Source organism: Mya arenaria, chromosome 4, assembly GCF_026914265.1.
Source record: "Mya arenaria isolate MELC-2E11 chromosome 4, ASM2691426v1".
In the NCBI taxonomy this organism is placed as follows: Eukaryota; Metazoa; Mollusca; class Bivalvia; order Myida; family Myidae; genus Mya; species Mya arenaria.
Genome location: NC_069125.1, coordinates 43,046,317 through 43,107,762, shown reverse-complemented (window position 1 = coordinate 43,107,762; position 61,446 = coordinate 43,046,317). Strand labels below are relative to the sequence as shown.

Below are 61,446 nucleotides of genomic sequence, written 5' to 3'. Positions count from 1 at the left end.
CGTTCAATAATCACCGTGTGGATACATTACAACACTGATATTTACGTAAACCACACGCCCGTTACTGAAAATCGTCCTAGACAACATAGTAGAAAACAGGCACGCCCCCACTACCCCCGTGATTGGAAGTTTACACTCTCATGGGAGCGCTCGTGGATATATTTAACAACTCTGGTTTGGGAAGTAGTTCTAAACACCTGACCTTGTTATGAGGTCTTTACTCGACAAGTTTAATAATTAACATGGATTCTGCATGCTCGTCAGATGAGTGAATGGAGAATGTGGCCAAAGTTTCCCTCAACTGTTGTAGGAGATCTGGAGAAGATACCATAAGTTATGTTCACCCCATCAGACTGCCCCTAACCTGGTGTGGTGCTAACATACACATGTTTCTTTCTATGTTTTTTTTATACCAGCTTACAAAGATATTGTAGATATTCTTTAATAAACTTATGCACTTAGTATTGTTTATAATAAGATAGGGAAGTCAGTTACATGTTTCTACAACAAGCGAGTCCCTGGACAGGTTTATGTGACACACGTTTGAAGTATCCTAGGAGCAGTTTCGTAGCAACACAACAGTGCTATACTGCTGCTGAAAATATCTCATAGATACGTAATCCCTCTTTAGAGTTTGGATGAAATCCCTTCTTCAACAACATTAGATGATGAATACAATTATGAGTCTTTTCTTTGGTTATTTCCTGCTCGATCGTTTTAAGTCTAATTATAACAGCAACAACAAAAGCAGCAGAAGCGGCAGCAGTAGATTTGGCAGCAGCAACAGTAACAACAACAACACAAACATTAGTTATTTAAGCAAATATTTATTAGCCAATAAAATAATAAAGAGTGCACATTTATACAGTAGCACGTGTTGTTCAACTAAGAACCAAAACTTAATTTTATTTGTGTTGTATATGGTAGGCCCATTACAGACCTTTCATACCGTTGTAGATATTTTAATACTCAAATATGTGAAACGATATTTTTAAACAAAAGAGCCGTGATTGGCTACTTTATCTAATGCTCGTTGAGTAGCATAGTTTGCGACCATTGTATACCAAACAAGAATCCATATCTTAAGAAACTTCAAAACATTATTTTCGGTAGAATTAACCTAACATCGATCACGAAATATCATAAAAACGATTCTTAAATTCAAATTACTTATTAGCAATTGCACAATGCAATAGCGGAACTATATTCCCCAGTTGGTTCCACGAGTCTACTTGTAAAACTTAAATAACATAAATAAGCTTGGGCAAAATATCATGGCACAGAACATACTGTTAGAACAAAACAACAGAATAACAACAGCACACATAACAATTACAACATTGTTATGTATTTAACTAACAAGCTAATGAACAATGTTGTAATATGTAAGCAGACACGACCTTGCATGCTATTTGCAATGAAATGTGTTTCCAATTTCGATTCATGTACTTCTCATTTGTATTCAAAATGCAACTTTGATAGTGAGAAATATCAACCACATCCACAATAATCTTAGCACTGTTTCCATGCTCTTATTAAACGTTTCACATATTTCATATTGCACAGTGAACAATCTATCTGAATTTGTGAAATTTAATAAATATCTTGCAACATACAAATTATACAAGTTAAATTCTAATAAGTATATACTCGCAGAAAAGATTCTAAATTCTGTCATTATACGTTTACAAAAGCGTGCCATTTTCTTAAACATGCCCATATTATAGTCTAAACATGTAGCTGCCGGATACACTATGCCCCAAAACAGTGTTCACAGAGCACATATCTCACCACTTTGTGCAATAAGGCCTTACGTAATAAATTCTTCTTATTAAAAATAATCAAATCTCTGTTTCTGCGTCTTCAACGAGTTCATAGTCCAGCAGATGAGCAAATATGGAGCATTCTTTTCCGGTGATAGAGAAGCGCGCCACCACCTTGAGCTTTGCAACCGAGCCGCCCGTGGAAATGATGCCTTCCCACGTGAAACCCAACTTCCGCTTTAGATGGTGGTACATGTCGCCGAGCACCACGAACACCTCCGACGCCTGGGGGACGTCCAACCGGAAGGTGTAGCGTTTGTTGGTCATCAGATCTCCGGAAACTGGCTCGTGTAGCGTGCACCGCTGCCACCGATGGTACGTACGGGGGAAGGCGACTACCGCTGGGTTTGGTTCTTGGCAGATGATAAGGTACCGGTAGGCGCAGTCGAGTGACTGAGTGTCCACGCATTCCGCTTGGGACGCGTACAAAGAGAAAATGTAAAATCCCTCCCTTGGACACCTGAGCATATATGTTGCACCAACATCATTTCTGGCCTTTAAGAACACATATCTGTCTATGTCGTTTACTGTGCCTTCCTCGGCGTCATAGTACTGAAACGTATGTGTCACTTTGACGTCCTTGCCCATTTTGAACACAATATCCAGATAGTCACTGTTTGAGACAATCAAGGGGTCTATTTGGTTCTCTGCCAATATACCAAATTTCTCCATAATGGGGGTCGGACCAAAGAAGGGCACCGGGGGGTATGGAGGCGCCGCGGCACCCATGTTTTGGGTACAGTTTATCATAAATGAGCATGCACTCTCAAGGCAGTCCGAATTCCAGTAATCGCCAGTGTATATGGAAAAATAGTACAAACCAGGCCTAGGCACATTCACTGTAAAAATAGCCTCGTTTCGAACATAACGTAACAACGTCCGACCTTCCATGTTTGATGTATTGTTTGCTTTGTCGTATGGCTCTAACAACGAGCCAAATCCCAAAATTTTAGGCGCAATCACTCGCACCTCGACCATTCCTGTGTCTGTTGTAAGGGTTGCACCGTAATTGGAATAAAACCTTAAACCGTAGTTAAAGAAAGGCGATTTCACCACTGGCAAGTTCATGAACTCCGAAAACGGAAGTGGAATCTCGAGCAGCTGCCACGCCGCTTCATCCGGGTAATGTTGGTAGATGTAGTCCTCGGGATCCGTAAGAAAGTAGAATTCGTCGTATTTTGTGTACATTTCCGGAAGTTCTTCCTTGGTTCCGGTTACATGGCGGGCCGCCCAAGTTACGTTTACGAGGCGCCAGTTGCCGTCGATGGCGACCGCCGTCCACGAGTTCCTGAAGGTATTTCCGGTGAGATTCATACCCGGCTTGTAGCCAGCGCCCTTCGAGTAGCCAAGGATGATCTCGCAGTGGAGGCCGGCAAAGCTGGAAAAGAAACAATGTTTGACAACTTATCCAGTATTAAGAAAACCTGTTCTTACACTCCGCACTCGTGAACACCGTAAATGTGTTAAACCGGTAGGAAGATATATTTTGAATCGGCCAAAAAAAGAATATACATTTAAGCTCTCCAGTACTTTCAAATTAAAAGAAGATTAAAAAAAACACAAAGAAAGCTAAAACTCGGGGACTGTTTTATCTGTTCATAATTTTTTTGACAAATACTTTACCGAAGCAAACATGCACATTTATTTACCTGCAAAGTTTCTTGAAGAGCTGGTGGTATGTTTCCCGGCCGCTCTTGACCCCCTTGAGCAAGGTCAAGGACGCGTTGGGCCGCGCAATGTCTCGGGCGCTTGTCTTCCCAATGTCCTTGGAGATTATCCACCGGAACAGCGCCCTACAATCATCACTTACGATTTAGGCAAGCAGATATTGGTTTCCTTAAAAACCATGGTTACAAATCATTCATTGTTTATACAGCTTAATTATTCAAAGAAAAGAAAACCGCATATGAGTACTTGGCACTCGACTGATTTTGAAAATAAACTAAAACAAAACTTTTAAAGATATTACTTTTGTTGAATTCAAACGAGATTTTAATGCTGAACTGAATGAGAGTGACCAAATGAGGAAGCGAACCTGCATTTTTCAAGCTCAGTCTGGCAGTCTCTGGTCAGGTCCCGCACCAGGTCGGTCAATGTGTTGTAGTCTCGGTTGGCCAGCTACAGGTAAACATGTTATGGTGGGTTAGAACGTATACGTACAAAAGACGGCTGCAAACTATTTGAAATCAATAGAATCACTTTTAGTAAAAAACTCAACACGGAGAGAACTCTAACGCGCCTCTGTTTTCTATCAGTCAAACAAGGGACATACATCAACAAATATTAAAGCCAGGGTTGTGGGTTTTGCTGTATATGTTATCTCTGGGAACACGTGTACCAAGAAACATTTAGATATCTTGAAGTTCGAGTTATGGCCAAGGTTCAAATTTTCGCCACGGTGACAACTTACCTCAAGTGCTCGTTTGTCGATGTTCTGAAATATGATTGGTGACTTGTAGAGCTTGGCCTTTTTGGTTTCCGGTGGGAGAACAGCCGGTCGCATCGAGTGATCGTACAGGGCGTTGCCGTCTACCTCGCGGTCCTGGGGGAGAGAGAGGGATATTATTGAGAATAAAATTTACTGCTGATTGCAATGGTTTAAAAACTTTTTTGTATTGTTTCTTTGTCACGTATTTTATAAAGCTTACCGCATACTTGTATATGCTTTGGTCGTTTGTATAGTACGCCAGGGGCGTACCTAGGTATACGCTAGTACGACCGGACGTACATATCATTTCTGGTGCTCCCGAAATGGAAAGTGCTATAATCTCGAAATCGGGAATAACTAAGGATTAAGGGTATCTGGGTAATATTTGACGTAATGTTTCTAAACGTTGGCGTTCAAAATTTACAGAATGCTTGAAGACGGTTCTTTCATTGGTGTATTCTTCAAAATGTGCGTAATGGGTGAGCCAGCTGTAGCACCCCGTATAACAAATTGAGAACAAGCAAATGAAATACCTTAACAAAACGACACCTCGCACAAGTGTACATGTGTACAGTTCAAAACGCTTCAGGTACGCCCCTATACATTATTATAATTCCATAAATCTCAGAGTCATAGGAGAAGCTATAGCATTTACTACTGATGATATGAGATGGCTAAATCAAACATGAAAAGATTTCAAAATACTTTATATACACGAACTTCTTATTTCCTATGATTATGTGTGATTGTCGTATTTATAAATGACGACAATATTTCAAGATAAAAAAATATGATATCATTTTCTTATCCCCCCAAAATATACCAATGACTAACAAAAAAAAAGTCACGATACGATTAATAAATAGTGGACAGTTAAATGCAGTTCCAAAGCAGTTTAACAAAAACTAGTCTACTTCAATTACACACAAGTACTGCTTTAAATAAACATTTTATTACCTTTTCTGCTATAAGGAGAAGCATCTCATGACAATGCCTGTCTAACATACGGGATGCGCGCGCTTTTTCCTCCGCCGCCACTTTGTCCATCACTCCGCGCAATTTCTCATCGCGCGTGCGCCGGAAGTGGTCCTCTATACGTTCCCTCTCGGCGACCAGGTTCCGCGGGTTTTGCTGCAGCGACATCTGGTCCATTGACGCCAAGAGATCGGCGGCCGCCCGCTCCTTCTCGCTGTCGATTGAGGTGTCGAGGCGGCGCATCTCCTTCTCACGTTCCTCAGACAGGAAGCGCTGCAGCCGCTCCTCCTCCTCGTGGTGCCGCGACTCTAACGTCCATTGAGAGTCGAACACCGCGTACCGCTCGAAATCCTGATGAGAGATTGAGATATAAATGTTATTTTAAATAAATGGTGGATGGAAAACAGTTGCACTTGGCTTTTGTGTTGAAACATAATTATGCCTGTTGTCATTAAAGCCTTCCACTGTCCAAAAATAAGTTTTGTTGGCGAAAACATGTTTAAAACAAATAATTTTATTTAGTTTTGAGGTTCAATATTTAGCAAGCATAATACATACATCTGTTTCAATATGTGTAGGTGTAATAAGGAGTTAAGCAACTTTTATAGAATAAGATTTTATCAGATTTTCAATAAAAAAAAACATTTACATTTTTACGGAAATGACTTTATACAAAATTCCTATGTTTTATGTCAAAATAGTCAGTACTATCCAACCAACAGTGTTTTGCGGCTTTGTGGTGATTGCAGCTATTTTAAGAAAGATGTTTGCATTTTTGTAACCAGGATATGAATTTAATCAAATATCTTAACATCTTTCTTATTTGAAAGGATATCATCAATAACCCACAGTATAGTGTTGATTGGGTGGTCTAGAGCATTTTGACACCAACAAATAATTATATTGTCGACAGACCTTTTTTAGAAAAATGCAAATGCTTTTTTAACCCAAATCTGATAAATTTCCTTTAGTAAAATTTGCTCAACTCCTAATTTCTCCAAAATATGTTGCCAGGGATGTTTGTTCTATCCGTGAGAAGTATTATTCCTCAATACTTAGTTAAACATGAACTTTGCAAACAGTTTAATTATTGGCCTTCCCCGCCCACTTTTGCATTGTGGAAGGCCCTTAATACAGTATTCTAATTTGTTTAAAACAATTCTAAGACAATACAAAAAGTGTTGACTTATTATTTTTTATAATCATGTTTAATTATAAACTATAAGACCTGTTAACGTTTTTTTATACTTTTTTTTTCGGAGGTCGTGATTTACGAAAAACAAGACCTGTACAGTAGTACTATTGAAGTACCTTGCCAAAAACTTTTTGTTTATTTTGTATTCTATGTTTATTTAATCATGCTGCTATGCGATAACTTGTCGATATTGATGAAACTTATCGAAACGTAACAAAATGATCCCTCTGTTCTCTCTGATGGGTAAAATAGGAGACGGAACATCTAATACAAACATTTAATTTACCCTTATATTCATTTATCTACGTTTTATTTAAAAGCGTCAATGGCGACGATTGTCTAAAACAATACTGCAAATCTCATTTCTTTGTCAAAGCTCGTCCATTTATTGAAAACCTTTGAATGCAGGAAACATACCTCATAGCTTTGCAACACAGGTCGCGGTCGACTGTACGAACCGCCAGTCATCAGAGTGTACTCGAGTGCGCTTCCGGGCGTCCCTGTCAGCCAGGAAGTTCCATTGAGGGTGCGGGGAGTGACGCTCACGATACTTGATCCCATGCTTGTATCGTGGAGGTTCTGCTTGGAAGGCGTGAACTGAGCGGACCCTAGGTGGTTCGGTGCCTCCCGTAGGCTTCCCTGTGGGTACGGACTACCCCGGGGGCTCGACTTTGGGCTGAAGTTAGGGGCCGCGCCGATGGCCGGTCTTGGGCGCCCTGTGGGCTGAAAGGATTGAGAGGAAGGAATATTACATTTAGCTGCTTGGATATAGGTTTATCGAAAGTTAATACGAACTGTCTGCGTTTCAACATGTGGGAAACTACTGTCCATTTGACCAGAGTAATGCCTTTATGGTTTACTATGTAACGTCCAAGGCGACAATATGGTAGCGCATATTTCATTAACACATACACACGACATTACACCTGTTTCTGCGAATAGTGCCGAATACCAACGTAGAGCTATAATTATGGACGTATTATTTTTAATGAATATCAATAACACAAAACTCCGTGGGGAATATAATTATGTAAAAATGCACCGAGAAATTAATTCAAAGAATTCAAAACAGTGAACATAATTACACGTGTAAAGCATGAGCTTAAAGCATTTGCTTAATTAAGTAAATGATAGGGCCAATGGCAAACCTTGTACATTCATTTCAAGTGCTACGCACATACCTAACAATCTGACATGTGCGTTGCTTGCTTTAAATTTTACTAATACCCTCTTTTACGACTTAAAGCCGCACTCTCACAGATTTACCGTTTTGACAACTTTTTTTATTTTTGTCTTGGAATGAGGCAATTTTTACGTAAATACCAGCAAACCAGTGATATAAGACTGCTGATAAAAGATCAGATCGCAGACTTTCCTATTTCTTTTCGAAAAAATATTGTTTTATGGCTAACGATTTAAGACAAAAAATCATAAAACATCAATTTTTAAACTTAAATATGAAAATATGCGATCCAACTTTTTTTGTTAGCAGTCTTAAATCAATGGTTTCCATGCATTTTCGCTTAAATTGGCTCGTTCCAGGACAAAAAAATAAAAAAAAAGTTATCAAGACGGTTAATCTGTGAGAGTGCAGCTTTAAGCGTCATTCACGAAGTATTTCACAAATGTTTATAATAGCAACATACCTGTATGTTCTCCTACTTACAATTACAGAATATGCCAAAAAGGACACATTCCAACTTAATTCTTATCAAAGAGATTATCAAGATTGCGTATACAAATATTGGGAACTTTGTGTAGCAAACCTTTAGAAGACTAGTTTTCAACTGGTTTTCCATTCAAATGTGACAATGAAAGAAATGCAGTTAAAAAAACATCTGCATACTAACTGCATGGTAACCCCAACGCAGCTCTAGCATAAATGTCAGTGACCCCTTTCGAATTTTATGCTTCGGTAAATTAGCTCTTTTTTTCAACCTAAATGTACTTCAATACTCTTCAATAATCACGTTCTATATTTACCTAATTTGAAAGTAATTGTGGGAAAGCCCTTCTTGTGAGTGCGACAGGTGATAGAAATTATACCTTAAATTACGAAATGTAAAACAATAAGTATCAATTGAAAAGCAAAATTAAACTCAGTTATCTGTTTTGTCGTAAAATACACCTTTCAGTACAATGTATAGGCCCATTTTTTATTCGAGTTTATGGTAACTGTCTCAAAATGTAGGTAGAAACAAAATGTTTTTGTAAATTATTTTTAAGTCCAGTTAAAACAGCAATGCAAGTCGCGAATGCTCATATTGACATTTCGGTTTATTGTGTATATAATGATTAATATTTTTGTATAACTGTAATCGACACAAATCGTCAACAACAACTAAGAATAGGAAAATAAGATTTTTTACAAGGGTAAAAAAAGGTCTTGGGTTGAGGGGTTGTGCCACGTAGGGTCGGATATCCCTAAACTTATAGGGCCGGCAGGGTTCGAATTTAGACTCGCATACTCGCAAAATGCGAGCGGCATTTGCAAATTGCGAGTGACTTTTATTCAAGCTCGCAAAATTTTGCGAGTGGTTTTTTTCTAGACCACAAAATGTTAAAAGGAAAGTAGAATAAACATTAACTTTGCTACAAAGTCGAGTGTAAACAATCTATAAGTGGCATCACTACCAGTTAAGAGACAACAATATGGAGTCACGCTCTAGTAAGTTTTTTAAAAATAGAACAAATACGGAAAAGGCCGAGTTTTATCTCGAATTTTTCCGGGGATGCTCCGAGGTGTGCATAATACAAAGTGAAAACAAATGAGTTGACATGACGTAATCACCAAGCTCAATCATTGGCTAAATTTAGCGCTTTCGCGAACTCTCGTAAAACCCCATCAACCTTTGAATATATCCGCTCAACTGTCAAAGTGAATAAACTTCCGATATATTTTATAGTCCAAAGCATCCATGCTACATTTACTGTTGCTTTTATTTATTCTAAATTTATACTGTTATTGTTTTTAATACTTACAAACTTAATCAGTTAATGAAATCTGTAGCGTTCTCGCCGAATGGGAATTACCCGATGGCGAGGGTAAATATACCCTCCTCAAAGTGAACAATGTCAAATTATTGGACAGCTTTGTTATCAAAAAGCGGCCAGCATCCGATGAGTCATCTGTACCCCCCTCCCCCCCCCCCCAAAAAAAAGAGAAAAGAATAAGCCAACTACAAGTTATAGTAGTTGAGTCACTCAAGATGGATCCTTTTAATATTCATAATATGTCTTAGTTGTAAATATCTACTTTAATTAGACAATATTATAAGGGAATAAAGAAAATAATAAAATTGCAAGTTGATTTTTCATTTTGCGAGTTGCCTCAAAAAGCACTCGCAAAATTTTGCGAGTGCTCCTCAAAGTTAAATTCGAACCCTTAAGGTATTTTTAAGCCTAGTGGTTTATCCATACGAGATGTTGGAATCATGATCTTTCAATTCGCCCCTTTAATTACGATACTTTGTTATATAATCGTTCAGACTATCTCTTAAAATCATAGGAAATTCCTAGGAAGACAGCAAAACAATGCAGTGTTATATTATTATGCTCTGCGGAAAAAACATCCCAGGTAGATTTTAGTGTACTGGTTTTTATTTGGTGAGTCGAAGGGTCTGAGAGAGTGTACCTAGTCGGGCTCGAAACCACGATCTATAGGGTAAGAGGCGGACAACAACACTACTACACCGCCTCACTGCATGTTTAAACTCATTTGAAAATGTTCTTTTTAAACAGTGGAAACTATTCCTAAATGTTAATCCCTATAATACCTACAGTCTGATCCAGGGCGGGGTTATAGTTGTCCTCAATGCCCGCGATAGGGGCACGCTCTTGTTGGATCTGGTGTATGTTCTTCCCGACGTGCGTCTTACAATACACTTCTCGGTCCTGCGACCCGTTGGCATCATTTCTGTAAAACGTCTGCATGGTAAGCGGCAGGCCGCATATCCGGCACCGGAAGCAGGCCTTGTGGTACAGCACCCCGACATTCGCCATTTGCTCCTTATCCCAGATCCGGCGGTAACACCTATAGCAGGGGTCGACGGGGTCGGGCTGTGGCTTACGTTCGTATTTGAACTCGTACATGGTTGCTCGCTCGTAAATGAACGAGTATTTATAGCTGCCGTCATCTCCTCGGATCTCTTCAACCTGAATATCCAACTCGGGGTCCTCCATTTTTGTTCAGGTTGATGGAGGAGTGATCACTGATAATATGCAGTATACTTGTATACTTCCTACTTTTCACGTAATTATTTGTATAATCAATAATTAAGACATCTATCCCTTAAATATTCATCCCATAATTACTTAAAACAGATTGTATTCCATCACACACAAAAACACTTGTCTTAGCCATTATCCCCATTTGAATTGTCATTTCAGTACGACTCACAAATTAAAACTGTTTACCTGACGTGATCGTAAATGGAAAACATGACATAAACATACAGGCAATGACTCTCACGTGACCTAAATACCTGTGTCGCGTCGTAAGGCCCTGGTACAAGCATATTGCACACTGCGCTATTGATCTGTCTCACCTGTAATTAACTCACCTGACTTAAGTTAAGATCGTACGAGTTGCTCCCCTTCTCTACAAGCAAAGCCTTCTCGAGTTTTGAACTATTTGAAAATCGCAACAAAGTTATTCTGGTATATATATACATACAATATTCGTTTTAAAAGGTTTCGCTTAATATAAAATGCTCAATTATACTCCATACTCCATTCACCGTCACGATGCCAAATATGTACATACACTGACATGTAATTATGTCTGCATGTACATACAGTAAAAATATAGTCGACGATTAACAATTAAATTATAATTTTGAATTTAAAAAAAAAATGTTATACTCTTGTGTGAAACTTAGACCAGCAGGTAAATTCATAACACAGAATACACTATACAAGAAGCTTACCGGTTTACTATCCAATGGCGAACGCACTTACTGAAATGTTATAAGGTTCCGGTAACATGAGCTGGTCTTCCTGATGCGGTTTTATAGGGGTGTATCTAATGACCCGTGTTTCGCCGTAATCTGGTTTTCTGAAGTTTTGGTAGTGAAAAGAAATTTGGGTGCTGACAAAGTCCTTTAGAATGGTACATATGGCAAGTTCGGGGTCGTACACTGAAACGAATATGTACGTAATCATAATCTACATGCCATGAACATGATCATCGTCGCATTGATTGGACGTAAAAATCATCAGTCGTAATAACCATGATCATCATCATCATCATCATCATCATCATCCGTCGTCATCATCATTATCTTGTCTACGTTATTGTATTGACATGATTATTTTAAATAACAATATATTTTCATTAAATGGCGCGCTAATAAAATGATGTTTGCGTATGTTTAACATTACCATATATTAAATTGAACAGATATGAATACAGTAAGCCATTACAAGTACACACATTTAAACATATATGTGTTATTACAATATATGGAAAAGGCATACGTGTTAAACGTCTACATGATGATAGCACAAAACAAAAATGAATTGTACGTGTTTAGAAAAAAAATAATAGATTGAGACAATATTATTTAAATGAATAGGCAACATTTCTTAACTGTGTGTGAAGTTGGCGCGTAGCTCGTATATCGTACATCAACATAAAAATAAATAAATTGGTCGACCTGGATCGTTGATCGTAGAGCAACATTGGTCAACAATATTTGTATGTATAACAGGCTGTCGATCTACGATCCAGGTCGACAATATTTGTATGTATAACAGGCTGTCGATCTACGATCTACGATCCAGGTCGACAATATTTGTATGTATAACAGGCTGTCGATCTACGATCCAGGTCGACAATATTTGTATGTATAACAGGCTGTCGATCTACGATCCAGGTCGACAATATTTGTATGTATAACAGGCTGTCGATCTACGATCCAGGTCGACAATATTTGTATGTATAACAGGCTGTCGATCTACGATCCAGGTCGACAATATTTGTATGTATAACAGGCTGTCGATCTACGATCCAGGTCAACAATATTTGTATGTATAACAGGCTGTCGATCTACGATCCAGGTCGACAATATTTGTATGTATAACAGGCTGTCGATCTACGATCTACGATCCAGGTCGACAATATTTCATGTATTTTAGTTTGTCGAGCTACGATTTATGACCTAGATCAGCCGATTCATATTTCCGTTTTATTGTCGATCTACGATTTATGATGATCTAGGTCAACAATGCATTGTTGATATCGTTAAACATTATGATGCACTATTGGTTATACTGCCACCTAATAAAAGGAGCCAAGAAAGTTCAATATGACCTGTCTAATTATAATGTTTAACGGAAACCCTGCATTTGTATCATCTGTATAACACTTTTGCTTATATGTGTTAACATACTATATTTAATCTTCTTTGATGTTGAGTTTTAGAATGGGTCCTACGAGGAGGATGAGGGGGAGGTGGAGGAGGATGACAAGGATAAATTTCGGGCGGGAAAGGGTCGGGGCGGGGCGGGGCGAGACAGTGCATTACAAATATGTTTACTCATGTGAAAAGCTGTTAAGTGTTCACATAATTAAAATGTGTGAATCTTAATGTGCTATGAAGAGCCGACGCAAACTTCCAATCATAACAAAACAAAAGGTGAAATCAAAGCTAGGGAGGAGGCCCGTACAATGGACACGTTTATCACACCGTGATTGGGGCCTCACGCTAATAGGGCTTTGATCATACTGGAAGACCAGAGTATATAAGGGGAAACGATTAAGACCAATCAATGTTATCATTTTAATGAATGTACTATTCACATCAGAAAAAAGAGAAATTAATCCAGACTAAATTATTAATATCATCTTGATATCTGCCAGATTTTCTAACTTCTTTAAAGGTAAGAGATGTAGCAATCAGTTCTCTATTATATCACTAAGAATTAAAACTGAAATATAATAATGCAATATTATACTATAATTTGACTGGATTCTATGATTCTGAGGTTTGTAAAAGCAGTATAATTTGTTTTCAATGTTTGAATTCAATTGTTTGGCCATAATATAAAACATTTAATAACATTGCGTCCACTATAACAAAATATGTTATAATTTATTGTGTTATGCAGATGGAGGCCCTGATGTCACAAATCATGATGAACGCCGCTTACCGGGTGCATCAGAAGGCGCGCAAGTTTCCCCTGGATCTCTCCAAGTACAAGCTTCTGGATCACACATGCGATTCTCTCGTCAACCAGGAAGATCTGCGCAGCGAGACACTTGATATTGACTCCTCGTCGCCCATCGTCCTTCGGTATGCGCCGAGTGCCGGGTCTGATTTGGTTGCGGACACATCCGTGACCGAGAGCAGCGGATACGTCTCTGGGTTAAGCGACGACAGCATTCACACCAACAGGGAGTTCGAGGCACCTTCACCACAGCCGCTTGTCGCACATGCTCATCCATTTTCTATCAAAGCTCTTCTCGCCGACGTACCAAGTATTTCTGCTGACACCCCTTCCGCTCCGGCCATTATTACCAGTGCGTTAAGTCCGGCTCCGGCATTCGTGCAACACTTCCGACAGTTTACCAGACCACTAAAGAACGAGTCATCCTTTAGATCTTCAAAAGATGCAGACACGTTTTGGTGTCACGCCTGTAATGCTCTTTGTGTTGACGGCCGAGATGCACAGAACCATCAGCGTATCCATCAACTCCAGGACGCCCCAATCGGTCTTCGGAAGTCGCTGTTCTCCACGCACGGCTATGTCACACGACACATCCGGCTGAACGATGAGCGTTTTCAATGCGGCCTTTGCGACAAAGTGGTGGCACATTGTTTCTTCACGAAGCATCAGCGACTGCACGACGGCCACTTCTGCGAGATTTGCAAGAAGGAGTTCAGCACCAACAGCCGCCTCCGAGATCATATGAACGTCCACTCCGGAAATACGCCGTTCACGTGCTCTATCTGCGACCGGAAGTTCTCCAAACGATCCTCGCTCACCCAGCACTACCGCTACCACCGCGATCACCGCAGCTACAAGTGCGGATACTGCGCAAAGTATTTCAACAGCAAGTACGCATGCGCGGTGCACGAGCGTCTGCACACCGGGGAAAACCCCTTCCGGTGCACGGTAGCCGGATGTGGCAAAGCCTACCCACAGAAGATTCAGCTGAAACTGCACATGTGTTCTCACAAAATTTGACCTTGGACTTGATGCTGTTTGATTTATTGACGGTAAAATAATGATTGACTTGATTATGGAGTATATATTGCAAGCCACAGTGTTGTTATGTTGTTAACGTTATGGAGTTATATTGTATTTATTGTTTACAAAACATGTAAAATTATAAACGATTTAATAAATTGCTTAAAAATATATGTTTTCAATGCATAGTTATAAATATGATAAAACATTCGAAATCGTGCACACGTAGAAACTTCAAGAAATCTTCGGAGCAGAAATGTTTTACTATCTCTGCTACCCACGAATATATAATGCTAATCATTTTGAGATTAAACCAACAGTTTCACTACGTGAATATACGTGAACTCCTCTTTACTGATACTGAAACTACTTCTAGATTGTTTCTGGTACAGGCTATAGCATCGCGGAACTCTGAACAGCCTGATTTTTGTACCCTGCGTTATTTTATGAATTGTTCGTGTTCTGGTAGATTGACTCTTTGAAGTAGCTTCCTTTCTATGGCTACTCGGATGATCACCATTATACTGACCGGTTGGATATTGACCGTTTTGACTAGGCGCGTCGTTGAAAGTCGGTGGCTGAACGTACGGAGTGGGGTATTGGGTGTACGGTCTCGTACTGTAGGCGTGAGACCACAGTTATTTTTACTATATGTTTCATATAGACACTAACCTGGCTTTTGACTTTATACACACCCCAATTGAAAAACAAGGACATGGCATCTCTAGAACAATTCAAGACACAAAATATAATCACAAGAAAACACCATGTTGACCATTGACCCGACTGTCAAAATTGAGTTCAAATACATAACCCTTCCGCCAGGGAGTCAATCGGCTACAAACAACTAATTTTCAGACTTCCACAAGCTATCATTTTTCCAATATTTACATTGAAAACTATCAATTTCTGCAATAGAGTGTCAAATTCAGTCAAGTTCTCTGCAAAAAGAACATTTTTTGCTTCTTTTTCATTCAATTTTAATAAAATATTGATACTTGAACACAAGCACTCTTTGTTTCTGTATTCACATCCGGATCTTGGTCAACGGGGGGCAGATAACTGTGGTCTTGAGCCTGTAAGCTGCCTGATTGTTCGTAGGAGTGCAGCGTATTTGACCTGAGTTTGTCCTCCCTGGGGTGCGCCGAAATTGACCTAAGGCTTTCACCCCGGGCTGCTATGTAAGTCATAGTAGGCGCTGCAACGATTAACGGTGGCTATAATTTCAATATTGACATGGACTAAGTCGGTAGAGGTTATGCCGTTGGCTCTTTATTAATACTGGTTGAATGGAACTTACGAGTGCTATGACGAGTACATGTATTATAAATGGTAATGCTTTACCACCAGCCGAAACTTGCATCTCCACGGAGGCTGGCGGTTGACGTTTGTTTCGGCGGCAACACCAGACGACAAAACCCACATACAGGCTGATCAAAAGCCGATACCAACCACGATCCTAGCAACTGCCCCTTCCCCCTTCCGCTCAATTCAAACGCCTGCTTTTTAGAACAAAATAAAAATGCAATACTTAAAATGTATCAGAAGTTTAATGGATATAAAAAACAACATTTAAATTACAGTGATACTTAAGTTTGTAACGAGAATTGCATCAGACAAGAACGAGGTCTGATGTTTTCAATTCACACCGCTCGGGGTGCATGATAATTATAAAGACCTTTTTTCCCTTTCACCACGATTCTATTCGACCCACATATACGCAATTTCTCTGATTAACCGAATTTAAATGGTGTTGCCTGATGACGCCATTTTATTTTTTGTATTATTTGAAAAATACTTGCTTGTCAATGACTAATGAGTAAATCAAATGACCGAAAGTACATAACACATTCAGTTACTACAGTTTGTATATTAACTCTTGATTTCAATTGAAATCGGACGTAGTGGCATATCCTGTTATTTTATGAATGCCAAACAAACATTACGATAGTATATATATGTTTTTCTGTCTTTTTAATCTCTTAAAGCCCATTCAAATGATACCAAAATAAAAAGGGGTCAACTGACGTCCAAAGTCACATGCTTTTTGGGTCGGTTTTCGTTAAAGTAAATAATGGCCCTAACTGGTTTTGAGATTTAACATTGTGGTTCAGTTTTAAATACCGTGTCGTAACAGCTAGATACTAAGTCATTAAAACGAGATACTGTATCATAACAGCGAGAAACTAAGTCGTTACAACGAGATACCGTGTCGTTACAGCAAGATGCTAAATCATTAGAACGAGATATCGTGTCGTTACTGCGAGAAACAAAGTCGTTAGAACGAGATACTGTATCATAACAGCGAGAAACTAAGTCGTTACAACGAGATACCGTGTCGTTACAGCAAGATGCTAAATCATTAGAACGAGATATCGTGTCGTTACTGCGAGAAACAAAGTCGTTAGAACGAGATACTGTATCATAACAGCGAGAAACTAAGTCGTTACAACGAGATACCGTGTCGTTACAGCAAGATGCTAAATCATTAGAACGAGATATCGTGTCGTTACTGCGAGAAACAAAGTCGTTAGAACGAGATATCGTGTCGTACAAGCGAAATACAAAGTCGTACCAGCGAAATACTGATTCGTTACAGGTGATACTAAGTCGTACCAGCGAAATACTGATTCGTTACAGCTGATACTAAGTCGTTAGAATGAGATACCTTGTCGTTACAGCGAGATACTAAGTCGTTTAACCGAGATATTGTGTCGCTACAGCGGGAAACAACGTCGTTAAAAAGAGATATTGTGTCGTAACAGCGGATACTAAGTCGTTAAAACGAGACGGTATCTTTACAGCAAAATACTATGTCGTAGTTACGAAACAGTACTGGTGCATATCAAGATTGAGACTGAGTGTCCATTCCTTAGAGATTGAAACCAGAAAACACAATATCATTATTAGAGAAGATTGAAAATGTAAACTATGAACTATCAAAATGGTTGCATCAGAATGTCACTTTTTTGTCCTAAATATATATGGACCTCGTTTAACCCTAATTTGTATCTACTTTAACAAATAATAATATAAGGACTAAAAGAAACCTAGTGATAATTGTATGTATTGCCTTTTCATAACGAAACGATGTATTTGCTACCGCTGTCTCTTGATTTGTTTAAATAGTACAGTGGTATTTTGATTGTATTAATATATGTGTATATGCGGGAATGTGAGTATGTGCGTGTAAACATGTGTAGCTTAAATTTATGGTTATCAACTACTTATATGTTCGTATATTGATGTTTTTCTCTTTTCTTTTTTGTGTCGATCTTTATGAAATTTGATGTTAATTTTTGCCAAAAGCGCGGATCTGCTGACATTGCCAATGCACTGAATCTGAAACCGTTATTAATGACGGTACAAACTTTTATTCCTTCGTCTGTATGCTTGAATATGTAGTCTTTTTAATAATATTTGTGTATTGTCGTACTTGTTTTAGATCACCACCTATAAATCAACGGATGATGATGATTTTAGGAAGATTCATTGGATGACGAGGAGGAGGAGGACGAAAATAAATTTCGGGCAGCGAGGGGGGCGAGACTAGGCAGTGTTTTATTATTATGTTTACTCATGTTAAAAGCTGTTAAATGTTCGCATAATTAAAATGTGTGAATCCAAATGTGCTATGATGAGCCGACGCAAACTTCCAATCAAAACAAAATAAAAGTTGATATCAAAGCTAGGAGGGAGGCCCGTACAATGGACACGTTTATCACACCGTGATCGGGGCCTCACGCTAATAGGGCTTTGATTATATTGGAAGAACATAGTATATAACACGAACACATTAAGACCAGTCAATGTTATCAGTTTAATTACTGTACTATTCATATAAGAAAAAAGGAGAATTAATCCAGGCTATATTATTAATCTCAGCTTGATATCTGCAGGATTTTTCAAAACTTTTTTAAAGGTAAGATAATTTCTCTTAGAACATTGTAAGAGCATCTCGACAATTCACTAAGGATGTAGCAATGAATGATCTATTATATCACTAAAATCTGAAATATAATAATGTAATATTATACTATAATTTCATTGGGTTCTATGATTGTGACGTTTCTAAAAGCAATATAATTTATTTTCATTATTTGTATACAATCGTTTCGCCAGCACATAAGCCTTAAAATGATATTGCATCCACTTTCAAAAATATATAATCCTGCATTGTGTTATGCAGATGGAGGCCCTGATGTCACATATCATGATGAGCGCCGCTTACCGGATGCACCAGAAGACACGCCATCTTCCCCTAGATCTCTCCAACTACAAGCGTTTGGATCACACATGTGATCCTTTCGTCAACCAGGAAGATCTACGCAGCGAGACGCTTGATATTGCATCATCGTCGCCTATCGTCCGTCGGTGTGCGCCGAGTGCCGGGACTTTATTGGAATCGGACTCTTCAGTGACCGAGAGCAGCGGATACGTGTCTGGTTTAAGCGACGACAGTGTTCAAACCAACAGGGATTTCAAGACACCTTCACCACAGCTGCACGTGGCACATGCTCATCCGTTTTCTATTGAAGCTCTTCTTGCCGACATAACGAGTATTTCTGGTGACACACCTTCCGCTCCGGCCATCATAACCAATTCGTTTAGTCCGACTTCGGCATCCATGCAACACTTCCAACAGGTGACCAGACAACCAAAGAACGAGCCATCCTTCAGATTTTCAAAAGTTGCAGACACGTTTTGGTGTCACGCCTGTAATGCTCTTTGTGTTGACGGCCGAGATGCACAAAACCATCAGCGCATCCACCAACTCCAGGACGCCCCAATCGGTCTTCGGAAGTCAATGTTCTCCACGCACGGCTATGTCACGCGACACATCCGGTTGAACGATGAGCGTTTTCAATGCGGCCTTTGCGACAAAGTGGTGGCACATTGTTTCTTCACGAAGCATCAGCGACTGCACGACGGCCACTTCTGCGAGATTTGCAAGAAGGAGTTCAACACCAACAGTCGCCTCAGTGATCATATGAACGTCCACTCCGGAAATACGCCGTTCACGTGCTCTATCTGCGACCGGAAGTTCTCCAAACGCTCTTCGCTCACCCAGCACTACCACTACCATCGTGATCACCGCAGCTTCAAGTGCGGATACTGCGCAAAGTATTTCAACAGCAAGTACGCATGCGCGGTGCACGAGCGTCTGCACACCGGGGAAAACCCCTTTCGGTGCACGGTTCCCGGATGTGGCAACGCCTACCCACAGAAGATTCAGCTGAAACTGCACATGTGTTCTCACAAAATTTGACCTTGGACTTGATGCTGTTTGATTTATTGACGGTAAAATAATGATTGACTTGATTATGGAGTATATATTGCAAGCCACAGTGTTGTTATGTTGTTAACGTTATGGAGTTATATTGTATTTATTGTTTACAAAACATCTAAAATTATAAACGATTTAATAAATTGCTTAAACAATATATGTTTTCAATGCATAGTTATAAATATTATAAAACATTCGAAATCGTGCACACGTAGAAACTTCTAGAAATCTTTGGAGCAGAAATGTTTTACTGTCTGCTACCCACGAATATACAATGCTAATCATTTTGAGATTGAACCAACAGTTTCACTACGTGAATATACGTGAACTCCTCTATACTGATACTGAAACTACTTCTAGATTGTTTCTGGTACAGGCTATAGCATCGCGGAACTCTGAACAGCCTGATTTGTGTACCCTGTGTTATTTTATGAATTGTTCGTGTTCTGGTAAATTGACTCGTTGAAGTAGCTTCCTTTCTATGGCTACTCGGATGTTCACCATTATATTGGGATTGACCGGTTGGATATTGACCGTTTTGACTAGGCGCGTCGTTGAAAGTCGGTGGCTGAACGTACGGAGTGGGGTATTGGGTGTACGGTCTCGTACTGTAAGCTGCCTGATTGTTCGTAGGAGTGCAGCGTATTTGACCTGAGGTTGTCCTCCCTGGGGTGCGCCGAAATTGACCTAAGGCTTTCACCCCGGGCTGCTATGTAAGTCATAGTAGGCGCTGCAACGATTAACGGTGGCTATAATTTCAATATTGACATGGACTAAGTCGGTAGAGGTTATGCCGCTGGCTCTTTATTAATACTGGTTGAATGGAACTTACGAGTGCTATGACGAGTACATGAATTATAAATGGTAATGCTTTACCACCAGCCGAAACTTGCATCTCCACGGAGGCTGGCGGTTGACGTTTGTTTTGGCGGCAACACCAGACGACAAAACCCACATACAGGCTGATCAAAAAGCCGATACCAACCACGATCCTAGCAACTGCCCCCTCCCCCTTCCGCTCAATTCAAACGCCTGCTTTTTAGAACAAAATAAAAATGCAATACTTAAAATGTATCAGTAGTTTAATGGATATAAAAAAAACATTTAAATTACAGTGATACTTAAGTTTGTAACGAGAATTGCATCAGACAAGAACGAGGTCTGATGTTTTCAATTCACACCGCTCGGGGTGCATGACAATTATAAAGACCTTTTTTCCCTTTCACCACGATTCTATCCGACCCACATATACGCAATTTCTCTGATTAACCGAATTTAAATGGTGTTGCCTGATGACGCCATTTTATTTTTTGTATTATTTGAAAGATATTTGCTTGTCAATGACTAATGGGTAAATCAAATGACCGAAAGTACATAACACATTCAGTTACTACAGTTTGTATATTAACTCTTGATTTCAATTGAAATCGGACGTAGTGGCATATCCTGTTATTTTATGAATGCCAAACAAACATTACGATAGTATATATATGTTTTTTCTGTCTTTTTAATCTCTTAAAGCCCATTCAAATGATACCAAAATAAAAAGGGGTCAACTGACGTCCAAAGTCACATGCTTTTTGGGTCGGTTTTTGTTAAAGTAAATAATGGCCCTAACTGGTTTTGAGATTTAACATTGTGGTTCAGTTTTAAATACCGTGTCGTAACAGCTAGATACTAAGTCATTAAAACGAGATACTGTATCATAACAGCGAGAAACTAAGTCGTTACAACGAGATACCGTGTCGTTACAGCAAGATACTAAGTCATTAGAACGAGATATCGTGTCGTTACTGCGAGAAACAAAGTCGTTAGAACGAGATACTGTATCATAACAGCGAGAAACTAAGTCGTTACAACGAGATACCGTGTCGTTACAGCAAGATGCTAAGTCATTAGAACGAGATATCGTGTCGTTACTGCGAGAAACAAAGTCGTTAGAACGAGATATCGTGTCGTACAAGCGAAATACAAAGTCGTACCAGCGAAATACTGATTCGTTACAGGTGATACTAAGTCGTACCAGCGAAATACTGATTCGTTACAGCTGATACTAAGTCGTTAGAATGAGATACCTTGTCGTTACAGCGAGATACTAAGTCGCTTAACCGAGATATTGTGTCGTTACAGCGGGAAACAACGTCGTTAAAACGAGATATTGTGTCGTAACAGCGGGATACTAAGTCGTTAAAACGAGACGGTATCTTTACAGCAAAATACTATGTCGTAGTTACGAAACAGTACTGGTGCATATCAAGATTGAGACTGAGTGTCCATTCCTTAGAGATTAAAACCAGAAAACACAATATCATTATTAGAGAAGATTGAAAATGTAAACTATGAACTATCAAAATGGTTGCATCAGAATGTCACTTTTTTGTCCTAAATATATATGGACCTCGTTTAACCCTAATTTGTATCTACTTTAACAAATAATAATATTAGGACTAAAAGAAACCTAGTGATAATTGTATGTATTGCCTTTTCATAACGAAACGATGTATTTGCTACCGCTGTCTCTTGATTTGTTTAAATAGTACAGTGGTATTTTGATTGTATTAATATATGTGTATATGCGGGAATGTGAGTATGTGCGTGTAAACATGTGTATCTTAAATTTATGGTTATCAACTACTTATATGTTCGTATATTGATGTTTTTCTCTTTTCTTTTTTGTGTCGATCTTTATGAAATTTGATGTTAATTTTTGCCAAAAGCGCGGATCTGCTGACATTGCCAATGCACTGAATCTGAAACCGTTATTAATGACGGTACAAACGTTTATTCCTTCGCCTGTATGCTTGAATATGTAGTCTTTTTAATAATATTGTGTATTATCGTAATTGTTTTAGATAACCACCTATAAATCAACGGATGATGATGATTTTAAGAAGATTCATTGGATGACGAGGACGAAATTTCGGGCTGGGAATGGGTCGAGACGAGGCAGTGTTTTATTATTATGTTTACTCATGTTAAAAGCTGTTAAATGTTCGCATAATTAAAATGTGTTATTCCAAATGTGCTATGAAGAGCCGACGCAAACATCCAATCTTAACAAAATAAAAGTTGAAATCAAAGCTAGGGAGGAGGTCGGTACAATGGACACATTTATCACACCCTGATCGGGGCCTCACGCTAATAGGGCTTTGATTATATTGGAAGAACATAGTATATAACACGAACACATTAAGACCAATCAATGTTATCAGTTTAATTACTGTACTATTCATATCAGAAAAAAGGAGAATTAATCCAGGCTATAATATTAATCTAAGCTTGATATCTGCAGGATTTTTCAAAACTTTTTTAAAGGTAAGATAATTTCTCTTAAAACATTGTAAGAGCATCTCGCCAATTCACTAAGGATGTAGCAATCAATGCTCTATTATATCACTAAAATCTGAATTATAATAATGTAATATTATACTATAATTGCACTGGGTTCTATGATTGTGACGTTTCTAAAAGCAATATAATTTATTTTCATTATTTGTATACAATCGTTTCGCCATCACATAAACCATAAAATGATATTGCATCCCCTTTCAAAAATATATAATCCTGCATTGTGTTATGCAGATGGAGGCCCTGATGTCACATATTATGAAGAGCACCGCTTACCGGATGCACCAGAAGACACGCCACCTTCCCCTAGATCTCTCCAACTACAAGCGTTTGGATCACACATGTGATCCTTTCGTCAACCAGGAAGATCTGCGCAGCGAGACGCTTGATATTGCATTATCGTCGCCTATCGTCCGTCGGTGTGCGCCGAGTGCCGGGACTGTATTAGAATCGGACTCTTCAGTGACGGAGAGCAGCGGATACGTGTCTGGTTTAAGCGACGACAGTGTTCAAACCAACAGGGAGTTCAAGACACCTTCACCACAGCTACACGTGGCACATGCTCATCCGTTTTCTATTGAAGCTCTTCTCGCCGACGTAACGAGTATTTCTGGTGAAACACCTTCCGCTCCGGCCATCATAACCAGTACGTTAAGTCCGTATTCGGCATCCATGCAACACCTCCAACAGGTGACCAGACAACCAAAGAACGAGCCATCCTTCAGATTTTCAAAAGATGCAGACACGTTTTGGTGTCACGCCTGTAATGCTCTTTGTGTTGACGGCCGAGACGCACAGAACCATCAGCGCATCCACCAACTCCAGGACGCCCCAATCGGTCTCCGGAAGTCGCTGTTCTCCAAGCACGACTATGTCACGCGACACATCCGGTTGAACGATGAGCGTTTTCAATGCGGCCTTTGCGACAAAGTGGTGGCGCATTGTTTCTTCACGAAGCATCAGCGACTGCACAACGGCTACTTCTGCGAGATTTGCAGGAATGAGTTCAGCACCAACAGCCGCCTCCGAGATCACATGAACGTCCACTCCGGAAATACGCCGTTTACGTGCTCCATCTGCGACCGGAAGTTCTCCAAACGCTCTTCGCTCACCCAGCACTACCGCTACCATCGTGATCACCGCAGCTTCAAGTGCGGATACTGCGCAAAGTATTTCAACAGCAAGTACGCATGCGCGGTGCACGAGCGTCTGCACACCGGGGAAAGCCCCTTCCGGTGCACGGTACCCGGATGTGGTAACGCGTATCCACAGAAGATTCAGCTGAAACTGCATATGTGTTCTCACAAAATGTCACCTTGGACTTAATTGTTTGATTTATTTGAAGGGAAAATGATGATTGACTTGATTCTGGAGTATATATTGCAAGCCACAGTGTTGTTATGTTGTTAACGTTATGGAGTTATATTGTATTTATTGTTTACAAAACATGTAAAATTATAAACGGTTTAATACATTGCTTAAAAAATATTATGTTTTCAATGCATAGTTATAAATGTAATAAAAGTTTTGAAATCGTGTACACGTAGAAACTCAAGGAAATCTGTGAAGCAGAAACGATTTACTAACTCTGTTACCCACGAAGATACAAATGTGCAATGCTAATAATTTTGAGATCGAAGCTTTTTTCAAGAAATCACAAACAGTTTCACGAGGTGAATATACATGAACTACTTCTAGAATGATTCTGGTACAGGCTATAACCTCGCGGAACTCTAAAACAGTTCTTTATTTGGTATCTCTTATTTTTCGGAGGTATCAACATACTGATTTGTGTACTCTGCGTTACTAAGCAAATTGTTCATGTTCTGGCCTGGCGATTGACTCGTTGAAGTAGCTTCGTTTCTATGGCTACTTGGATATTCACCAACATATTGAGAATATGGGATACCAGTGGGATACTGACCGTTTTGACTAGACGCGTCGTAGAAGGTCGGTGGCTGAACGTGGCGTGAGACCACAGTTATTTTTACTATATGTTTCATATAGACACTAACCTGGCTTTTGACTTTATACACACCCCAATTGAAAAACAAGGACATGGCATCTCTAGAACAATTCAAGACACAAAATATAATCACAAGAAAACACCATGTTGACCATTGACCCGACTGTCAAAATTGAGTTCAAAAAAAAAACCCTTCAGCCAGGGAATCAATCGGCTACAAACAACTCATTTTCAGACTTCCACAAGCTATGATTTTTCCAATAATTACATTGAAAACTATCAATTTCTGCAATAGAGTGTCAAATTCAGTCAAGTTCTCTGCAAAAAGAACATTTTTTTGCTTCTTTTCATTCAATTTTAATAAAATATTGATACTTGAACACAAGCACTCTTTTTTTCTGTATTCACATCCGGATATTGGTCAACGGGGGCAGATAACTGTGGTCTTGAGCCACGTACAGAGCGGGGTATTGGAGGTACGGTCCCGTACTGTAAGCTGCCCGATTGTTCGTCGGGGTGCAGCGTATTTGACCTGAGGCTTTCCTCACGGGAGTGCGCCGTAATTGACCCAATGCTGTCCTCGCGGGGGTGCGCCGAAATTGACCTGAGGCTTTTATCCCGGACTGGCTATGTCATTGTAGGCGCCGCAACGATTAACGGTGGATATATTTTCAATATTTACATTAAAAAAGTTGGTAGAGTTTATGCTTTTTGCACTTTATAAATACTGTTTTTTGGAACTTACGAGTGGTATGACGAATACTGGTCCTATTGTATATGATAATGTTTTACCACAAGGCGAAACTTGCTGAACCCTTTGGAGGCTGGCGGTTGTCGTCTGTTTCTGCGACATCAGCAGACGAGACAACCCACACACACGCTGTCAAGAAAACCGATACCAACCACGATCCCAGCAATCTGCCCGTCAAGCTTTTGCTCTTTGAAATAACAAAAATCCAATACTTTAATTGAATCAGAGTTTAATGGATAAGTATTATAAATAATTCAAATTACTGCAATACTCAAGTTGATAATGAGAATTGCATTTGACAAAAACAGTGTCTGTTGTTTTCAATACACGCCGCTCACGGTGCATAGCATTTTTCGTTTTACCACCGTGCGAGTCTTTCCGATCCACATATACATGCAAGCTAGTTCTCTTATTAACCGCATTTAAATTATGTTGCCTGATGAAGCCATAATATTTTTGTATAATTTGTAAGATATTTGCTTGACGATGACGAATGTGTAAATTTAACGACCGAAAGTACATTACACATAAAGTTATTTCAGTTTGAGTATTAACACTTCATTGCAGTTGAAATCGGACGAAATGGCATATTATGTTATGTATGAATGCCAAACAAACGTTGCTATATAATTTCGTCTGTTTATAATTTACTTTCCTCCCATAAAGCCCATTCAAATGATACCAAAATATAATGGGGTCACCTGACGTCCAAAATAACATGTTTGTGTGCCGGTTTAAGTGAATAAAGGCCTTTCTGGTTTTTGAAATTATACATTGTGGCCCAGTTTCAAATACCGTTTCGTTTCAGCGAGATACTAAGTCGTTACAACGAGATACTAAGTCGTTTAAACGAGATAATGTGTCGCAACAGCGAGATACTATGTCATTCAAACGAGATATTGTGTCGTAACAGCGAAACACCAAGTCGTTGAAACGAGATATTATCTAGTTACAGCGAGATACTAAGACGTTAAACCGCAATTCAATTAAGTTACAGCGAGATACTAGTTGAAACGAGATATTGTGTCGTTAAAGTGAGATACTAAGTGGTTAAAACGAGATACTTAGTCGTTATAGCGAACTACTATGTTGTAATAACGAAACCGCACTGGTACGTCTCAAGATTCAGACTGTGTGCCAATTCCTAAGAGGTTGGTTTAACCAGTAATTATTGCAGAAATATTGAACAAAGTATAAATAAGCATTTGAGCTACATAGATGCATGATATAAATACAAAATAAGGAGTAATGAAATGCATAAACAGTGAGTAAATCATAGAATTGAGAATTAACAATAATTGGTTTTACTAAGTCTCTCTTATATTGAGAGATTGAAGCCAGAGACAAATAAAATATTTAGAGAAGATAGAAAATGTCAACTATGTCCTATCATATGTTTGAATTAGAATATCACCTTTATCTAGAAATAATATTAGGACTATCAGGAACTTAGTGAAATGTGTATTTTTTCGCCATGTCCAAACGAAACGATGTACTTGCTGCCGAGGCGCTGTCTCTTGAATTGTTTACATGTAACATACATTTTGATTGTATTAATGTGTGTTAATATGAACATTTATGTGTAATAATGTGTAGATTAAATTTATGGTCATAAACCACTTTACAAATGTGTGTATGTTGATGTTTTTTTCATTTCTTTGTTGTGGCCATCTTTGTGAAATTGATGTTAATATTGACCTAAAGCACGTATTTGCTGATATTGCCAATACACTGAATCAGAAACCGTTATTAATTACGGTGCATTCGTCCGTCTGTATTCTTGAATATGAAGTCTTTATTATAATATTGTGTAGTGCCGTTCTTTGTTTAGAGTACCCTCTATAAATCAAAGGATGATGATAAATTTTAGAAAGATTCATCGAATGACGAGGAGGAGGTGGACGACGAAAATAATTTTGGGGCTGGGAAGCGAGCATTATCATTATGTTTTCTCATGTGAAAAGGTGTTAAATGTTCACATAATTAAAATGTGTGAATCTTAATGTGCTATGAAGAGCCGACGCAAACTTCCAATCATAACAAAACAAAAGGTGAAATCAAAGCTAGGGAGGAGGCCCGTACAATGGACACGTTTATCACACCGTGATTGGAGCCTCACGCTAATAGGGCTTTGATCATATTGGAAGACCAGAGTATATAAGAAAAAACGATTAAGACCAATCAATGTTATCATTTTAATGACTGTACTATTCACATCAGAAAAAAAAGAGAAATTAATCCAGATTATATCATTAATCTCAGCTTGATATCTGCCGGATTTTTCAGAACTTCTTTTAAGGTAAGAGATGTAGCAATTAATTCTCTATTATATCACTAAGAATTCAAATTGAAATATAATAATGCAATATTATACTATAATTTGACTGGATTCTATGATTCTGAGGTTTGTAAAAGCAGTATAATTTGTTTTCAATGTTTGAATTCAATTGTTTGGCCATAATATAAAACATTTAATAACATTGCGTCCACTATATCAAAATATGTTATTATTATATTGTCTTGCAGATGGAGGCCCTGATGTCACAAATCATGATGAACGCCGCTTACCGGGTGCACCAGAAGGCGCGCAAGTTTCCCCTGGATCTCTCCAAGTACAAGCTTCTGGATCACACATGCGATTCTCTCGTCAACCAGGAAGATCTGCGCAGCGAGACACTTGGTATTGTCTCCTCGTCGCCCATCGTCCTTCGGTATGCGCCGAGTGTCGGGTCTGATTTGGTAGCGGACACATCCGTGACCGAGAGCAGCGGATACGTCTCTGGTTTAAGCGACGACAGCATTCACACCAACAGGGAGTTCGAGATACCTTCACCACAGCCGCTTGTCGCACATGCTCATCCATTTTCTATCAAAGCTCTTCTCGCCGACGTACCAAGTATTTCTGCTGACACCCCTTCCGCTCCGGCCATTATTACAAGTGCGTTTAGTCCGGCTCCGGCATTCGTGCAACACGTCCGACAGTTGACCAGACCACTAAAGAACGAGTCATCCTTCAGATCTTCAAAAGATGCAGACACGTTTTGGTGTCACGCCTGTAATGCTCTATGTGTTGACGGCCGAGACGCACAGAACCATCAGCGCATCCATCAACTCCAGGACGCCCCAATCGGTTTTCGGAAGTCGCTGTTCTCCACACACGGCTATGTCACACGACACATCCGGCTGAACGATGAGCGTTTTCAATGCGGCCTTTGCGACAAAGTGGTGGCACATTGTTTCTTCACGAAGCATCAGCGACTGCACGCCGGCTACTTCTGCGAGATTTGCAAAAAGGAGTTCAGCACCAATAGCCGCCTCCGAGATCACATGAACGTCCACTCCGGAAATACGCCGTTCACTTGCTCTATCTGCGACCGGAAGTTCTCCAAACGATCCTCGCTCACTCAGCACTACCGCTACCACCGCGATCACCGCAGCTTCAAGTGCGGATACTGCGCAAAGTATTTCAACAGCAAGTACGCATGCGCGGTGCACGAGCGTCTACACACCGGGGAAAACCCCTTCCGGTGCACGGTTCCCGGATGTGGCAACGCCTACCCACAGAAGATTCAGCTGAAACTGCACATGTGTTCTCACAAAATGTGACCTTGGACTTGATGCTGTTTGATTTATTGACGGTAAAAAAATGATTGACTTGATTATGGAGTATATATTGCAAGCCACAGTGTTGTTATGTTGTTAACGTTATGGAGTTATATTGTATTTATTGTTTACAAAACATCTAAAATTATAAACGATTTAATAAATTGCTTAAACAATATATGTTTTCAATGCATAGTTATAAACATTATAAAACAGTCGAAATCGTGCGCACGTAGAAACTTCAAGAAATCTTTGGAGCAGAAATGTTTTACTATCTCTGTTACCCACGAATATACAATGCTAATCATTCTGAGGTTGAACCAACAGTTTCACTACGTGAATATACGTGAACTCCTCTATACTGATACTGAAACTACTTCTAGATTGTTTCTGGTACAGGCTATAGCATCGCGGAACTCTGAACAACCTGATTTGTGTACCCTGTGTTATTTTATGAATTGTTCGTGTTCTGGTAAATTGACTCGTTGAAGAAGCTTCCTTTCTATGGCTACTCGGATGATCACCATTATATTGGGATTGACCGGTTGGATATTGACCGTTTTGACTAGGAGCGTCGTTGAAAGTCGGTGGCTGAACGTACGGAGTGGGGTATTAGGTGTACGGTCTCGTACTGTAAGCTGCCTGATTGTTCGTAGGAGTGCAGCGTATTTGACCTGAGGTTGTCCTCCCTGGGGTGCGCCGAAATTGACCTAAGGCTTTCACCCCGGGCTGCTATGTAAGTCATAGTAGGCGCTGCAACGATTAACGGTGGCTATAATTTCAATATTGACATGGACTAAGTCGGTAGAGGTTATGCCGTTGGCTCTTTATTAATACTGGTTGAATGGAACTTACGAGTGCTATGACGAGTACATGTATTATAAATGGTAATGCTTTACAACCAGCCGAAACTTGCATCTCCACGGAGGCTGGCGGTTGACGTTTGTTTTGGCGGCAACACCAGACGACAAAACCCACATACAGGCTGATCAAAAAGCCGATACCAACCACGATCCTAGCAACTGCCCCCTCCCCCTTCCGCTCAATTCAAACGCCTGCTTTTTAGAACAAAATAAAAATGCAATACTTAAAATGTATCAGTAGTTTAATGGATATAAAAAAAAACATTTAAATTACAGTGATACTTAAGTTTGTAACGAGAATTGCGTTCAGACAAGAACGAGGTCTGATGTTTTCAATTCACACCGCTCGGGGTGCATGACAATTATAAAGACCTTTTTTCCCTTTCACCACGATTCTATCCGACCCACATATACGCAATTTCTCTGATTAACCGAATTTAAATGGTGTTGCCTGATGACGCCATTTTATTTTTTGTATTATTTGAAAGATACTTGCTTGTCAATGACTAATGGGTAAATCAAATGACCGAAAGTACATAACACATTCAGTTACTACAGTTTGTATATTAACTCTTGATTTCAATTGAAATCGGACGTAGTGGCATATCCTGTTATTTTATGAATGCCAAACAAACATTACGATAGTATATATATATGTTTTTCTGTCTTTTTAATCTCTTAAAGCCCATTCAAATGATACCAAAATAAAAAGGGGTCAACTGACGTCCAAAGTCACATGCTTTTTGGGTCGGTTTTTGTTAAAATAAATAATGGCCCTAACTGGTTTTGAGATTTAACATTGTGGTTCAGTTTTAAATACCGTGTCTTAACAGCTAGATACTAAGTCATTAAAACGAGATACTGTATCATAACAGCGATAAACTAAGTCGTTACAACGAGATACCGTGTCGTTACTGCGAGAAACAAAGTCGTTAGAACGAGACATCGTGTCGAACAAGCGAAATACTAAGTCGTACCAGCGAAATACTGATTCGTTACAGCTGATACTAAGTCGTTAGAACGAGATACCTTGTCGTTACAGCGAGATACTAAGTCGTTTAACCGAGATATTGTGTCGCTACAGCGGGAAACAACGTCGTTAAAACGAGATATTGTGTCGTAGCAGCGGGATACTAAGTCGTTAAAACGAGACGGTATCTTTACAGCAAAATACTAAGTCGTAGTTACGAAACAGTGCTGGTGCATATCAAGATTCAGACTGAGTGCCCATTCCTTAGAGTTTGCAACCAGAAAACACAATATCATTATTACAGAAGATTGAAAATGTAAACTATGAACTATCAAAATGGTTGCATCAGAATGTCACTTTTTTGTCCTAAATATATATGGACCTCGTTTAACCCTAATTTGTATCTACTTTAACAAATAATAATATTAGGACTAAAAGGAACCTAGTGTTAATTGTATGTATTGCCTTTTCATAACGAAACGATGTATTTGCTACCGCTGTCTCTTGATTTGTTTAAATAGTACAGTGGTATTTTGATTGTATTAATATATGTGTATATGCGGGAATGTGAGCATGTGCGTGTAAACATGTGTATCTTAAATTTATAGTTATCAACTACTTATATGTTCGTATATTGATGTTTTTCTCTTTTCTTTTTTGTGTCGATCTTTATGAAATTTGATGTTAATTTTTGCCAAAAGCGCGTATTTGCTGACATTGCCAATACACTGAATCTGAAACCGTTATTAATGACGGTACAAACGTTTATTCCTTCGTCTGTATGCTTAAATATGTAGTCCTTTTAATAATATTTGTGTATTGTCGTATTTGTTTTAGATAACCACCTATAAATCAACGGATGATGATGATTTTAGGAAGATTCATTGGATGACGAGGAGGAGGAGGACGAAAATAAATTTCGGGCAGGGAAGGGGCGAGACGAGGCAGTGTTTTACTATTATGTTTACTCATGTTAAAAGCTGTTAAATGTTCACATAATTAAAATGTCTGCATCCAAATGTGCTACGAAGAGCCGACACAAACTTCCAATCAAAACAAAATAAAAGTTGATATCAAAGCTAGGGAGGAGGCCCGTACAATGGACAAGTTTATCACACCCTGATCGGGGCCTCACGCTAATAGGGCTTTGATCATATTGGAAGAACATAGTATATAACACGAACACATTACGACCGGTCAATGTTATCATTTTAATGACTGTACTATTCATATCAGAAAAAAAGGAGAATTAATCCAGGCTATATTATTAATCTCAGCTTGATATCTGCAGGATTTTTCAAATTGTTTTTAAAGGTAAGATAATTTCTCTTAAAACATTGTAAGAGCATCTCGCCAATTCACTAAGGATGTAGCAATGATGGTCTGTTATATCACTAAAATCTGAAATATAATAATGTAATATTATACTATAATTTCACTGGGTTCTATGATTGTGACGTTTCTAAAAGCAATATAATTTATTTTCATTAATTGTATACAATCGTTTTGCCAGCACATAAACCATAAAATGATATTGCATCCACTTATCCACAAAAATATTTAATCCTGCATTGTGTTATGCAGATGGAGGCCCTGATGTCACATATTATAATGAGCGCCGCTTACCGGATGCACCAGAAGACACGCCATCTTCCCCTAGATCTCTCCAACTACAAGCGTTTGGATCACACATGTGATCCTTTCGTCAACCAGGAAGATCTGCGCAGCGAGACGCTTGATATTGTATCATCGTCGCCTATCGTCCGTCAGTGTGCGCCGAGTGCCGGGACTGTATTGGAATCGGACTCTTCAGTGACCGAGAGCAGCGGATACGTGTCTGGTTTAAGCGACGACAGTGTTCAAACCAACAGGGAGTTCAAGACACCTTCACCACAGCTACACGTGGCACATGCTCATCCGTTTTCTATTGAAGCTCTTCTCGCCGACATAACGAGTGTTTCTGGTGACACACCTTCCGCTCCGGCCATCATAACCAGTACGTTTAGTCCGTATTCGGCATCCATGCAACACCTCCAACAGGTGACCAGACAACCAGAGAACGAGCCATCCTTCAGATTTTCAAAAGATGCAGACACGTTTTGGTGTCACGCCTGTAATGCTCTTTGTGTTGACGGCCGAGACGCACAGAACCATCAGCGCATCCACCAACGCCAGGACGCCCCAATCGGTCTCCGGAAGTCGCTGTTCTCCACGCACGGATATGTCACGCGACACATCCGGTTGAACGATGAGCGTTTCCAATGCGGCCTTTGCGACAAAGTGGTGGCGCATTGTTTCTTCACGAAGCATCAGCGACTGCACGACGGCCACTTTTGCGAGATTTGCAAGAAGGAGTTCAGCACCAACAGTCGCCTCAGTGATCATATGAACGTCCAATCCGTTGACCTGAGGCTTTCATCCCGGACTGGCTATGTCATTGTAGGCGCCGCAACGATTAACGGTGGATATATTTTCAATATTTACATTAAAAAAGTTGGTAGAGTTTATGCTTTTTGCACTTTATTAATACTGTTTTTTGGAACTTACGAGTGGTATGACGAATAATGGTCCTATTGTATATGATAATGTTTTACCACAAGGCGAAACTTGCTGAACCCTTTGGAGGCTGGCGGTTGTCGTCTGTTTCTGCGACATCAGCAGACGAGACAACCCACACACAGGCTGTCAAGAAAACCGATACCAACCACGATCCAAGCAATCTGCCCGTTAAGCTTTTGCTCTTTGAAATAACAAAAAATCCAATACTATAATTGAATCAGTAGTTTAATGGATAAGTATTATAAATAATTCAATTTACTGCAATATTCAAGTTGATAATGAGAATTGCATTTGACAAAAACAGTGTCTGTTGTTTTCAATACAGGCCGCTCACGGTGCATAGCATTTTTCGTTTTACCACCGTGCGAGTCTTTCCGATCAACATATACATGTAAGCTAGTTCTCTTATTAACCGCATTTAAATTATGTTGCCTCATGAAGCCATAATATTTTTGTATAATTTGTAAGATATTTGCTTGACGATGACGAATGTGTAAATTTAACGACCGAAAGTACATTACACATAAAGTTATTTCAGTTTGAATATTAACACTTCATTGCAATTGGAATCGGACGAAATGGCATATTATGTTATGCATGAATGCCAAACAAACGTTGCTATATAATTTCGTTTGTTTATAATTTACTTTCCTCCCATAAAGCCCATTCAAATGATACCAAAATATAATGGGGTCACCTGACGTCCAAAATAACATGTTTGTGTGCCGGTTAAGTGAATAAAGGCCTTTCTGGTTTTTGAAATTATACATTGTGGCCCAGTTTCAAATACCGTTTCGTTTCAGCGAGATACTAAGTCGTTACAATGAGATACTAAGTCGTTTAAACGAGATAATGTGTCGCAACAGCGAGATACTATGTCATTCAAACGAGATATTGTGTCGTTACAGCGAAACACCAAGTCGTTGAAACGAGATATTATCTAGTTACAGCGAGATACTAATACGTTAAACCGCAATTCAATTAAGTTACAGCGAGAAACTAGTTGAAACGAGATATTGTGTCGTTAAAGTGAGATACTAAGTGGTTAAAACGAGATACTTAGTCGTTATAGCGAACTACTATGTTGTAATAACGAAACCGCACTGGTACGTCTCAAGATTCAGACTGTGTGCCAATTCCTTAGAGGTTGGTTTAACCAGTAATTATTGCAGAAATATTGAACAAAGTATAAATAAGCATTTCAGCTACATATATGCATTATATAAATACAAAATAAGGAGTAATGAAATGCATAAACAGTGAGTAAATCATAGAATTGAGAATTAACAATAATTGGTTTTACTAAGTCTCTCTTATATTGAGAGATTGAAGCCAGAGACAAATAAAATATTTAGAAAAGATAGAAAATGTCAACTATGTCCTATCATATGTTTGAATTGGAATATCACCTTTATCTAGAAATAATATTAGGACTATCAGGAACTTAGTGAAATGTGTATTTTTCGCCATGTCCAAACGAAACGATGTACTTGCTGCCGCTGTCTCTTGAATTGTTTACATGTAACATACATTTTGATTGTATTGATATGTGTTAATATGAACATTTATGTGTAATAATGTGTAGATTAAATTTATGGTCATGAAACACTTTACAAATGTGTGTATGCTGATGTTTTTTTCATTTCTTTTTTGTGGCCATCTTTGTGAAATTGATGTTAATATTGACCTAAAGCAGGTATTTGCTGATATTGCCAATACACTGAATCTGAAACCGTTATTGATTACGGTGCATTCGTCGGTCTGTATTCTTGAATATGAAGTCTTTATTATAATATTGTGTAGTGCCGTTCTTTGTTTAGATTACCATATATAAATCAACGGATGATGATAATTTTTATAAAGATTCATTGAATGACGAGGAGGAGGTGGACGACGAAAATAATGTTGGGGCTGGGAAGCGAGCATTATCTTTATGTTTTCTCATGAGAAAAGGTGTTAAATGTTCACATAATTAAAATGTGTGAATCCAAATGTGCTATGAAGAGCCGACGCAAACTTCCAATCATAACAAAACAAAAGGTTAAATCAAAGCTAGGGAGGAGGCCCGTACAATGGACACGTTTATCACACCCTGATTGGGGCCTCACGCTAATAGGGCTTCGATCATATTGGAAGACCAGAGTATATAAGAAAAAACGATTAAGAGCAATCAATATTATTAGTTTAATTACTGTACTATTCACATCAGAAAAAAGGAGAAATTAATCCAGACTAAATTATTAATATCATCTTGATATCTGCCGGATTTTTCAGAACTTCTTTAAAGGTAAGATAATTTCTCTTAAAACATTGTAAGAGCTTCTCGCAAATACAAAAAGGAAATAGCAATCAATACTCTATTATATCACTAAGAATTGAAACCGAAATATAATAATGCAATATTATACTATAATCTGACTGGATTCTATGATTCTGAGGTTTGTAAAAGCAGTATAATTTGTTTTCAATTGTTTGGCCATCATATAAAACATATTAATAACATTGCGTTCACTATAACAAAATATGTTATACTTTATTGTGTTATGTAGATGGAGGCCCTGATGTCACAAATCATGATAAACGCCGCTTACCGGGTGCAACAGAAGGCGCGCAACTATCCCCTGGATCTCTCCAACTACAAGCTTCTGGATCATACATGCGATTCTCTCGTCAACCAGGAAGATCTGCGCAGCGAGACGCTTGATATTGCCTCCTCGTCGCCCATCGTATTTCGGTATGCGCCGAGTGATGGGTCTGATTTGGTAGCGGACACGTCCGTGACCGAGAGCAGCGGATACGTTTCTGGTTTAAGCGACGCCACCATTAACACCAACAGGGAGTTCGAGATACCTTCACCACAGCCGCTTGTGACACATGATCATCCGTTTTCTATCAAAGCTCTTCTCGGCGAAATACCAAGTATTTTTGCTGACACACCTTCCGCTCCGGCCATCATAACCAGTGCGTTTAGTCCGGCTCCGGCATTCGTGCAACACTTCCGACAGTTTACCAGACAACCAAAGAACGATCCATCCTTCAGATATTCAAAAGATACAGACACGTTTTGGTGTCACGCCTGTAATGCTCTTTGTGTTGACGACCAAGACGCACAGAACCATCAGCGTATTCACCAACTCCAGGACGCCCCAATCGGTCTCCGGAAGTCGCTGTTCTCCACGCACGGCTATGTCACGCGACACATCCGACTGAACGATGAGCGTTTCCAATGCAGCCTTTGCGACAAAGTGGTGGCGCATTGTTTCTTCACGAAGCATCAGCGACTGCACGACGGCCACTTCTGCGAGATTTGCAAGAAGGAGTTCAGCACCAACAGCCGCCTACGAGATCACATGAACGCCCACTCCGGAAGCACGCCGTTTACATGCTCTCTCTGCGACCGGAAGTTCTCCAAACGATCCTCGCTCACCCAGCACTACCACTACCGCCGCGATCACCGCAGCTTCAAGTGCGGATACTGCGCAAAGTATTTCAACAGCAAGTACGCATCCGCGGTGCACGAGCGTCTACACACCGGGGAAAACCCCTTCCGGTGCACGGTAGCCGGATGTGGCAACGCGTACCCACAGAAGATTCAACTGAAACTGCACATGTGTTCTCACAGAATGTGATCTTGAACTTGATGCTGTTTGATTTATTGACGGTAAAATAATGATTGACTTGACTATGGAGTATATATTGTAAGCCACAGTGTTGTTATGTTGTTAACGTTATGGAGTTATATTGTATTTATTGTTTACAAAACATGTAAAATTATAAGCTATTCAATAAATTGCTTAAAAAATATATGTTTTCAATGCATAGTTATAAATATAATAAAACATTCGAAATCGTGCACTCGTAGAAACTTCAAGAAAGCACAAACGCTTCACTATTACTGTTACCCATGTATATACATTACCATGTTTTTTTCAAAAAGTCACTAACAGTTTCACTACGTGAATATACAGGAACTACTTCTGGTCTGATACTGGAACTATTTCTGGACTGATAATATAACTATTTCTGGACTGATACTGGAACTACTTTTGGACTGATACTGGAACTACTTCTGGACTGATACTGGAACAACTTTTGGGCTGATACTGGAACTTCTTCTGGACTGATACTGGAACTACTTTTAGACTGATACATGAACTACTTCTGGACTGATACATGAACTACTTCTGGACTGATATTGGAACTACTTCTAGACTGATACTGGAACTACTTTTAGACTGATACTGGAACTACTTCTATACTGATATTGGAACTACTTCTGGACTGCTACTGGAACTACTTTTAGGCTGATACTTGAACTACTATTAGAATGATACTTGCACTACTTCAAGACTGATACTGAAACTACTTCTGGAGTGATACTGGTACAGGCTGTAGCATCGCGGATCTCTCAAACAGTTATTTATTTGCGCCGTAACTGACCTGAGCCTGTCCTCCCGGGGATGAGTCAATATTGACCAGAGGCTTTCCTTACGGGCTGGCTATGTAAGTCATAGTAGGCGCTGCAACGATTAGCGGCGGATATATTTTTAATATTTACATGGAAAAAGTCGGTAGAGGTTGATATGTTGTTTGCACTCTATTACAACATATATTAATACTGTTTGAATGGAACTTGCGTGTGTCAACACGAGTACAGACAACATTGTATATGATGATGTTTTGTCACAAACCTAAGTTTGCATCCCCATGGAGGCTGGCGGCTGTTGCCTGTTTCTGCGGCAACAACAGACGACACAACCCACCCACAGGGTGATCAGAAAGCCGATACCAACCACGATCCCAGCAATCTGACCCCCCCCCCCCCATCCAAACGCATTTTTTTAGAACCAAATAAAAATGCAATATACTTAAATTGTATCAGTAATTCAGTGGATATATTAAATCATTTAAATTACAGCGATACCTAAGTTGGTGTTAAAACGAGAATTGCATCAGCCAAGAACGGTGTCTTTTGTTTTCAATTTATGACAATTATCAAGACATTTTTTGTTTCACAACGATTCTATCCAATCCACATATAAGAAAGTTCTCTGATTAACCGAATTTAAATGGTGTTGCCTGATGACGCCATATTATTTTTGAATAATTTGTAAGATATTTGCTTGACAAAGACTAATATGTAAATTAAATCACCAAAAGTACATTATACGTACAGTTACTACAGTTTGTTTATTAACTCATGATTTCAATTGAAATCTGACATAACGGCATGATCGTTATTTTATGAATGCCAAATAAACGTTTCGATATTATATATATATATATGTTGTGTTTTTCCCACCTTCAAGCACATTCAAATAATGCCAAAATAAAATGGGGTCACCTGACGTCCAAAATCACATGTTTGTAGGCCGGTCTTCCTTAAAGTAATTAAGGCATTACTCGTAACAGCGAGATACTAAGTCGTTAAAACGAGATACCGTGAAATTACAACGAGATACTAAAACGTTAAAACGAGATATTGTGTCGTTACAGCGAGGGTCGTTACAGCGAGGTTCTAGTACAGAACGATATACCATGTCGTTAAAACGAGATATCATGTCGTTACAGCTAGAAAATAAGTCGTTTAAACGAGATACCGTGTCGTTACAGCGAGATATTAAGTCGTTTAAACGAGATGCATGTTTGTGGGCCGGTTTTCATTTAAGTGAATAAAGGCCTGAACTGGTTTTGAAATTAAACCTTGTGGTCCAGTTTAAAAGACGTTGTCGTTACAGCGAGAAACTAAGTCGTTAAAACAAGATACCGTGTCGTTACATCAAGGTACTAAGTCGTTAAAACGAGATACCGTGTCGTTACATCAAGATACTAAGTCGTTAAAACGAGATACCGTGTCGTTACAGCGAGATACTAGGTCGTTTAGCCGAGATATCGTGTAATAACAGCGAGATACTAAGCCATTAAAACGAGATACTGTGTAATGACAGCGAAATACTAAGTCGTTAAAACAAGATACCGTGCCGTTGCAGTGAGATACTAAGTCGTACAGAACGAGATACCATGTCGTGACAGCGAGATACTTAGTCGTCAAAGCAAGATACTGTGTCGTTAGAGCGAGATACTAAGTCGTAATAACGAAATAGTACTGGTGCAAATCAAGATTCAGACTGAGTGCCCATTCCTTAGAGATTTAAACCGGAAGACACAATAACACTACTAGAGAAGATAGAAAATGTAAACTATGAACTATCAATATAGTTGCTTCAGAGTATCACTCTTTATGTATTTGTCCTTTATTTATGGACCTCGTTAAACACTATTGACAAATGTGTATCTACCTTATCAAGTAATAATATTAGGACTAGAAGGAACCTAGTGACACGTGTTTGTATTGCCATCTCCAAACGAAACGATCTACTTGCTGCCGCTGTCTTTTAAATTGTTTAAATGTTATGATGATGAAAAAACTTTTCACAACCGAAACTTGTCGCTACTGTAAACTGCGAATTGTGAATATTTTTGTCTACAAGAGCTCATGGCGATATGAATAGGATGCTATAATTGGGCCATCTTTAACCACATTGAGTAAAACCGAGGAAAATATGCAAATTAGTGTTGTGTGTTAATACTTGTATAATGTCGCAAAAAGTGATATCCAATCAATTTCATCAATACGACAATAGTCATTTAAAAAAGGTAAACAGCAACAACTATGTTTTACATTGAAAAACAGAATCCCTCATCATATCACGTAAACATAACAAACCATTTCATCCTCATGTCTTAATGAACGGAAATCACATACAAGAGGTTACCTCACACAAACACCTTGTGTTCACTTTTTCAAATGACGGAACATGGCAAAACCATATTCTAGCTATTGTAAAGAAGGCTTAGTAGAGGGTACATACTCTCAGATCACCCAAGTTCGTCCTAGACAGGAAGTCCCTTGAAATAATGTACAAGACGTTTGTTAGTCCAACTCTTGAATATGGTGACATTGTATGGGAAAACCTCACCCTTCGCGAACAAGTTCATTTCGAAGCACTCAGAATTATCACTGGTGCCACGAAGCTTGTTAATACTGATAAGCTTTATAAAGAGGCTAGGTTTAAACCACTTAGGTCACGCCGAGAACAACATAGACTTACACTGCTCGATAAGGTGATAATTTCCATGAAACCAACTTACCTTTCAACTCTCGTCCCGAACTTAGTACAGAATGTTAAGTGTTATAATCTACGGAATTTTGCTTCAACGAGAAATTACATTAAATTTTTAATACACTATAATTCACAGGTTTTCGCAAAGTCATTCATCCACTTTTGCCTTATGGAACGATCTTCCTTCTTATATCCGAGAGTCTGGAACTGTGTCGATTTTTAAGTCACGACTATCCACACTTTATCAAATATCAAAACCACCAACCTATTATTATGAAGGCAATTGTTTCGACTCCATAATGCTCTGTAGAATAAGGACTCATTGTAGTATTTTAAAGGAGCACTTGTTTGCGATGAAACATAATTCCATACCCCTACTGTCAGTGCGGCCATATAGAAAAGACCGAACACTACTTCTGCCACTTTCACCTATATCGCAACCAGAGAAAGATTCTCTTTTAAAATTACCAATCACCTCAACCTGTAAATTTACAAACACTCTTACTCGGTAGTCCTCATTCTGTTGACAAAGCACACCAAAACTTATTACGCCTTGTTTATACGTTCTGAAACTATTGTGTTTAAGTTGTCATCCTTTTATTTATTTCGTATAGTAATAATGACAATTGAAAAGAAAGCAAATAGTCATTGGTTTTAATTATTAAACATTATGATGCACTAAGGGTTATACTGACAAGTAATAAAATGAGCCAAGAAAGTTCATTATGCCCTGTCTAATTATCATGCTTAACGGAAACCCTGCATTTGTATCATTGAATTGTATAACCCTTTTGCTTAAACAATGTGATGAACTATGGGTTATACTTTTCATGTTGTACATAAATTTGAGAGAATAAAAGTCTTAACTTGTTTTGACTTGTTATACTGACAGCTTATAATAGGAGCCAAGAAAGTTCATTATGACCTGTCTGATTGTTATGTCTAATGGAAACCATGAATTTGTATCATTGAATTGTATAACCTTTCTGTTTATATGTGTAAACATACTATATATATATATATATATATATATATATATATATATATATATATATATATAATTATGTTTATTTTGCGAAATAGTTTTATATTAAGAGTCCTGTAATTACGACGAGGAGGTGGAGGACGAAAATATATATATATTTTTTTTTATGTTGTTTTTTTTTTGGGGGGGGGGGAATGGGACGGGGCGAGGCATTTTTTACTATTATATTTTCTCAAGTGAAAAGCTGTTAAATGTTCACATAATTAAAATGTGTGAATCTTAATGTGCTATGAAGCGCCGACGCAAACTTCTAATCATAACAAAACCAACGGTGAAATCAAAGCTAGGGAGGAGGCCCGTACAAGGGACACGTTTATCACACCCTAATTGGGGCCTCACGCTAATAGGGCTTTGACCATATTGAAAGACCAGAGTATATAATGGGAAACGATTAAGACCATTTAATGCTATCAGTTTAATGACTGTACAATCATATCAGAAAAAAGGAGAAATTAATCCAGACTATATTATATTAAGCTTGACATCTGCTGGATTTTTCAGAACTTCGTTAAAGGTAAGTTAATTTCTCTTAAAGCATTGTATTGCGAATACAATAAGGAAGTAACAATCAATACGCTATTATATCACTTAGAATTAAAACTGAAATATGATATTGTAATACTATACTATAATTTGACTGCGTTCTATGATTCTGAGGTTTGTAAAAGGAATATTAATTGTTTTCATTATCTGTATACAATCGTTTGGCCAGCATATAAAACATATTGCATTCACTATCAAAACTATATAACAATTCATTGTGTTATGCAGATGGAGGCCCTGATGTCACAAATCATGATAAACGCCGCTTACAGGGTGCAGCAGAAGGCTCGCAACCTTCCCCTAGATCTCTCCAACTACAAGCTTTTGAATCACACATGTGATCCTCTCGTCAACCAGGAAGATCTACGCAGCGAGACGCTTGATATTGCCTCCTCGTCGCCTATCGTCCGTCGGTATGCGCCGAGTGTCGGGTCTGATTTGGTATCGGACTCTTCAGTGACCGAGAGCAGCGGATACGTGTCTGGTTTAAGCGACGACAGCGTTCACATCAACAGGGAGTTAAAGAAACCTTCACCACAGCTGCTTGTGACACATGATCATCCGTTTTCTATCAAAGCTCTTCTCGGCGACACACCAAGTATTTCTGCTGACACACCTTCCGCTCCGGCCATCATAACCAGTGCGTTTAGTCCGGCTCCGGCATTCGTGCAACACTTCCGACAGTTTACCAGACAACCAAAGAACGAGCCATCCATCAGATCTTCAAAAGATGCAGACACGTTTTGGTGTCACGCCTGTAATGCTCTATGTGTTGACGGCCGAGACGCACAGAACCATCAGCGTATACACCAACTCCAGGACGCTCCAAGCGGTCTCCGGAAGTCGCTGTTCTCCAAGCACGGCTATGTCACACGACACATCCGGTTGAACGATGAGCGTTTCCAATGCAGCCTTTGCGACAAAGTGGTGGCGCATTGTTTCTTCACGAAGCATCAGCGACTGCACGACGGCTACTTCTGCGAGATTTGCAAGAAGGAGTTCAGCACCAACAGCCGCCTCCGAGATCACATGAACGTCCACTCCGGAAGTAAGCCGTTCACGTGCTCCATCTGCGACCGGAAATTCTCAAAACGATCCTCGCTCACCCAGCACTACCGCTACCACCGCGATCACCGCAGCTTCAAGTGCGGATACTGCGCAAAATATTTCAACAGCAAATACGCATGCGCGGTGCACGAGCGACTGCACACCGGGGAAAACCCCTTCCGATGTACGGTTCCCGGATGTGAAAACAAGTACCCACAGAAGATTCAGTTGAAACTGCACATGTGTTCTCACAAAATGTGACCTTGAACTTGATGCTGTTTGATTTATTGACTGTCAAATGTTGATGAACTTGTTTCTGGAGAATATATTGACAGCCACAGTGTTGTTATATTGTTAGCGTTATGTAGTTACAGGGTATTTATTGTTAACAAAACATATCAAATTATAAACGATTTAATAAATTGTTAAAAAACATTTATTTTTTGTTTTAAATGCATAGTTATAAACAAAACAAAATATTCGAAATCTTTGGAGCACAAAAGCGTTCTCGATTTCTGTTTAGCATGAATATGCATTTCTTATTATTTTGAGATTGTTTTCAAGAACTCACAAACAGTTTCACTTCGTGAATATACATGAACTACTTCTAGACTGAGACTGTTCTGTATACTATAGCATCGCGGAACTCTCAAACAGTTATTTATTTTGGATCACTTGTTTTCGGAGGTAAAAGCAGCCTGGTTTGTGTAGCCTTCGTTACTATACGAATTGTTCGTGCTCTGGCCTGACGGTTGACTCGTTGAGGTTTCATTGGTACTTTGATGTTCACCAACGTACTGAGATTGGGCATTGTATGCATGACCGGTTGGATATTGGCCGTTTTGACTAGGCGCTTCGCTGGTCGGTGCATGAGCGTACGGAGCGGGGTATTGGGGGTAAGGTCCCGTACTGTACGCTGCCTGAGAGTACGTCGGGGGTGCGCCGTAATTTACCTGAGGCTGTCCTCCCGGGGGTGCGCCGTAATTGACCTGAGGTTGTCCTCCCGGGCTGGCTATGTAACTCACTGTAGGCGCTGCAACAATAACAGTTGACACATATTCAATATCAACTTTAACAAAGTCAGTATAATTTATTATGTCGTTTGTACTTTTAATGGAACTCGCGAATGTTAAGTCTCACAACTTCCCTGATCAGCCTTAATTTTCACACGAATACAAGTATCCCCTAGTGAAGCTTAAACCAACCTGTCAAGTGCTAAAACATTGAAGAGAAAAATGAAAATATTTGCTGTTTGTTGGGTTTAAATGTTTACATTGCACGTACAATAGAAACAAGAATTTCTTTATAGCATCAAGTCGGTGCAATGAAATTAGAAGAAAAACGTGCATGTAGATAACCAAAAATGGTTATTATTTCAATGATAATATTTTTAATGTTGGGTGTACATATGTTCGAATGACATTATAGTTAAGAATATTGTTACAAACGTTTAAGCACGGAATTATAGATATTTTGTTTTTTTCCAAGCTAATCCTCCGGTCAAAACTAAATTTTACCAAAAATATACATACGTTTCTTCGAAAGAAATGGAGTCAATAATCTAATACATGTACATAGATTTCAATAGCATGAAATTCACCTTTTATTTGTACCGGCATGTTATGTGAATTCCTTGCTTTATATATTTTATAAAGTTTTGTAACACATTTCACAAATATGAGTAAATAGAACGGGGATAAAAATACTATACATTAAGAGGGAATTATCTGTAGTTCATTCTTTCAAAGGACATTTTCAAAACAAACAATTAAGCTCAATGTATTTTTTTCAAAACTTGCCATTTTTGCTGTAGCCAAGGGAGATTACTGCGTAGGAGGTTTACAAACATAAAGGACATTGTAATAGTACCGTGTAACTTTCATCTATTTGGGCGGAAGTTGGTATCAATCGGAACACCTCGGCCTGTATCTATCTCGAAGCTTGCCGGAGATGGCCGAGTTGTTATGATTGAGTTGGTATTAAAAAATCAAAAATTTCAAAATGATAAGCAGGGCTATTGTAATATAAGGTTTCATTAACAATTATAGTGTAAAGTTTTATAAAACATACTAAACTTTATATTCTATCATGAAACGTAGAATCTATTGAAAGCATTGTTCTGCAATTTATGAACTAGTCCCTTAGGCCACACCAAATTGATATTTCGTTCCTCGGATTTACCGCTCCTATTTTTTTGAAAATGTAAAAAAAATATTTTTATTTTTTTTGTGCGCCCGCACCTCCATTTTGATCGCCAAGCAGATTTTTTTCAGGTTATAATTTATTAAAGGGCTAAAAATAATCAAGTATAATTTTTCTACGCTAGTTTTCGTATTTTTGTAAAGGGAAGTTACCGATGCGTAGTGTTTTTATACTGTATCTCGATCGGTTTAGCATGGGTTTCAATAAATTCAATCAAAATGGCGGCTTCCGGTATAAACAAAGTGGCTCGAAATTTGGAAATTAAATCTTATTATTGACAATAAATATGTTTTGAGCATGCTGGAAGTCATTGTTGATCGTCTCATGCACTAAAGGATCATTATTTAAAGAAATCATTATGCAATAAAGCATGTGTATCTGAGACTGGTAGCGATTATATTGCGTAATTAGTGACTCGTTTTGAATGGAAATCGGAATGATCAACTTAGTACTGTACTATTTTATTCAAGTCATAATACAAGGGACCAAAATTTTACCTCGTTACGACGATGCTGAAGATGATATGGAACATGAGTCATTGTTTGGTCCAAATTGATGTATAAGCTCATTTTTGATCAAATTCTGACAAAACAACAGTTTTGAACAAGTATCTTTTCACAAATAGCGATATAAACACTGGTCTGGATATAACTCAACATAAGTAAGCGTAAGTTTATCACCTTATATTTTGTTTTTATTTGCAGCATAATCCGGGATTGTAATGCACTTGTCAATTGTAACCACTGCCCCGCCCACCCCTCGCCCTTGTTCCAGGGGTATACCGGGGACAGCAGAGGCAATGGGCTGTGTTTTTACCTTACAGGTGGCCCCGCTGTGCCTAGTGAATGTGGTTTTGTCTTCATATTGAAAATAGTCAGGAATGGGCCTCACATAGGTATTCGGGGTTGCGGGGCCATTTGGCAGGGATTTTACCAGCAGTGTGTCCTTGCAGGTCGGGTATTTTACCCGGGTTTTGAGAGACCGGAAGTCAAAGTCCCCGCTATTCCGGACTTGGGGGGGAGGGGGCATATACAATTGGCTGGCGCATAAAAACATCTAAATAACCAAAAAAAGTACTCTAAAAAATATCCTTTTTTTGTTTTAATAAGCACATGTCATTGCATTTCATGTGATAATAAAAACAAAATTTAGTCTATGTTAAATGGAGTCTGATGTTTGATGATGCCTGTGTAAGTGATCATTTTGTACAAATACAAAATCAACCCTAAGTTATGTCTAAATACAGTTGCATATGATGTTAAACTGATTCAGGTAGATTTATATAAGTCGTTTCAAACTTTTTACTAAAAGCAGGGTTATTTATTATTATGAATGATCGTCATATTAAAGTACGTTTTAATTATATAAGAAATTAGATTTATCCATATATTGTTTGTACTAAACACGGATGAATAAATAGTGTGTATTCCGACATTTTCCCAATGTCCATTAGAGGTTCAGTTCAAGATGGCAATAAAATGGGTTTAAGGGCAATTATTTTGAACAGTCCTTCTTATTTATATTTAAGATAAGGAAACATATATTTTTCACTCTTCGCTCGCTTCGGTTTTAATGAAAACTGACAAAAAAAATATATTTTTTTTTTCGCTCGCTCGCTCCCATTTTTTTTGGCAAAAATCCGAGGAACTAAACATTAATTTGGTGTGGCCTTAGTTGGAATATTTCTAAAGTAATATCAAATATAGTCGTCGCCGACTCATTAGCTAAAACTATTTTATATGGAACGGGCAGACAATTACATATAGCAATATAATTGTACGCCCAAAAGAATAATTAGTAAAGTTTAGTAATATATAAATAAATAAATAAATAAAATAGACGGCCATCACCAGTGATGTTGACTTTTGATTTTTCGCTGATCTAAGCTGTCGGCATTTCGGCGATAAGTTAGCGGCCTAGATTTGTGACGGCCTAGTAGCCTTGTGTCCTAAAACTTTTGTTTATTTCACCCGAAGACTGCTGGTTCAGCTTTTTGTTTTCAAATCTGATTGAAATGATCTGTCTAACACCAAAACAACAAAGCGGATGATATATCTGAAAGGGAAATGCTGATAATTGCTAAAGGATACTTATTTGTGCATATAAAACTTTTATTTATCATTGCTTTCGAAGGAAACGCAAATAAAAATGCTTTAAAATATAAACAATCTTTAGCCGTTAAAAATTACGCCGCTCGGCCACTAGACCACTGGGCTCCTAGATCGACTTTTCGTTTTCAAAACCGATTGAAATTAAAATATATAATTCCCATTGTCCATTTTGTGACCTCCTTTTGAAAGTTTTCGATTAAAACCTCCAAAAACTTGGTTTGCAACATTAGGGATAATTTTTAAGAAAAATGCTGATAATCGTTACAGAACGTTTATCTTTGCATGAAAAAAATGCATGATTTGTTATTATAACCTCGCGCCGCTAGGACACCAGCAGCCAATTGTATAAAACTGATTAACTTAAGTTTGGTCAAAGTTAGCCAACACGTTTATTCATTGGTCAACATGTATCCAAAAAGATTATTGACCAATGAAATCATTTAAATATGAAATCTAGCCTAAAGGTAACCTGCGGACCACATATCAAAGTTTTATGTAATTGGCTGCAAGTCGCTAAGCCCCCAACTTCATGCCGCTTGGTCACCGTGCCGCCATGCCGTTAACTTCGCGTACACCCGGAAACTGACAGTAAAAATAAGCCTTAGGATGGTAGGCCAGAGTGATTTCCAATAACTGGGCTGAAACTTAACTTAAAATTGTCTTATATTAATATATCACCAATCATGACCAGCGAGCGAACAACAACAAGAAAGTATGTAAAAAAACCTCCCCGGACAAAACACCTGATGCTCATTTTTTTGTGTATGTGGACCACCCACCGCCCTTCATCATCTTCACTGTCTCAAAGCGGAAAAATACCCCTAAGGTTTTTGTTCGACCACGTTATATTTACTATTAATTTTTAAGAATCCAGTATTGTGTGAATACACTGAGTGCATTTTGTAAACCTTTCGGAGTCTCTGGCACGTATCATCAGATACAAAAGTGCTTTGCTAATCTTGAATACGGTCAAGATATGTGATACGTTTACTTCTGTATATAGTCTTACTTGTAATATACTCGTGCAAATCGTTAAGAAACGAGGAAAACAATAGTGGGGACAGGTTTTCCCCATGCCTTACACCTATATTACTTGTGAAATATTTTAGAATTCTGAATTAACTGTAACACAGGATTTAATATTATTATACATTATCGGTGTATTGATTGATGAGAGTGTAACTTTTGCCATTTTAACAGGAATTGGTTAGTTTCAACTAAAACCCTACTCTTCAGACTGTCAAAAGCTTGTTTAAGATCAATAATAGCTTCTTTTTGTTTTTGTTCAAATTTTGAATTATATGGATAATAACAAACATGTAATCTAATGTCGAGAACCCAGCTTTTAAGCCTGCCTGACTATCTTGTAAAACATTATTGGATTCGACATTATACTTTAGTCTATGATTTATTACGCGAGTTTACAATTTTCCCACACAACAAAGAAGAGTAACAGCTCGATACTCGATAGTTTCAAAAACAATTCGCACGAATTTCTCACATGTGTGACGAATTATTTTGTAAAAAAAAGGCTCAACAATTACCATTGTAACCGAAAATGTTTTACCACTAGGCGAAGCTTGCATCCCCATGGTGGCTGGCGGTTGTCGCCTGTTTTTGCGGCAGCAGCAGACGACACAACCCACACACAGACTGATCAGGAAGCCTATACCAACCACGATCCCAGCAATCTGCCCGCCAGTCAAACTTTTGCTTTTATAGAATAAAATAAAAAATGAAATAGTTATCTTGTATCCATAGTGGACCCACTCAAACATAGCGAAAACCAAGCCGATGATGACAACGACATCTAGCACGCCGTCCAAGAGATATAACTCAGAAAGAATTAAAACAGTTCCCGTTCTGATAGCTCCATTAACCTTACATTGAAATGTTTTGTCAGGTGAAGTCATACAGCTCTGATATCGTTTGAATGGTATGTTTGCTTATAACTGATATATAGAATAAATGGCCGAGACTACACCATACATGTTCGTATAGTTATTACAGTTTTTTCTATTTGCTCTTGTTTTCAATTGAAATCCGACGTCAATGACTTACAAATATTTTGAAAGTTTTGAAACCGATAAAACGATTTTTCGTCATATTATTTTCGGTAAGTTGTATTTTTTTAAGCACAAAACCTTTTCAGATGATTACACAATAATATTGGGTCTCTAGTAAAGTTCACATATTTGTTATTTTAACTGCTTAATGTGAATACCAACTGAACTATTTTTGAAATTATTCACGGTGACTCAGTTTCAAAATAATAGTGTAGTTATTTAGGCAAATATAAAACTAGAGAGAAGAGTATACCAGCATTCTGTGTCGTCATGGCAGCAGTAGGTGTTTCCTTCACAGTAGGTGTAGTATTGGTTGTACCCAAAGTTGGAGGTGGAACACACCTCATAAGCCCCGCCTGAATCATGGAGAAGGTGGCGTTATATCGACGTTATAATAAGAACTTGATTAAAGTGATTTCAATCAGCGAATTTGGTCAATTTAATAAGTATAAGAAAACGCACTGAAACATATGAGCGGCTTGTCTGTGATTTCCATGCTGATTGAAAATCGCTCAAATGAATTCGTTAAATCGCCGGTCGATATAGATTCCTGGCCCAATCGCTGAAGATTTACAGCACGCTTTTGTCGATTTTTCTGTATTTCTGCATTTTTACTTGTGTAAAATATATTCAAAAACCCAAATGAACTACCTGACAATAGCTATAAATTGATAAATAAGAAAAAATACCACTCAATTTGGTGAATAAGCACAGATAAATGGTAAATCATCGTCTCTTGCCTTTTTTGGACGTGACATCCAATTCTTTCTTATTTACAAGTATCGGGACAGAAAGTATAATTATTTATTGCACGCAAAAACAATACATAAAGGGATATGGGCAATGAAAGGTAAAATTAATAAATTGATTACCACGGAAGTTCTCAGAAATTCGATACTGTGTAATAAGTTTCCCTGACTTGCCACTGACTGTGGTCTGTGACAATGGCCCAGCGTTAGAGAGCTGATGCTAGCCGGCTCACAAGGGTGCGAATTCAAGTCCCTCATTATACTCACTAACCTGTCATAGACGACTGATATATTAACTTAAAGGGACTGTACACCAGATTGGCACCAAAAAAGTTTTTTTCTGTAACGAATCCCAGGACAATTATCTAATAGAATGTGTTACGCTTTGATATCATAATTGTAATAAAGTACCAAAATGTAAAAAATAAATTGTGTTGGAGACGGGGTTCGAACCCATGTCGCCAAAATTGCAGCCCAGCGTCGTATCCACTGAGCTACAACGGCTTACTCCAATTGGGTGACATAATTAAGCTATACACCTACCTCGGTAATATCACATGATAACATCAACTAGCCAATCACGCATAAGGAATGAATTCTACCTGGTAGACATACCCAGTAATCTTTTTAATGGAAAAATACGAAAAAAACTGCTAAACTTAAATAAATTGTAAACAATGTGGTACTTCAGTTAGTAAGTTCCAATGCATTGTACACATCGATGCCAAGTTTATGTCAGTTTTCGACAATTTTCTCTTTTTTTCGCTATTTTATCATACGGGGTACAGCCCCTTTAATATATGGTAATTTTTGCCACTCTTTAAACGTCCTATACATCGAACATGCTCAAAACAAAACAAACAGAAAACAAAACAAACAAACAAAAAAAACAATATAAAAAATATTCAACATACCGAGGCAGAATAAACCAAGCAACACAATAAACTGTATCATTCTAGTTTCTATTAAATTGTCCACCATAAAAATCGAAAACTGCAATGTACTGTAATTTATTGTAGTTGTTATCACCAGTGATATTTACAAACTACTTGCGCTATTCATCGGTTTGGGCTCGTTGACTAGAGATATATGGGTATCTACATTCCACGGGCACGTTACATTTATATTGCGAAACGTAGAGTTATCAAATACCTTCGTTGCTTTGATTATTTCACCACTGGACTTAGTCTGACAAAGTACTTTGGAATTTTGAAACAGGTCAAATACTAGCAATCGGTCTTTACCTCCATGTTGTATGTTACTAGTAAGAGTATGACTGTGTTCCTCCTCAAAAGTTTGCCCGGAGCAGATACATTATGAACTATATATATTATAGGATCAGATAATTCTTTAGCATTATTTCAAAATGAGAGATAAAGCTATGAGTTGCTGGAATATTACCAATTAAGCAATTATTGTTTCCAATTAAATTGTTTAAATGCGGAGTAATATTATTATATTACACATAGTGTAATACTGAATAATACGTGGTGGTTATATTAATCCGAAAACAGGGTTCAGCATGCGATACATATATGAACACTCGTGGCTGAACTTATGTTCCGCTGATGTTTTATTCAATTGAATCGCCCATGAACACCATATAGTTGCATACAAGTTATAGTTATTAGATCTTACTGGAAAACAAACAAACACTAGCTGTATAAGGCCATCGGCAATTATTATATGTTTGTTGGAAACGTATATACATGTATATATAAGGAGTATATTTTTAAGTGTCTTCAATATTCATTTTTCTCCACAAAGAGTGAGTTTTCGTCTGCAGCTGCAGCCTCCTTCTCGTCATATTGCCCCAGGGTCGCGAGCCCGTTCGCCTGAAACAACAGAAAGAGAAAATAACAGAACCGGAAAGCTAAACATTTAACCGAAATTGTATGTAAACACATTGTACATTGAAGGAAGCGATAGGCTGAAAAGAAATTTTAAGCCCAAAGTCACTAGATGAAAAGTGTTTGCTTTTTCCTTAACTGGATAGTTATTTCAAAATATAAAATGCAATAGATAAAACGAGTTTTTTTTGTGTGTGCTTTTTTAAACAAGGAAGTAACAAAGTTTAAAGCCATTAGATGGGACATGTTGTTTGTTTTACTGGGTGTTTTTTTTTTCAAATTCAAAGCTACATGATAAAACGTGTTCTTTTTAAACTGGGGAGTTTTGTTTTGTTTAAACCAGTACTTAGCCACTGGTTGTAGCGTGTTCTTTATTGACTTTGTAGTTACCACTGGATGAAATATTGGCTTTTTCTAGATAGCCACTCACTGGAAGAAACGTGTTCTTTCTTAACTGGTTAATTAGCCACCGGATGAACGTGTTCTGTGTTAACTGGGTATTCAGCCACTAATTGAAGCGTGTTCTTTCTTAACTGGGTATTCAGCCACTAATTGAAACGTGTTCTTTCTTAACTGGGTATTCAGCCACTAAATGAATCGCCTTCTTTCTTAACTGGATATTCAGCAACTAATTGAAGCGTGTTTTTTCTTAACTGGGTATTAAGCCGCTAATTGAAGCGTGTTCTTTCTTAACTGGGTAGTTAGCCACTGGAAGAAATGTGCTCCTCCTTAACTGGGTAGTTAGCCACTGGATAAAACGTGCTCCTTCTTAACTGGGTAGTTAGCCACTGGAAGAAACAGGTAGTTAGCCACTGGATGAAACGTGCTCCTTCTTAACTGGGTAGTTAGCCACTGGATAAAACGTGCTCCTTCTTAACTGGGTAGTTAGCCACTGGAAGAAACGGGTAGTTAGCCATTGGATGAAACGTGTTCTTTCTTAACTGGGTAGTTAGCCACTGATTGAAAGTGTTCTTTCTTAACTGGATAGTTAGCCACTGGATGACACGTGCTCCTTTTTAACTGGGTAGTTAGCCACTGGATGAAACGTGCTCCTTCTTAACTGGGTAGTTAGCCACTGGAAGAAACGGGTAGTTAGCCACTGGATGAAACGTGTTCTTTCTTAACTGGGTGGTTAGCCACTGATTGAAGCGTGTTATTTCTTAACTGGGTAGTTAGCCACTGGATGAATTGTGTTCCTTCTTAACTGGGTAGTTAGCAACTGGTTGAATCGTGTTCTGTGTTAACTAGGTATTCAGCCACTAATTGAAGCGTGTTATTTCTTAACTGGGTAGTTAGCCACTAGATGAAACGTGTTCTTTCTTAACTGGGTAGTTAGCCACTGGATGAATCGTGTTCTTTCTTAACAGGGTAGTTAGCCACTGGATGAAACGTGTTCTTTCTTAACTGGGTAGTTAGCCACTGGATGAATCGTGTTCTTTCTTAACTGGGTAGTTAGCCACTGGATGAATCGTGTTCTTTCTTAACTGGGTAGTTAGCCACTGGATGAAGCGTGTTCTTTCTGAACTGGGTAGGTAGCCACTGGATGAAGCGTGTTCTTTCTTAACTGGGTAGTTAACCACTGGATGAAACGTGTTCTTTCTTAACTGGGTAGTTAGCCACTGGATGAAACGTGTTCTTTCTTAACTGGGTAGTTGGCCACTGGATGAATCGTGTTCTTTCTTAACTGGGTAGTTAGCCACTGGATGAAGCGTGTTCTTTCTTAACTGGGTAGTTGGCCACTGGATAAAGCGTGTTCTTTCTGAACTGGGTAGGTAGCCACTGGATGAAGCGTGTTTTGACTTAACTAAGTAGTAGGCCACTGGATGAAACGTAGTCTTTCTAAACTTTCCTAACTGGGTAGTTAGCCACTGAATGAGACAAGTTCTCTCTCTACTGATCTACTGAGTAGTTAGCCACTGGATGATTTATGATCTGTCTTAACCAGGTAGTTAGCCACTAAATAAAACTTGATTTTTTCATTATTTGCATAACTTTTTTATTTAAAAGCATAATTGATATATGTGTATACTATTAAGAATAGCTTGTAAAATAACAGCAGGAATCGCGCTCGAGAGTTTCCGTGAGCTGAGTTGTGTTCATGTTAAGGCAACGAGAAAGTACCTCTGGTAGTACGGACAGCTCTGCCACACTCTCACTTCAACATCTTTATCATAATACATGAACAACTTATGTTGTTTTTTGCGTGTGATATAAGTATTCCGAAACCTTACCTTCGCCCTAACAAGAAACTGTTTCTGTGCAAGGTCGATGTTCTTATCGTCGCCCTGCCATGCCTTGAGAACGCTGGCTTGCAGGGCGCGCCCGAATGAGAATGAGAGAGCCCATGGCTTGGGTGCCGCCGTGCATGTGTTGATTGCGTTTAGGTTCAACGTGGACTCGGCCTCAGACTGGCCCCCGGACAAGAACACGATGCCTAAAAGTAGATTTATTTTTAGGAATCATGGAATTAAGTTAAGGTTATTTGTGTTGAACAACATATCCTTAAAATCTGATCATGATTTGCCTTACTTACGCGTGGTACGTCGTTCAAAGATATACGTGCACTTTATTTAACCTGCAATTTGTTTTTTAAGGCATTTGAAATATATGGCATAGCTGAGAAATATCTCTGACAAAAGCGGTTCCGTGAGCACATTAAATGTAGCAGTAAAAACATGGACAATCGGAAGGACAAAGCGATGACTCATAGACAAAATCATACCCGAAATTTCGGAAAACAAGGCAGAAATAATACCAGGGACTGCTGGTGGGATTGTCCTGCTAAAGGCGGTTACAGTTGCCCTGGCCGTATCTTGCGGAGAACTTCTGGCCCCAAAGCTTCGACCAGATGTGACCATGTTGGGCTTAAGGAGCGTCCCCTCGAGAAACACGTGGTGGTCAGAGAGCGCCTTGTACGTAAACGCTAGCACCTGCAGAGAAGTACATAAAAGCTAGCACATGGAAAGAAGTACATAAAAGCTAGCACATGGAGAGAAGTATATAAAAGCTAGCACATGCAGAGAAGTACATAAAAGCTAGCACATGCAGAGAAGTACATAAAAGCTAGCACATGCAGAGAAGTACATAAAAGCTAGCACCTGCGGAGAAGTACATTAAAGCAAGCACATGGAGAGAAGTACATAAAAGCTAGCACATGGAGAGGAGTACATGAACGCAAGCATCCGGGAATAAGTATATATCGCTAGCACCTGAAAGGAGTTCATCAACGCTTACACACGGAGAGGAGACGTAAACGCTAGCACCCGGAGAGGGGTACATAATCGCTAGCTGCTTAAAGGGAGTACACGAACGCTAGTCAAGAAGAGGGTTAAATGAACGCTAGCACGTGGAGAGGAGTACATGCAAGCTAGCTGCTTGAGAGGAGTACATGGACGCTAGTACATGAAGAAGGTTAAACGAACGCTAGAACACGAAGAGGTTTAAATGAACGCTAATACCCGAAGAGGGTTAAATGAACGCTAGCACGTGGAGAGGAGTACATGAACACTAGTACCCGAAGAGGGTGAAATGAACGCTAGCACGTGGAGAGGAGTACATGCACGCTAGATTCTTGAATGGAGTACATTAACGCTAGTACCCGAAGAGGGTTAAATGAACGCTAGCACGTGGAGAGGAGTACATGCACGCTAGCTGTTTGAAGGGAGTACATGAACACTAGTACCCGAAGAGGGTTAAATGAACGCTAGGACGTGGAGAGGAGTTCACGAAAACTAGTACCCGAAGAGGGTTAAGTGAACGCTAGGACGTTGAGAGGAGTACATGAATACTACTACCCGAAGAGGGTTAAATAAACGCTAGCATGTGGAGAGGGGTACATGAACACTAGTACCCAAAGAGGGTTAAATAAACGCTAGCACGTGGAGAGGAGTGCATGAACACTTGTACCCGAAGAGGGTTAAATGAACGCTAGCACGTGGAGAGGAGTACATATACACTAGTACCCGAAGTGGGTTAAATAAACGCTAGCACGTGGAGAGGAGTAAATGAACAATAGTACCCGAAGAGGGTTAAATGAACGCTAGCACGTGCAGAGGAGTACACGAACACAAGTACCCGAAGAGGGTTAAATGAACGCTAGGACGTGGAGAGGAGTGCATGAACACTAGTTCCCGAAGAGGGTTAAATAAACGCTAGCACGTGGAGAGGAGTACATGCACACTAGCTGCTTGAGGGGAGTACATAAACGCTAGAACCCGAAGAGGATTAAATAAACGCTAGCACGCGGAGAGGAGTACATGCACGCTAGCTGCTTGATGGGAATACATGAACGCTAGTACACGAAGTGGGTTAAATGAACGCTCGCACGTGGAGAGGAGTACATGTACGCTAGTTGTTTGAAGGGAGTATATGAACCCTAGTACCCGAAAAGGTTTAAATGAACACTAGCACGCGTCGAGGAGTACATGCACGCTAGCTGCTTGAGGGGAGTACATGAACGCTAGTACACGAAGAGGGTTAAATGAACGCTAGCACGTGGAGAGGAGTACATGTACGCTAGTTGTTTGAAGAAAGTACATGAACACTAGTACCAGACGAGGGTTAAATGAACACTAGCACGCGGAGAGGAGTACATGCACGCTAGCTGCTTGAGAGGAGTACATGAACGCTAGTACACGAAGAGGGTTAAATGAACGCTTACACATGGGGAGGAGTACATGCACGCTAGATGCTTGAAGGGAGTACATGAACACTAGTACCCAAAGAGGGTTAAATGAACGCTAGCACTCGGAGAGGAGTGCATGAACACTAGTACCCAAAGAGGGCTAAATGAACGCTAGCACTTGAAGAGGAGAACATGAACACTAGTACCCGAAGAGGGTTAAATAAACGCTAGCACGTGGAGAGGAGTACATGAACACTAGTATCCGAAGAGGGTTAAATAAACGCTAGCATGTGGAGAGGAGTACATGGACACTTGTACCCGAAGAGGGTTAAATAAACGCTAGCACATGGAGAGGAGTACATGAACACTAGTACCCGAAGAGGGTTAAATAAACGCTAGCACGTGGAGAGGAGTACATGGACACTTGTACCCGAAGAGGGTTAAATGAACGCTAGCACATGGAGAGGTGTACATGAATGCTAGCAACCGGGGAGTACTATATATCGCGAGCACATGGAGATGAGTACATGAACGCTAGCAACCGGGGTATAGTTTATACCGCTAGCACCTGAAAAGAGTTCATGAACGCTTACACATGGAGAGGAGTACGTAGACGCTATCAACCGGAGAGGGGTACATAATCCCTAGCTTCTTAAAGGGAGTACACGAATACTTGTACCCGAAGAGGGTTAAATGAACGCTAGCACGTGGAGAGGAGTATATAAACACTATTACCCGAAGAGGTTTAAATGAACGCTAGCACGTGGAGAGGAGTACACGAACACTAGCACCCGAAAAGGGTTAAATGAACGCTAGCACGTGGAGAGGAGTACATGCACGCTAGCTGTTTGAAGGGAGTACATGACCACTAGTTCCCGAGGAGGGTTTTAGTTGAACGCTAGCATGTGGAGAGGAGTACATGCACCCTAGCTTTTTGAAGGGAGTACACGGACACTAGTACCCGAGGAGGGTTAAATGAACGCTAGAACGTGGAGAGGAGTACATGAACACTAGTACCCGAAGAGGGTTAAATGAACGCTAGGACATGGAGAGGAGTACACGGACACTAGTACCCGAAGAGGGTTAAATGAACGCTAGGACATGGAGAGGAGTACACGGACACTAGTACCCGAAGAGGGTTAAATGAACGCTAGGACATGGAGAGGAGTACATGAACACTAGTACCCGAAGAGGGTTAAATGAACGCTAGGACGTGGAGAGGAGTACATGAACACTAGTACCCAAAGAGGGTTAAATGAACGCTAGGACGTGGAGAGGAGTACATGAACACTAGTACCCGAAGAGGGTTAAATAAACGCTAGGACGTGGAGAGGAGTACATGAACACTAGTACCCGAAGAGAGTTAAATGAACGCTAGGACGTGGAGAGGAGTACATGAACACTAGTACCCGAAGAGAGTTAAATAAACGCTAGCACGTGGAGGGGAGTACATGAACACTAGTACCCGAAGAGGGTTAAATAAACGATAGCACGTGGAGGGGAGTACATGAACACTAGTACCCGAAGAGGGTTAAATAAACGCTAGCACGTGGAGAGGAGTACATGGACACTAGTACCCGAGGAGGGTTAAATGAACGCTAGCACATTGAGAGGAGTACATGCACGCTAGCTGCTTGAGGAGAGTAAATGAACGCTAGTACTCGAAGAGGGTCAAATGAACGCTAGCACGTTGGGAGGATTACATGCACGCTAGCTGCTTGAGAGGAGTGCATAAAAGCAAGCACCTTGAGATGAATACTGGCACATAGGGAGGAGGACATGACGCTAGCAACGGAGATGGCTACATGGACGCAAACACCTTGAGAGGAGTACATGGAGGCTAGCACTGGTGATGAGTACATCGACGCTAGCATTCGGAGAGGAGTACATAAAAACTAGCACCTAGAAAGGAGTACATGAACGTTAGCATCTGGGGAAGGGTACATCAACACTAGCAAGAGAAGGGGTAAATGACGGCTAGCACCTGGAGCTGAGTAAATGTACGCTTGCACATTGAGAGGAGAACTACACGCTAGCACCTAGAGAGGAGTACATGAACGTTAGCATCTGGGGAAGGGTACATCAACACTAGCAAGAGAAGGGGTAAATGACGGCTAGCACCTGGAGCTGAGTAAATGTACGCTTGCACATTGAGAGGAGAACTGCACGCTAGCACTTTGAGAGGAGTACATGAATAATAACACATGGAGAGGAATATGCGAGGGTACATTATCAATTAAAGAAAATCATAATCATAAATGATACGTAATAAATCGACAGTTTCCATTCTTAACTGAATTTCAAGAAAATCTGTATTCTCATGAGCTTCTTTTTTATTGACATTTTTTCGATCACAATACTGAATTAGAAAACTACATCACGGTGTTCGTGTAAATCGCCATTAATTTTTGAGCCGGTATTTGTTTCTGTAAAATACAAAAGAATAAGCCCAAATCAACACGATATGTAAGTGTAACAGCCAGTGGCACACATCACATATTATTATCAGGCTCTTTGGCGGCCGTTACCTGTTCCGTGACCTTTTGACACGTCTGAAGGTCATGATCACCGTTGTACAGGACTTCCGGCTCCACTATTGGCACGAGTCCGTTCTATACAGGGAAAGAGAGAATACATATAGCAAGCAGACATAACATACACTGTTAGAAAAACTCAAAAAGCGTTCTAAGATCTGATAATCATTAACTGGCCGAAAAACTCATCACAATTGTTCCAATAATATAAAATCGCCTTGGATCAATCGTCAACGCTCGTCCTTTTTCTATTTCTTTCAAGCAACGGGCATAACTAAAAAATAATTAACACCAAATTATGTATCTTGCTGGGCCTGTGCGTATTGTCTCTGTGAACACGTGTACCAAGTTTCAATTGAATATCTTGCACGAGTTATGGACGTGATAAAAAGTTGTTTGCCGACGCCGACGACGATATCATGGCTGTCAAATAACCCGACATTTGACTTCGATAAGGGACGAGCAAAAAATATCACTTTTTTCGGGCACCTGCTGACTGATGGAAGCGTATCTGGCGAGGACGTTGGCGTTCTCCATCATGGCAAGATAGGTGGGCGTCTGCAGACCGATCTTCAGGGCGCACCGCCACTTGACGAACCTTGCGCCACCCTTCCGGTACTCGGCACATCGCTCGCCCAGGTCATCCAGACCTTGTGTCGTATTGATAAAAGCATTACTGATGTATATGTATGTTATTTTAAGTACAAAATGGCTACTAAGATTTGACGTGGCTAATATCATAGTGCTTAATAACCACATTCCCTACTTATGCCCGGAAAAGAAATGCGTTTACATTGATTTTTTTAATCTTTGCTGGTTTTTTCGACTTTTAATATATATATATATATATATATATATATATATATATATATATATATATATATATATATATATATATATATAGGCATCAATATTTCAATCTACTACAAATATTTCCAATTCACAAAATCTCAAAATATATTAATTTCTGGGCATCAATATTTCATTTTACTACAAATATTTCCAATTCACAAAATCTCAAAATATATTAATTTCTGGGAATCAATATTTCATTTTACTACAAATATTTCCAATTCACAAAATCTCAATATATATTAATTTCTCCCAGAAAATTATTAGAAAGGAAACAATGCATGGACAACTGAGTTACCTTGTGTGGTGGTTTCCCCATCCGTGCCCGCCAGTGGGACCATTCCTCTGTCAGTCTTGATCCCTGGAATAATCCCTCGGTCCGACAGCAGCTGTTTGAAGGTAAATAAAATATAAATTACATGAAGTAAATTGTGAACATTTTCCTCGGCGTTTATACACACAACATATAGTATAAACGTCAGGGTTGTTAGCGAGGAGGTTTGAATTAGCCAAAATCAACAGGCCGAGTTTGGCCGAATATTTATATCATATTAGTCTATGTATTATTTAGGTCTATACATCATATAAGTCAATATATAACTTTAGTCTATTAGGCCGAGTTACTAATTATATTAGTCTGCCATCATAATATAACACAATTTTATAAAGAAAGCAGTAAGTTATTGCCTTCGGGAATGGGATGCCATCCTTAGATTTCTGCTGGAATGTCTCATGGTG

At 39.2% G+C, this 61,446-nt stretch overlaps 8 protein-coding genes across 9 annotated transcripts in view; 5 read left to right on the top strand and 3 right to left on the bottom strand.

The window, feature by feature from the left end:
- Positions 1-807: 807 nt before the first annotated feature.
- Positions 808-11,354, bottom strand: LOC128231993 (hillarin-like). Its single transcript, XM_052945309.1, has 7 exons — positions 10,202-11,354; positions 6,839-7,144; positions 5,209-5,577; positions 4,234-4,365; positions 3,859-3,941; positions 3,473-3,616; positions 808-3,201 (listed from the first exon to the last, which is right to left on the bottom strand). Exons 1-7 carry the CDS (start codon positions 10,601-10,603, stop codon positions 1,842-1,844), a joined length of 2,796 nt encoding a protein of 931 aa, XP_052801269.1. The 5' UTR covers positions 10,604-11,354; the 3' UTR covers positions 808-1,841.
- Positions 11,355-13,531: 2,177 nt separating this feature from the next.
- On the top strand, positions 13,532-14,611 carry LOC128230823 (zinc finger protein 880-like). Its single transcript, XM_052943266.1, has one exon. The coding sequence runs from the start codon at positions 13,532-13,534 to the stop codon at positions 14,609-14,611; it is 1,080 nt and encodes a 359-aa protein (XP_052799226.1).
- Positions 14,612-18,803: 4,192 nt separating this feature from the next.
- Positions 18,804-19,883, top strand: LOC128230822 (zinc finger protein 835-like). Its single transcript, XM_052943265.1, has one exon. It carries the CDS (start codon positions 18,804-18,806, stop codon positions 19,881-19,883), a length of 1,080 nt encoding a protein of 359 aa, XP_052799225.1.
- A 3,600-nt stretch (positions 19,884-23,483) lies between these two features.
- On the top strand, positions 23,484-24,575 carry LOC128230821 (zinc finger protein 501-like). Its single transcript, XM_052943262.1, has one exon. The coding sequence runs from the start codon at positions 23,484-23,486 to the stop codon at positions 24,573-24,575; it is 1,092 nt and encodes a 363-aa protein (XP_052799222.1).
- Positions 24,576-28,492: 3,917 nt separating this feature from the next.
- On the top strand, positions 28,493-29,572 carry LOC128230820 (zinc finger protein 596-like). The gene has a single exon (XM_052943261.1). It carries the CDS (start codon positions 28,493-28,495, stop codon positions 29,570-29,572), a length of 1,080 nt encoding a protein of 359 aa, XP_052799221.1.
- Positions 29,573-42,901: 13,329 nt separating this feature from the next.
- LOC128230819 (zinc finger protein 383-like) lies at positions 42,902-43,981 on the top strand. The gene has a single exon (XM_052943260.1). The coding sequence runs from the start codon at positions 42,902-42,904 to the stop codon at positions 43,979-43,981; it is 1,080 nt and encodes a 359-aa protein (XP_052799220.1).
- Positions 43,982-44,140: 159 nt separating this feature from the next.
- Positions 44,141-52,114, bottom strand: LOC128232779 (cysteine and tyrosine-rich protein 1-like). The gene is made up of 4 exons (XM_052946507.1): positions 51,763-52,114; positions 50,353-50,455; positions 49,601-49,746; positions 44,141-44,753 (listed from the first exon to the last, which is right to left on the bottom strand). The coding sequence occupies exons 1-4, from the start codon at positions 51,827-51,829 to the stop codon at positions 44,392-44,394; spliced, it is 678 nt and encodes a 225-aa protein (XP_052802467.1). The 5' UTR covers positions 51,830-52,114; the 3' UTR covers positions 44,141-44,391.
- A 289-nt stretch (positions 52,115-52,403) lies between these two features.
- LOC128231699 (fructose-bisphosphate aldolase-like) overlaps positions 52,404-61,446 on the bottom strand; it is a 10,232-nt gene continuing 1,189 nt past the window's right edge. For both annotated transcript variants that reach the window (XM_052944796.1, XM_052944795.1), the window contains exons 3-9: positions 61,396-61,446; positions 61,007-61,097; positions 60,346-60,506; positions 59,851-59,934; positions 55,454-55,628; positions 54,930-55,132; positions 52,404-52,683 (exon numbers count right to left, since the gene is read on the bottom strand). The exon at positions 61,396-61,446 is cut by the window's right edge and continues 128 nt beyond it. In XM_052944796.1, coding sequence (XP_052800756.1) covers positions 52,591-52,683; positions 54,930-55,132; positions 55,454-55,628; positions 59,851-59,934; positions 60,346-60,506; positions 61,007-61,097; positions 61,396-61,446 — 858 coding nt within the window. In that variant the 3' untranslated portion in view covers positions 52,404-52,590. The remainder of the gene's footprint in view (positions 52,684-54,929; positions 55,133-55,453; positions 55,629-59,850; positions 59,935-60,345; positions 60,507-61,006; positions 61,098-61,395) is intronic.

Excerpts from the sequence above, each read along its gene's own strand:
- LOC128230822 (XM_052943265.1), top strand. The coding sequence starts at position 18,804 with ATGGAGGCCCTGATGTCACATATCATGATGAGCGCCGCTTACCGGATG.
- LOC128232779 (XM_052946507.1), bottom strand. The coding sequence starts at position 51,829 with ATGGTGGACAATTTAATAGAAACTAGAATGATACAGTTTATTGTGTTG. Across the intron at positions 49,747-50,352 it reads CATGACGACACAGAATGCTG|CAAAAGTTTGACTGGCGGGC; the intron begins GTATACTCTTCT and ends ATTCTATAAAAG. Across the intron at positions 44,754-49,600 it reads GATGCAAGCTTCGCCTAGTG|CGCCTACAGTGAGTTACATA; the intron begins GTAAAACATTTT and ends TTATTGTTGCAG.
- LOC128230823 (XM_052943266.1), top strand. The coding sequence starts at position 13,532 with ATGGAGGCCCTGATGTCACAAATCATGATGAACGCCGCTTACCGGGTG.
- LOC128231993 (XM_052945309.1), bottom strand. The coding sequence starts at position 10,603 with ATGGAGGACCCCGAGTTGGATATTCAGGTTGAAGAGATCCGAGGAGAT. Across the intron at positions 7,145-10,201 it reads ACCCCGCCCTGGATCAGACT|CCCACAGGGCGCCCAAGACC; the intron begins GTAGGTATTATA and ends CAATCCTTTCAG. Across the intron at positions 3,617-3,858 it reads ACTGAGCTTGAAAAATGCAG|GGCGCTGTTCCGGTGGATAA; the intron begins GTTCGCTTCCTC and ends TGATGATTGTAG.
- LOC128230821 (XM_052943262.1), top strand. The coding sequence starts at position 23,484 with ATGGAGGCCCTGATGTCACATATTATGAAGAGCACCGCTTACCGGATG.
- LOC128230820 (XM_052943261.1), top strand. The coding sequence starts at position 28,493 with ATGGAGGCCCTGATGTCACAAATCATGATGAACGCCGCTTACCGGGTG.
- LOC128230819 (XM_052943260.1), top strand. The coding sequence starts at position 42,902 with ATGGAGGCCCTGATGTCACAAATCATGATAAACGCCGCTTACAGGGTG.